The 72,089-nt window shown below is 44.4% G+C and overlaps 1 protein-coding gene across 1 annotated transcript; it reads right to left on the reverse strand.

Moving 5' to 3' along the window:
* Positions 1–16,656: 16,656 nt before the first annotated feature.
* LOC149457603 (uncharacterized) lies at positions 16,657–44,071 on the reverse strand. Its single transcript, XM_089683459.1, has 4 exons — positions 43,703–44,071; positions 40,258–40,378; positions 34,718–34,791; positions 16,657–19,858 (listed from the first exon to the last, which is right to left on the reverse strand). Exons 1-4 carry the CDS (start codon positions 44,016–44,018, stop codon positions 19,485–19,487), a joined length of 885 nt encoding a protein of 294 aa, XP_089539585.1. The 5' UTR covers positions 44,019–44,071; the 3' UTR covers positions 16,657–19,484.
* Positions 44,072–72,089: the final 28,018 nt, after the last annotated feature.

The raw sequence follows: 72,089 nt of genomic DNA on the forward strand, positions 1-72,089 counted from the left end.
GAAATTGTTTGAATGAAAGGCGGCCAGAAAAAAATTATGAGGGACTCATCAACGCAGATGATTTGCTGGGGAGTATAGACATCTGTAAATTTTTGGTAAAGGTGATTTACGAGGGGCCGAACTTGTGGAGCCGGTCAAATTCAGGGAAATGCATAAAACACATTATACTCTCTTATCTACGCCTGGCCATGGCAGCAGAGAAAACACGACATATGGTCTGTGGACCAATACAAATAGAATTCATTTTTTTTAGTAATGCCCATGTTGAGGGTTAGGCCCAAAAAAATTTTAATTCAGAAACCGTAATGGGTGTTCATGCGAACAGTCTGTCAAGGTTTGAATTTGGCTTGGCGGCGATAAATTGTTGTGCATACAAATTGCTTTAATCCACAATCAATGCATACAGATATTCCATGAAAAACAGCTCCAAAAAATCAAGGGGAGTAGTTAAACTTGCTGCTTCCACCTGAATTCTAGGTTGGGCAGTGAATGGGGGAAGTACAGGTACTGTAGAATTTGTGGGCTGCCAATCAGGATTTGCAAGCAAATTCAAAAGGATACTAGGGGCTCTACGGGCCTGTGTGTGAATTCTTGGTGGTTGTGGGACAATACTTGTGCTCACCACCGCACCAGCTTGTACTGCACTTATGGGACTCGCCACATCACCAAGTGATACTACAGTGCTGGTACGTGAAAGACCAGGATGTACTAGGCTCGCCAGTTCACAAAAAGGTAGCGTGGCACCAGTACTGGCAATCTGATACATATGAGAGTCATCAAAATTTACCAGCAAGTGCTAACAGAGATCAGACCTGATTCTGCCAACACTGCGGTTTTGTGTGCAATGTATCAAGTGACAGCGACCTACTGACACTGCACTTACTGGGGGAGAAGGGAGGGGGGTAAGTGTAGGGGCTAAATGTAGTTGCCGGAAGGTGCCAGAGCTGATCCTTGTGTGAACGCTGGTATAGTACTGATCTGGTCAAAGATATTGATTTGGTCAGGCACTATGCTAGCAATGGAGATTTATTGTGTATGAGCGTCTTCCTGGCAATCAAGGGGTTAAATGTGATGACTGGTGTACTGACTGGCAATCTGACGCTATCTGGGAGGGGCGTGAAAACCACGGGAGAGCGAATCACGTATATATATTTATAGAGATGAGCGAATTATTCAAAAATTTGATTCGGCTGATTCGCCGAATTTGCGGGAGAAATTCGATTCGATGCGAATTTATTCGCCACAAATTTAACTTATTAAAAGGGTTTCTAGGCTTCAGAGAGCCTTTATATTAGTGCAGAACACTGTACCTTTAATTTAAATGCCCTTGGAGTCTGCTGGGGAAGAGAAATAATACTGTCAGTCAGTATGACATGCAGATGAGTGCCGTCGATCTTAGAATCACCGCACACTTCACTCATTTGGGCAGTCACGGGGCACGACGAAGAAGAAGAATGAAAAGAAGAATGAAAAGAAGAAGAAGAATGAAAAGAAGAAGAAGAAGAATGAAAAGAAGAAGAAGAAGAATGAAAATAAGAAGAAGAAGAATGAAAAGAAGAATGAGAAGAAGAATGAAAAGAAGAATGAAAAGAAGAATGAAAAGAAGAAGAAGAAGAATGAAAAGAAGAAGAAGCAGAATGAAAAGAAGAATGAAAAGAAGAAGAAGAAGAATGAAAAGAAGAAGAAGAATGAAAAGAAGAATGAAAAGAAGAAGAAGAAGAAGAATGAAAAGAAGAAGAAGAAGAATGAAAAGAAGAAGAAAAAGAAGAAGAATGAAAAGAAGAAGAAGAAGAATGAAAAGAAGAATGAAAAGAAGAAGAAGAATGAAAAGAAGAAGAATGAAAAGAAGAATGAAAAGAAGAAGAAGAAGAATGAAAAGAAGAATGAAAAGAAGAAGAAGAATGAAAAGAAGAATGAAAAGAAGAAGAATGAAAAGAAAAATAAGAAGAATGAAAAGAAGAAGAAGAATGAAAAGAAGAATGAAAAGAAGAAGAATGAAAAGAAGAAGAAGAAGAATGAAAAGAAGAATGAAAAGAAGAAGAAGAAGAATGAAAAGAAGAAGAAGAAGAATGAAAAGAAGAAGAAGAAGAATGAAAAGAAGAATGAGAAGAAGAATGAAAAGAAGAATGAGAAGAAGAATGAAAAGAAGAAAGAAAAGAAGAATGAAAAGAAGAAGAAGAAGAATGAAAAGAAGAAGAATGAAAAGAAGAATGAAAAGAAGAAGAATGAAAAGAAGAAGAAGAAGAATGAAAAGAAGAATGAAAAGAAGAAGAAGAAGAATGAAAAGAAGAAGAAGAAGAATGAAAAGAAGAATGAAAAGAAGAAGAATGAAAAGAAGAAGAAGAAGAATGAAAAGAAGAATGAAAAGAAGAAGAAGAAGAAGAATGAAAAGAAGAAGAAGAATGAAAAGAAGAAGAATGAAAAGAAGAAGAAGAAGAATGAAAAGAAGAATGAAAAGAAGAAGAAGAAGAATGAAAAGAAGAATGAAAAGAAGAAGAAGAATGAAAAGAAGAAGAAGAAGAATGAAAAGAAGAAGAAGAAGAATGAAAAGAAGAATGAAAAGAAGAAGAAGAAGAAGAAGAATGAAAAGAAGAATGAAAAGAAGAAGAAGAAGAATGAAAAGAAAAAGAAGAAGAATGAAAAGAAGAAGAATGAAAAGAAGAATGAAAAGAAGAAGAAGAAGAATGAAAAGAAGAATGAAAAGAAGAAGAAGAAGAAGAATGAAAAGAAGAAGAAGAAGAATGAAAAGAAGAAGAAGAAGAATGAAAAGAAGAAGAAGAAGAAGAATGAAAAGAAGAAGAAGAAGAATGAAAAGAAGAAGAAGAAGAATGAAAAGAAGAATGAAAAGAAGAAGAAGAAGAAGAATGAAAAGAAGAATGAAAAGAAGAAGAAGAAGAATGAAAAGAAGAATGAAAAGAAGAAGAATGAAAAGAAGAAGAAGAAGAATGAAAAGAAGAATGAAAAGAAGAAGAAGAAGAATGAAAAGAAGAATGAAAAGAAGAATTTAAAAGAAGAAGAAAAAGAATGAAAAGAAGAAGAAGAAGAAGAATGAAAAGAAGAATGAAAAGAAGAATGAAAAGAAGAAGAAGAAGAATGAAAGAAGAAGAAGAATGAAAAGAAGAAGAATTCCAGTACAGCAAAAAGTGTATCTGCAGAGAGCTCCGCTATTTCTGACAGTTCTCTGACAGTTCCTTCACATTTACAGCGGTTGAAACATTGTATCTATTTGTTTCCGAATAAAAACATCTGTATCCTAAATGGAAACAAATAGATACAATGTTTCAACCGCTGTAAATGAACTGTCAGAACTGTCAGAAATAGCGGAGCTCTCTGCAGTGACACTTTTGCCGGCTGATCGGGGAAAATTCGATTCGTGCATCCGAAGTTTGCTAAAATTCGGATTCGATGCGAATCAAATTTTTCCTAATATTCGAAACGAATTCCACTTCGCCAGGTTCGATTCGCTCATCTCTCTCTCTCTCTCTCTCTCTATATATATATATATATATATATATATATATATTTATATGTGATTTTGCGCACCTGTGCCGCCCTGTAGCAGTATTTCTGCTGTAGGGCGGTCAGGAAGCAGTTACAGAAGCGGTTTGTGTTACGGTGCTGCATAACTTTAACTGACAATTGCGCAGTCATGCAACACTTCACCAAAATGAAATTTACGTCTTTTTTTCCCCACAAATTGAGCTTTCTTTCAGTGGTATTTGATTGCCTGTGCAGTTTTTATTTTTTGCGCTATAAAAAAAAAGACCAACAATATTGAGAAAAAAAACAATATTTTGGACTTCTTGCTTTAAAACATGTCCAGTAAAAAAATGTAAATAACACATTTCATCATAAATTTAGGCCAAAATGTATTCTGCTCTGTGTCTTTACTGAAAAAAATCCCAATACATTTAAATTAATTGGTTTACATGAAAGTTATAGTGTTTACAAATGGTGGTATAGCTGCTGGATTTTTTTTTAATACTAATAATAGCAGCGATCAGTGACTTATGGCGGGACTGAGGCGGGCATTCTGACTCTGGGGGGAACTGACTTGGGGTCACTGACATCCCCAGTGACACCAATACAGTGATCAGTGCTAAAAAAAAGTACTGACACTGTACTAATGGCACTGGGGAGGAAGGGGTTAACATGAGAGGTGATCAAAGGGTTAACTGTGTGATGGGAGTGTTTCACTAGGGGGCGGGGGGGTGTGCTTCACTGTAAGCACACTGATTGGGATGGCTGTGCTCAGCCATCCCGAGCAGTGTGCCCAAACTGACAGGGAGGAGTGCTGCATTGTAAACAATGCGCTGTCCTCCATGTCGGTGTTTGCCGGCAATTACCGGGCTCCGGCGGGTAATCACCCACCGGGACCCGGTGATTGACTCCCGGAGCGTCTATCGGCCCACGTGCGCCCACTACCCGGAAATGCAGGATCACTTTTATATACGTGATCCTGAGCACAGGGGCCGCCTTGTCACAGTATGTGTACTGGGGGCAGTCCCCTATTGGTTAAATAAGAATCAAAATGAAATTAAACAAAACTAATTTTTTTATTCTGCACCTGACTGGTCTTTTAATATACATGGAGAAATCCTGGTGGGACATCCTGGACCATGCACACTTACCTGTGGGGAAGTCTCATAAAACTTGTATAATAAACTGATTTTTCTACATCTGCCAAGAGAATGGATTTGTTGAATTGAGAGTAGCAATGTGGGGAATCCTACCTAAAGAGTACCCAGATAAATCTTGGAGGAGAGGCCGACATGAGTATCTGTTTAATCAAACCCTATGGTGAAAAAGCGTTGTTTGAATCATTTATTAATGTAATTATAGGGGTCAGTACATTCTGGGGAGCCTTTATTTTTTTACCAAAGCCCACAGAGCACACTGGTGGAATATTTTCTGGGAGTTGAAGACTTTGGTGAATATAAAGGATAATTTATTGATCACAGACTTCACTATTGAGATCTTTGAATGTCATCATATCATATATGTTATATTCATCTAAGTATTACACTACATTGTATGTGAAGGGAATTGGATATAATCACTTTAATATATGAGAAGTTTCACGAACTAGTGCTGATATTTTTGTGTTCGCTTTGTGAATACCAGGGTGTGTATTATAAAAATGTATATAACTTTATTTAAACTTCCGTATTTATTCTAATGCAAAAAGTTCAGTTTCGGAATTCAGTCCCTTTAGAGACCATTGTGTCTAAAGGGTTTTCTTTTCAGAGAATGGGTGCAGGTACTCCCAACATCTGAGTCACTTCTTGTCTTCGCCCCCCCTACCCGCCTCCAAGCACCGCCCCTTGGTTCTACCCCCCTACCCACCTCCAAGCACTGTCCCTTGATTCTATCCCCCTACACACCCACAAGCACTGTCCCTTAGTTCTACTCCCTATCCACTTCCAAGTACCGTCCCTTGGTTCTATCCCCTATCCTCCTCACACTACACCTCCGTTTAGAGAATATAGAAGCAAGTATCATTTTGTGGTCCTAAGTATCTGTGTGGAATTTGTCAATGATAATAAGAAAAGCAGTAAAATAGATGCCTTGCAGCCAGCAGCAATAGACTCCCCAGCAACAATATATCCATAATAGCAACAATAGACCCCCACAACAAAATATTCCCCCAGAAATAAAATATCCACCCCAGTAACAATAGACCCCAGCCAGCAACAATGGATCTCCTAGCAGCCAGCATCAATAGATTCCTCCCTCAACAACAGATCCCTCCCAACAGCAATTGACCCCACCAGCCACATGAGACCCCCCTCAGCAACAAAAGATACCCCACCAGCAAAATTATACCAGAAACAATAGCCTCCCTCCCACAACAATAGATTTCCCCCCAGTAACAATAGCCCCACCAGCACACCCCACCATCCCTTGTCATTACATACTTTCAGTGCGCAAGACACTGAAACTATGTTCCCCCTTGTTCTCACTGAAAAAAAAAGCTCTGGTGTCCAACTCATATAGCCACTTGACTTTCTATGCACATAATTACCACCTCTCCAGCCTGGTCTTATGACCTTGATCCCTCAGAACATGCCTACTGACATTATGTTTGTAGCACCCTCCTAGTTAGCTAGGGAGAGCTAGAGTTTAATTTCTTGTTAGAGGCTGAGTAGTGGCCTGGTGTGATAGTTAGCAGGGTCAAATTTGGGTCAGGGCTCAGAGGCTCTGCAGAGCAGCTCCCTTATACCTCTGACTGAGACTTGGAGGAGTCTCTAGAGCTCAGTGGACAGGGGTGAGGAGAAGACAGTCTTCACTTTCAAGGGATTCTGGCCAATACTAAACAGGAGGCTTTCATGGGGTCAGGACAGCCTTTAAGAGTATATGAGCCTGCTCAGCAGCAAGAAAGTTTGGGGGAAGATGAAGTGAGAAGGATGATGTGCAGAAGCCTGGGAGGGGGCCCAGTTGGGAAGGGGCTCACGTCCAGGCAGCAGTGCTAGACAGGAGGAAAGCTCAGACCTCATCGGCCCCCAGAGAGAAGATCATCTGTGCATCAGGGAAGTAGCTGGCCCAGCGGAAAGCTTGGAAGCAGCCACCATCCCACCAGGTCATAGACATATGGCCTAGGTGAGTAATCCTACACTCCCCGGGCCAGTTGAGGAGAAAGAAGCACTCTGGTGGGAAACTGGATTATCTCCTTGCCTAGGACTGTTTCACATCAAAGTGGCAGGCACAGGATCCCCTGTCCAGGGATTCCTTCAGACAGCTGGATAGAGGAGGTTTATGTGGGGTCTGGGGTGGTACACCAGGAGAGACTGGAGAGCTCTCCAAGAAGAGGATTGTCTGTCTAAAAGACTTGTACATAGTTCCAGGAAGTTGTCCTCAGTTGCAGTTTCATTAGGCATCCCATACACCCCTTAACTCATCCACTTTAAATTCCCTTAATAGAGCCTGAAACCACACCCACCCACCCCCCTCCCCCAAGCTCAAGGACGGTTTACTGTCTCTGTAATTCAAGTATGTGGAAGATACATGTTGTGGTAGCAACAATCAGATTTCAGTCTGTTGAATCCTATATATTGTTGTTTCGGCAGATACCATTGCTTTTGGTAGTCACATGACAAACTAAACAGACAGAATATACAGAAAACAGAAAACAAAAAAGTGAGCGCTTTCAATAGACAAGCAGCTGAAGCACACAGGATAACCAAAAAAATCCTCACATGAAAATAAAATAAAAGTGCAGCGCTCAAAATACAATGTGACACAAAAGTGATCATAAAAAGTCCCAATAAAGGTGACCTAGGGTAACAGTGCACACTAACCAGAAGTGCACATAAAAAGTGCAGTGTAGTAAGGATGAAGTTCATAAAGTAATCATCAGCATGGAAAGGGTAGATGTATTCCCTTGATCAATGAAGGTCCACAGGATGATACAAAGCTAGGCAAAGAAAATCCACTAGATGGCAGAAGATGATCACGGCTCCACCAAAGAAAAAACTGCTCCTCCACTGTACACCAATGATATCTAAGGGAAAAGATGCTCCCCACAAGGGATCAAGAAAAAAATACCCATAGTGAAGTACAGTTTAAAGAATATTTATTAAAAAGTAAGGTAGGCAGGATGCATCCAGTGAAATTGCAAAAATAGCATACGAAGAAAAGCAGACAGGACTAACCGTCGTGTCAGATGTAGTGGCCACCGGAGCTCCACGATGCTCTGACAGCGTGACGTCAAGGCATGCGTAGGCTCCTCCTTACGCGTTACGTGCCGAGCACATCTTCAGAGAAAGAACCGGTGGCCACGTAACGTTTTTTCTTTGGTGGAGCCGTGATCATCTTCTGCCATCTAGTGGATTTCCTTTGCCTAGCTTTGTATCATCCTGTGGACGTTCATTGATCAAGGGAATACATCTACCCTTTCCATGCTGATGACTACTTTATGAATTTTTGCACTTTATGAACTTCATCCTTACTACACTGCACTTTTTATGTGCACTTCTGGTTAGTGTGCACTGTTACCCTAGGTCACCTTTATTGGGACTTTTTATGATCACTTTATATTGTCACATTGTATTTTTAGCGCTGCACTTTTATTTTATAGACAGAATATACAAACAAATAGACAGTGCTTTCTTTATTTAGTACAGACTTAGACATGAAAGAACCTCCTTGGACCAGTTGGATAGGGCTTTCAACAACGTAGTCTGGAAGAAGTGCCGCTTCTTTCCTCCATGTAGATCTCTCCAGAGGGATATGACTTCCCAGTTGCAGGACTGTTAGGCTTGTACCTGAAAGACTAAACAGTCTACCCTCTGGACACACGTTAGGAGGTCGCCTCTTAGGGGCAGGTTAGGTATCCACAAGCCATATTAATATAGCACTCCACACCATTGCATTTTCTGAGAAGAAAGCTCTTTATGCAGCAAACCCAGGGACACGTTCTTCTTGATGCCTACAGTACTACATAGCATTTCAAGGCAAGAAGGCAGAACTTGTCCCCTTTTCATCAGCTTACTGCATCTCTCCTTTGACAGCATACAATGTGCACATATGTAAAGGCCCACTCCCGAGACCCACAGCCTAGGTTCCCAGGCCAACCCTGAACTTCAGTGGGCTCCAGGATGTGTTGTGGAGGACAATAAACACATAAGTCCCCAAGTACCATCCGGGATGCCAAAACCTGCCACAGTCATCCAGCTCCTGTCTGTCTGGCTGCTATATTTTACCATTGTTCCCGACTCAGAAGGATGTATGTGTTGTATCAGACACACTTAGTATGCTCTAACCCAGAGGGATAAATGACATTGACTCTGAGTACAGGTAGTCCCCGAGTTACAAACATTTGACTTATGTACAACTCATACTTACGAATGGAGGCAGCGTGACATCACTTACAACTGATTGCACTCCACACTGGTACCAGGAGCTGCTACTAAATCACTTACAGCTCTGTTCCTCTGAGGTGTGTGGAAGGGCGTGTCTCTTCTTTCTAATCCGCTCTCAGAGGGGTTAACTCTAAGATGTTAACCCCTTCCCAGCCAGTGTGATTAGTAGAGTGACAGTATGCAGTATTATCACGGGTAATGTGATGTCAGTGTCAGTTAGTCTCTCTCTCACCCAGTGTCAATTAGTGTTGCTGCACTATCACTGGGGGATTGATTTACTAAAGGCAAATAGGCTGTGCACTGAAAGTGCAGTTGCTCTAGAACTGAGGAACATACTCGGCGCTGCACTAATTCAACTGATAATTGCGCAGTCATGCAATACTGCACCCAAATTAAATTTACGTCCTTTTTTTCACACAAATAGAGCTTTCTTTCAATGGTATTTGATCACCTGTGCGCTTTTTATTTTTCACGCTATAAATAAAAAAAGACCGGACATTTTGAAGAAAAACAATATTTTTTACTTTCGGCTATAAGAAATATATAGTAAACTCAAAGTTGGTTATAAATTTAGACCAAAATGTATTCTGCTCCATGTTTTTGGTAAAACAAATCCCAATAACTGTATATTGATTGCTTTGTGTGACAGTTATAGCGTCTACAAACTATGGTATACATACTGCAATTTACGCCATTTTTTGCTATACAGCGCAGCGCTAGTTTAACTGACAATTGCGTGGTCATGCAATACGGTACATAAATGTAATGTATGTCCTTTTTTCACACAAATAGAGCTTTCTTTTGGTGGTATTTTATCACCTGTGCTTTTTTTATTTTTGGCTCTATAAACAAAACTTTTTGAGAATTTTTTTTTTTTTTAAATTTTCTCATTTCTGTCATAAAAAATATCCAAAAAAACCTAAAATTTCATCATAAATTTAGGCCAAAATGTTTTCTGCTACGTTTTTGGTTAAAAAATCCCAATAAGTGTATATTGATTGCTTTGTGTGAAAGTTATAGCGTCTACAAACTATGGTATAGATCAGCAATGGGCAAACTACGGCCCGCGGGCCGTATACGGCCCGGCGGACCTTTTAATCTGGCCCACGGAGCTAGGCTCCTCTCACAGTCCGCCGTGAAGACCGGTGTAGCATGAAAATCTGTCCCCCTCGACGTATCTGCGCATGTGCCGGAGATCGCCGATCGGCTGCTAATGCCTGAAACTGGCACATGCGCAGATACGTCGAGGGGGACAGATCCTCATAGGAGACAGATTTTCATGCTACACCGGAACGGCGCGGGAATACGGCAAGAGGAACGCGCGGAGAAAAGGTAAGTGAATTGACACAGGGGGGACTTGGGGACTTAATATGGGGGATGAATTAATATGGGGAATTAATTACTATAGGGGGGATGAATTACTATAGGGGGGATGAATTACTATGGGGGATGAATTACTATATGGGGGATGAATTACTATATGGGGGATGAATTACTATGGAGGATGAATTACTATAGGGGGGATGAATTACTATAGGGGGGATGAATTACTATATGGGGGATGAATTACTATATGGGGGATGAATTACTATGGGGGATGAATTACTATATGGGGGATGAATTACTATATGGGGAATGAATTACTATATGGGGGATGAATTACTATGGGGGATGAATTACTATATGGGGGATGAATTACTATGGGGGATGAATTACTATGGGGGATGAATTACTATATGGGGGATGAATTACTATGGGGGATGAATTACTATGGGGGATGAATTACTATATGGGGGATGAATTACTATATGGGGGATTAATTACTATGCTTACTATGGGGGAATATTACTATACTTACTATGGATGATACATACACATCATTCATCTACTCTTGGTCCGGCCCCCGGGTCCAATATATGAACCCATTGCGGCCCTCAAGTCAAAAAGTTTGCCCACCCCTGGTATAGATAATGGAATTTACAGCTTTTACTTTCTGACTGCCCATCACATTTCTTGAGGTGCTAAAATACCAGGATAGTACAAACACCTCCAAATGACCCCTTTTCGGAAAGTAGACACCTAAGCTATCTGCTGAGAGGCATATTGAGTCCATGGAAGATTTATTTTTTTTCCACAAGTTTCTGGAAAATGACAAACTTTTTTTTTTTTACACAAAGTTGTCATTTAAATTATATATTTCTCGCACAAGCCATGGGTATATGTGGAATTACACCCCAAAATACATTCTGCTACTTCTACCGAGTATGGGGGTACCACATATGTGAGACTTTTTGGGAGCCTAGCCACATACAGGAGCCTGAAATCCAATGACCACTTTGAAAGCCTGAAGGTGCGTAACTTCCTCATTTAATTTCCTCACTACCTATCACAGTTTTGGAGGCCCTGAAATGCCAGGAAAGCACCAAACCCCCCCCCCAAATTACCCCTTTTTGGAAAGTAGACACCCCAAGGAATTTAAAAAGAGGCATGGTGAGTATTTTGCAGATCTAATTTTTTCTCACAAGGTTTTAAAATACAAAAGAAAAAATATGTTTTTGTTTTTCTTCAATTTTCAAAAACTTGTGGCAACAAACAGATCTGCAAAATACTCGCCATCAGGGGCAGACTGATCATTTAGCCACTTGGGCACTGCCGAGGGCCTGGGGTCAGTAGGGGGCTCCATGAGATGCTCCTGGTACCTTTCATAGGCTTTTTTGGGTGTGGTTTGAGTGCGGGCGAGGACACAGGGGCCCCATGATTTCCTATTGTCCGGGAGCCCCATGAGTTATCAGTCTGCCCCTGATCACCATGCTTCTGATCAAATTCCTTGAGGTGTCTGGGGTTTGGTGCTATTCTGGCATTTCAGGGCCTCTGAAACTGTGATAGGTAGTCAGGAAGTGTAATGAGGAAATAAAGCCCTTTAAAAGCCTGAAGGTGCTTATTGGATTTTGGGGTCCTGTAGTTGGCAAGACTGCCAAAATGTCTCTCACATGTGGTACCCCCATACTCGGGAGAAGTAGCAGAATGTATTTTGGGGAGTAATTCCACATATACCCATGGCTTGTGTGAGCAATAAATCATTTAAGTGGCAATTTTGTGTTAAAAAAAAAGAAAGAGAAATTTGTTTGTCATTTTTTCCAAAAATTTGTGGTATAAAAATAAATTCTTCTATTGATTCAACATGCCTCTCAGCAAATAGACTGGGGTGTATACTTTCCAAAAAGTGTCATTTTGGGGTGTGGGGGCATTTTATGCCCAGCATTAGAAGTTTATGCCACACATCACTCACTCTTCTAACCACCTGAAGACCAAGCCTTTTCTTGACACTTTTTGTTCACATGAAAAAAATCAGTATTTTTTGCTAGAAAATTAAATTAAACCCCAAACATTGTATATCGTTTTTTAAAGCAAACACCCTAGTGAATAAAATGGTGGGTGCTGCAATTTTTTTTGTCACATATTTTTAAAACAATTATTTTTAAAAAAATACACTTTTTTACTTTTAATGCACAAAAACTCTAAATATTGGCCAATTATTTGGTAAAATGTAATAGATGATGATATGCCGAGTAAATAGATACCAAACATGACATGCTTTAAAACTGCGCATGCCCCGTGCAATGGTGACAAACTGCATACGTTTTAATATCCATCGGCAACATTTTAAAAGCCTTTACAAGCTACCATTTTAGATTTACAGAGGAGGCCTAGTGTTAGAATTACTGCCCTTGATCTGATGTTCGTGGTGATACCTCACATGCATGGTGCAACTGCTGTTTCCATACTGGCACATAGTCAATGCTCTTGACCGCAGATGCGACCGTGCGTGGGGGGGGGCGAGGGTACTTTTTTAAAGTTATTTTGATTTTTTTTTTAATTATTTGTACACTTTCCCTTCATTTTTTTTTTTTTTGATCACTATTAATGCTCACACAGGGAATGGAAATATCCTCTATAACTTCAATGGGCATTGTTATATATTCGTTTTTGAGAAATCTGGGGCCTATCAGACTCTGGATATCTCCTCTGCCCTTACATTAGCTAATCTCACCAAGATCGGTGTGATCAGATGCTTTCCCAATTTACAAATGGCGCTGTTTATATCCTGCGTAATTGAAGTGATGAAATGCTTGTAGCTTCCGAATTCTTAGACTATAGAGATGATTGGCACCATACTGGTCTCCAATCAGCTCCATGGTCAGTTGGCAGAAACACCGGCTGCATTCTCAGGTTGCCCCGGGACTGCCTGAGAAGGCAGTGGGGGAGGGGGCATTGTCTTCTGCTGCTTGTAAAAGCAATCCTGTAGCTAATTAGCCACTAGGATTGCTTTTACATGAAAGCCAATCACTGACTGAAACGATACCAGGATGATGCCTGCAGCTGTAGGCATCATCCTAGTATAAGCATTCAAAGTCCAGTGATGTACCAGTACCTCGGTTTACGAATTTAATTCGTTCTGCAGGGCATTTCATATTGCGAAAAATTCGTAAACCAAAACACTGTCTCCCATAGGAATGCACTGAAAACCAAATCTGTTCAGAAGGTCAGAAAAACAGAAAACGCTACTAAAATACCTCAGAGTTATTTTATTAACTCATGTAGTAGTAGTAGTAGTGACAACCATGTGTTAGTATTTCAGCTGTCAGCGGGGTTCCCCACTTACAGATGAATGTAAAGAATTGCTAGTAATTAAAAAAAAATTTAATTGTAGGAAATTCACTCAGCTGTCAGGTGCCAGTTTTTAAATGTAGTTACCATTTTTTCCCCTCTTCACTATACAGTAGTTCAGAAATTCAGCAGTCACTTTCCCTCTCCAGCTTATTGTCCCAAATTAAAAGATACAATGTTTCCTTTCAGTTTCTTAAAAGATACAATGTATCCTTTCAGTGTCTTAAACTATACAAACTGACAGCTAATGTTGTGAGCTATACTGAAGAAGAAAAAGATAGCAATTGCATTAAAAAATCAGCACTGACATACACTTAGTATTATGAAAAAAATTAGTAAAAAATTTGTAAACCAAGGCGTTATTTTCAATGGATTTTTATTCATAAACCGGAAATTACGCTAACAGGCATTCGTAAACCGAGGTATTACTGTATATGCTATGGGTTTTTTTTTTTTTTTGTATGCAGTCTGTGAAAAAAAGAGGAGAAATCTTTCCCAGAAAAAGTGTGTGGTATGCCCACCATTAGAATATACCGCCCTGCATCCACCCACTTCTAATGGTGGGCACACATTAGGTCACACTTTGCCACAAGCGCCAGTTCCAAGATTGTACAAATGTCTAAATAGTGGCACGCTTGAAAAAAAAATTGTCCACATATAAGTGGTACCCCATATGGAAAAAGGATGACACCAAGTCCCAAACTATCTTGCCACCGCTCCTCATGTAGTCTGGGGGGCTCTACGTGAACCTCGTAAATCCAAACAATACTTGTGCTCGCCACCGCACCGGCTTGTACTGGACTTATGGGACTCGCCACATCACCAAGTTATACTGCAGTGCTGGTGTTATTATTATAATTATTATACAGGATTTATGGCGCCAACAGTTTGCTCAGCGCTTTACAATATAACGGGAGACAATACAGAACAATACAAGAGGGTTAGGAGGGCCTGATCCTGGGAGCTTACAATCTAAGAGGTATGTGAAAGACCAGGATGTACTAGGCTGCTGGTACTCGCCAGTTCACCAAAAGGTAGCGTGGCACTAGTACTGGCACTTTTGCTGCATATGAGAGTCATCAAAATTTACCGGCAATTGCTAACAGAGATCAGGCCTGATTCTACGAACACTGTGGTTCTGTGTGCAATGTATCAAGTGACAGGGACCTACTGACACTGCACTTGCTGGGGGAGAAGGGGGGGGAGCGAAGGGGCTAAACGCTTGTGCTGGCAGGTGCCGGGGCTGATCCCGCTAATGCTGCATTTTTGGGGATGCTATACTAATGTAAACGCTGGTATAGTGCGGATCTGATCAAAGAGATTGATCTGTTCAGACACTACAGTATACTAGCAATGGAGGTTTATTGTGTATGAGCGTCTTCCTGGCAATCAAGGGGTTAAATGTGATGACTGGTGTACTGATGGGCAATCTGAGGCTATCTGGGAGGGGCGTGAAAACTACAGGAGTGCGAATCGTGTGTGTGTGTGTGTGTGTGTGTATGTATGTATGTATATATATGTGATTATGGGCACCCATGCCGCCCTATAGCAGTATTTCTGCTATAGGGCGGTCAGGAAGCGGTTATTTAAGAGGTTTGTGTTATGCCAATGAGTTACTTTAACTGACAATTGTGCAGTCATGCAACGCTGCACCAAAATTAAATTTACATCTTTTTTTCCTCACAAATTTAGCTTTCTTTCGGTGGTTGTTGATCAGCTGTGCGGTTTTTATTTTTCGCGCTATAAAAAAAAACTATTTTGAGAAAAAAAAATATTTTTGACTTTTTGCTATAAAACATGTCCAGTAAAAAAATGTAAAAATCAAATTGTCATAAATTTCAGCCGAAATGTATTCTGCGCCATGTCATTGCTAAAAAAAAAAATCCCAATACGTGTAAATTGGTTTATGTGAAAGTTATAGCGTTTACAAATGGCGGGGTATATATACTGGAATTTTTTTTTATATACTAATAATGGCGGCGATCAGTAACTTATGGTGGGACTGTGGGACTGCGGTGGACACCAATACAGTGATCAGTGCAAAAAAAAAAAAACACTGACACTGTACTAATGGCACTGGGGAGGGAGGGGTTAACTTTTTTAGGTAATCAAAGGGTTAACTGTGTGAGGGGAGTGTTTTACTAGTGGGCGGGGGGGGTGTACTTCACAGGAACACACTGATCCCCAGAGCTAAACTCTGCTCTCAGGAACAGTGTGCTGGGAACTGACAAGGATGAAAACAGTGCATCTGTTCTCTGTGTCACTGTTTGCCAGCAATCGCCGGGATCCGGCGGGTAATGACTGACTGGGACCCGGTGATTGACAACCACGGCCACGATCAGTGGCGCGGTTAGGGTGGTCGTGCGCCCCATGCGTGCCCCTGCCCGGTATGCAAAATCGCGTTTATATATACTGTGGCTGGTCGGCAACCGGTTAATATTAATATTGTTGTTGTTTCTGTTGTTGATATTATTTTTACTATTATTAGTTTTCTTGGTAAAATATTGCTGTTGCATACATTGTGAATAATAATAATAATTTTTTTTCTTTTGTAGTTAGTATTAATATTGCTGTTACAAATATTGCTGAAAATTCTATTTTGAATAATAATTGTATTTTTTGTTGTCGTTGATGTTATTAGTAATATTTTCATGGTGGATTTTGGTAGTCAGCTTACTGTGTGTCAATATGCCTTTTTCTTTAGCTCCCATGTTCACAGAATTATGTGCACGGTGACAGATTATTATTTGTAATTGTACGCACAGATTTGGGTAGACAAAGGAAAATGTGTACTTCCCATAAAAGTAATGACTAATTTCATCTATACCCAGGGACGGACTGACAACTCATGGGGCCCCCGGGCAATAGGGGATCATGGGGCCCCTGTGTCCTTGCCCAAACTCAAAAAAGTTTATGAAAAAGGTCCCAGGGGCATCTCATGGGGCCCCCTACTGACCCCGGGACCTCGGGCAGTACCAGAGTTTCCAAAAAGTCAGTCCGCCCCTGTCTATACCCCTAACAGCAGACAGCATACCTGGAGATTTGGATACCCGCCCTATATTATAGGATCCAATGCTTTATAGAGTATTATACGTTTTTAACAAAAGGAAATAGCTGTAGGCAGCGGTCAGGATGAGAGGTCATTTAATGAACAGTTATTTATAATTACAGAGATTCTACAACCTTTCACATATCACAGGAAGTGAGTTTGGCTCATGGCTGATAAAATGGTGGATCAACCTAACAAGAGCACACAGTAAGATATTGTAGTAGCACCATGTACTGTATGTTTAGGGGAGATGAGGAAAGGCTCCCATATTTTTAGGGAAGAAATGGAGGCGTTATGGCAGCATTACTGAAGGTTACTTCAACTGGAAACCCCTTAAAGTCCTTCCCTCTGACCGTTACCCATTCTACCTCAGTACCCTCCCCCATTAAAATTCGTTTTTTTTAAAGTTTTTTTTTTTTTTAAGGCTTTCAAATCCGTTCACTTGTTTGAGTCTCCCACCCACCGCTGGGCTTTGCCAGCAATCCAGCATTTTCATCCACGCCGGCCGCAGCCCATCTCACGGTCTTTTGAGCCCCCCTTGCTGGACAGCCAATAGGATGCATCAGCATCACCCAGTGAGAGACCACCTGAATAAGGAGCCTCCCACTATTTATCAATCTTGATGACAACAGACTCAGTGCTCAGTACATCACATGACCATGGATTTAGGTGAGTAAAAGGGATATTTAGATTAGCTGTTTTTTTTTTCTCTGTAGCAATTGTTCAGAGGAGGATGGGATGTATTTGTGATATCAGTGGTCATATGATGGAATACCTAGGCTTTTTGCTATGTAACTGTAGTGCCCCCTTAGGTAGGTTTCTAGAATGTATATAGTCTAGTTTACTATAGCGTGGTCTCCTTCTAAACCCCTCCCCCTACAGAGGATCCCCCCCCCCCTTCCTGACCAGACCATTTTTTGTGTTACGGTGCTGCGTTACTTTAACTAACAATTGCGCGGTCATGCAACGCTGCACCCAAATGAAATTTACATCCTTTTTTCCTACAAATAGAGCTTCCTTTCAGTGGTATTTGATCGCCTGTGTGGGTTTTTTTGCACTATAAAAAAAGACCAACAATTTTGAGGAAAATAAAATTTGGGATTTTTTGCTATTAAACATGTCCTGTAAAAAAATTTAAAAAAATCTAATTTTGGCATAAATTTACAATAAAATGTATTCTGCGACATGTCTTTGCTAAAAAAAAGATCCCAATATGTGGAAATTAATTGGTTTATGTGAATGTTATAGCATTTTCAAATGGAAGTAAAGATACTGGGATTTTTTTTTTACTAGTAATGGCGGCAATCAGCGACTTATAGCAGGACTGTGGCAGACATTCTGACACTGAGGGGAACTGACTTGGTGTCACTGATATCCCCAGTGACACCAATACAGTGATCAGTACTAAAACAAAGTACTGACACTGTAGTAATGGCACTGGGCAGGAGGGGGTTAACATCTGGGGAAATCAAAGGGTTAACTGTGTGCTGGGAGTGTTTTACTAGGGGGTGGTTTTTGTGTGCTTCACTGTAATCACACTGCTCTGGATAGCTGTGCTGTGCAGTGTGCCCAAGCTGACAGGGAGAAGAGGACTGTTAGTACACAAAACAACCCTCCTCTCCTCCGGTGATCACAGGAAATCACCAGGTGCCATCAAGTAATTACCAGCCGGGACCTGGTGATTGACAGCCGCGACTGCGAATGGCAGTGTGGGTAGGGCGCCAGCACGTAATGCAAAATTACGTGTACAGTATATACGTGATTTTACTCACCCCTGCCACCCTGTAGCAGTATATCTACTTTAGGGCAGCAGGGAAGCAATTAACAGAAGACTGATATCAAAATATATCAGCTTTTCTGCTTAACATGAAGCTACAATTGTTACGTGGGATATCCTGTGTATCACACAGTGCTGCTGGTGCTGTGATTGGCTCCTCTGTTTCCAGGAGACCTTGGAAGATTCTGGGTGGACAGGAGTGACCCATGCAGATCAGGAGCATGAATATGGGTGCAGTTCCAGCCAATTACAGAGAGCGATGCCCCTGAGCATGCTGGGTACTAGTGGGCACATGAGATCTGGGTTCTTCTTCTTCTTCCTCTAAGAATGGAGTTCCAGCCATGGGAGGTGCCTGGCTCCTGCTGCCAGGAGGTCTCAGGTGGGTGACTCGAGGGCCAGAATGCTGAAACCCATGGTGCTTCTGAGAGATGACTGAGGCGGGATGTCTACAGATCCTGTCAGGTATCACAGAGGAAGGTAACCTGCAGAAAGGGCCTTATGAGTACAGACTGTGTTACAGGAATGATGGGACTTGTGCTATTTAACCCCCTCGAGACCTATATAGTCAGCAACTGGGTGTAAGGTAGAGGGGACACTGGCTGTCCAGGAGAGCAACTCTCCACTAAGTTCTGCATATCTACTGAGGGACTTTGCTCCATGTTTGTACAGTTGGCTACACAGATTCACTAAGGAAAGCCCACAGATAAGTGTCCTCAATTGTGCATAGTTTGATTCGGAGTATCCTATTATATCCCTTCCCTTTCCCAGTTCCATAAATGAAATAAAGACAACAGAGAAGCTAGAACCCCCAGACTGATGATTGGAGTAATAAGTGAACGTTGTGTGCACCTGGTATAAGAAATGTGGTGTGCTTGGCTGTGGGAGAAGATCTAGGGGAAAGGCTGGGCAAGATACAAGCAGCCCCTGCGGGGGTAGCTCTACATAAGAAGCACTGGTGGGAACTAGTAGTAACTTTTATTATGTATTTAGCTGTTTCTGGAAGACAGTTAGCAAAGCTTTATGTCAGCATTGGGGAAGGTCCAATTTGATAACTTTGATCACCTCTTACTTTTCTTCTTTTTTTTTTTTCTGGAGTGGTTTTCAGACACGAGAACCATAAAAGTGTGTTTTAGGCATCATACGGAAACCTTTTAAACCATCTTTTATCTGCCAGAGCTTTCAGCCTCTCATATTCCTGTTTTTTAGCTTTTGCTTTTGTCTCGGTAAGTATGAATTCATGTGCAAATTGCAGAAGGAACTTCTTGTGCTGTATACGTTCTTTCTTTGGATCCCTTGGCTGTGCCAGGCGGAATCCAACATCTTTCAAAGCTTCCACGATCACTTTCTGTATATCATTGCACCGCCCCCGAGTCTTCATGTGGTCCGTGGCGGTGTAATTCTCAATGGCCAGCACTATTTCTGCTCCCGCATCTCTAAACTTTTCTTCTAAGTCTTTGTAGTCGTTCTTATTCTTGTGTGTAAGGACAACAATAGGAAAAACCCCTGTCATAATAAAAAATAGGAAAGTTCAGTTGAAAATGTAAACTTCCAAGAGTTCACTACCTTTAACAAGTTTATTTTTCTGGTCATATTAAGAATGGCCTTTCCTTTTCAGTGTGCAGCAAGAAATGTTCTTCTTTACATCCATATCAATGGGAACCTGCATATGGCTCCTGACAACTCTCATAATTCAGCGCAGAACCTGAGATCACATTACAGGCGCTGAGTCACATTCAAAATAGCATCTCTATGGAATATTTGTATCTTTAGATTTTTGAAATATTGTTTATCAAGGTTCAGTTGTGAACTTTCTTTGTTTTTCTGTATGCCGCTTTTTTTTCTTTTTTTTAAAAAATGAAAATTATAAAAATGGCAACCCTGGCACTGATCATAGATTTACTGCATTCAAGGACAGGTGCATTACTGGCCATTTGTGTATTTATACAAAATATATGTAGAAGGAGAAAATGCTGTACAATTGTATATGATCTCAAAACTGAATTAATGAAAATGTATGTGAACACAAGAACACAAATGTAATACCGTATTTTTCGCTCCACAAGACGCACCTACGTTTTAGAGGGGGAAAACAAGAAAAAAAAATATTCTGAACCAATGGACTGCAGACATAGTACAGGAAATTACTCTAGTAAAGAACAAAAGAAAAGAGCACAAACCTTGCATTACCTCAGTAAATTATTGATGTATTTATTAATAAATGATACTCACAAGAGATACGTGCACATCCCATCCAGAAGGGAGATAAACTCTTGCTCCTACTGACGTGTTTCGAAGGGAGATCCCTTCTGCCTCAGAGCTTCAAAGTCAGCAAAAGGGGACCTAAATGGTTTCCAATAGCAATCAGTTTTCAATGTTCAAAGGAACTGACAGCCTCTCTGTTAAGTGTTTACTATGTGTCTATATCCATAGGAAGCTTTTAGCCACAGTGTGTCAGTGTTTCAGTGTTTAGATCAGTTTTGCCAAAAGCTTCCAATGGATAAAGACACATAGTAAACATTTAACAGAGAGGCTGTCAGTTCCTTTGAACATTGAAAACTGATTGCTATTGGAAACCATTTAGGTCCCCTTTTGCTGACTTTGAAGCTCTGAGGCAGAAGGGATCTCCCTTCGAAACACGTCAGTAGAGCAAGAGTTTATCTCCCTTCTGGATGGCATTTGCATGTGTCGTTTAACCCTGTGTTGATTTTGGATGCTATATGCTGTTTTTACTGCTACTCTTGTGAGTATAACTTATTAATAAATACATGAATAATTTACTGAGGTAATGCGCAAGGTTTGTGCGCTCTTTTCTTTTGTTCTTTACTACAGTCATTATCGAGCTTCCCGAACTTCGTGGTAGAGCTGCACAACCTTTGATCATTGTTGGTTGAACATTATCAAATCACTTGATTGGCTCTCCTCTGATCTGAGTCCTTGAGCGCAGGAGGTGTTGGTTTTGTGGTGACTGATAGTACAGGAAATAACCAGAGACTGCGTATGTACTACAGGAGATGACCAGAGACTGCGGATATACTACAGGAGATGACCAGAGACTGCGGATATACTACAGGAGATGACCAGAGACTGTGGATGTACTATAGGAGATGACCAGAGACTGCGTATGTACTACAGGAGATGACCAGAGACTGCGGATATACTACAGGAGATGACCAGAGACTGTGGATGTACTACAGGAGATGACCAGAGACTGCGGATATACTACAGGAGATGACCAGAGACTGTGGATGTACTACAGGAGATGACCAGAGACTGTGGACATAGTACAGGAGATGACCAGAGACTGTGTATATACTACAGGAGATGACCAGAGATTGTGTATATACTACAGGAGATGACCAGAGACTGAACACCTTTGGGGAGCGGGTACCTGAATTTGACAGGTACCCGCTGTCACGGATGCCAGATTGCCGCCACCAACATGCGACAATCTCACGACTGCGACCACCAATATGTCACATTCGTGGGGTCAGACCCCAGACCTTCTCACCAAATTCGTTACCGAAGGACTGGCCGATCCAGACCGCAATGTGACGTGTGTAACGACGCCACACTCAGCTGCGCCCTACACAACGATTATCCAGCTAATGGAACACAATTGACGCACCGGTAGCCTGAATGCGCTTGTTATTGGGTCGGGTTAATTACGCAACTAACCCTTCACATTGCCACCACCCCTTTTTGCACAGAGAAAGGGGAAACTCTCTTTATCAAATATACACTGTAATGGTTGAAAAGTCGCCTGTCCAATATGGTCATCGCAGGCCAATTGGGCAGAGGATTAAACAAACACAGTAGCGTCTCTTCAAAAGGCAGGAATTCGTAAGTTGCAATTAAGCGCTTTAGAAACAGTTTAACACTTTCAGAAAGAAAGATTTATTACTAAAAGAGTCAAACAGGTGCAATAAAATATTTACGGAAAAAGATGTAACTAAGATAGATAGATATATATATATATATATATACACACACAAAGAACCATAGCACAGCAAGCGAAAGGGTCTTTGATCTCCCACTGTTACGATGGAAAGATAGGAGATAGTCTTCAACTTCCTTTCTAGGCCTACTAGCCTGTGTTTTAAAGTTCCCCAGCAGGGGGGTGGCTCTGAGTAACTGACCAATACTCTGTTTAGGGAGGGATGTCGGGCGGTTGCAATCTTTCAACTCCTGGGAGAAACTACCTTATCTCTGTTAGGAGGTGGGGGTTTACACATGTGTGTGGACAACCAGGCTCTGCCTCAATGGGGGGTGTGATGGAGGAAAGGCAGGACAGAACACACAGAGTGGATGGCAGACGCACAAAGCTTTATTGAGACAAACAGACGGCAGTCCTTCAATACGGGGGTGGCAGAGAGGGTGGATTTGCCACTAAATGGTAACGAGGGGGCCCCACCCACTTATAGTCCACTAGGAGAGCCAAGGGGGTGTCCCTGTAACAGGGGTAGTCCGACACAGGAGAGGGGTGCAAGGAGTCACCACCGCAACAGTTCAGGGAACACAGTGGGGAAGCAGGTACTCACGGATCCAACAGGGTGCCTGGTCTCCCAGGGGTAGAAGCAGAACGCAGGTACCTGTGGAGTCCAGATCAGGTGGGTGGCCTCTGGCTCTGGCAGACGGGCTGTGGTAGTCTCTCCCCCTTCTGTGGGGTCTCTCGCAATCGCAGGTAGGCTTTCTCTGGTTGTCCCTTCCCTCCTGTGGGGTCTCCGTGAGGCCGGGGAGCAGACTTGCAGAGTCTATTCACAAAGGTCTTGCCGAAGCTTGAGATTCTTTGCTGACTCCCCACTGGAATGAATACGGAGCTCCCAGCATCCACCTCTTAAACTGCTGCAGGACGCTCCCCGGTCGCCTTGGCAACCGGGAGGGGGAAGGGAACACTAGACCCCAGGGAGAATCAGGCTGGTGACAGGGACATCATGGGAACAGGGATGATGTCTGCACAGATGAAAAGCAAGTTGGGAGTTGTGCAGAGAGCTCCCAGTCAGCTGGCTGGGAGGGAGGGGGCCCAGAGTAATTCAATTAGGCCATTTGGCCTAATGACACAGGGGACAATTGGAACAATACAGAGCAGGACACTGAGGGCATGTGATACAAGGCATTAATAAGGGGATTAATAATTGGCAGGCTCCCATACTGTGACAGGGGGGCTTTGTAGCTCTGGGCCCCCTGCTGCTCTATCTGCCAGTGACCTTTTTCACACACACATCTGTTACTGTGCCTCTCAGGAAGGGAGGGGGTAGGGAAAGGATTGAGGGAGAAATGTATGCTCTTATCAAAATGAATGTGCCTAACAAAATGGTTGCACTGTGTCCATTTCTGAGCGCAAGTTTGTGACACCTCCCCCTCAAGCAGTTGCAAGGGAGGGAACTACAATTCCCTTCTTGACGCAACTGACCTCTTCCCCTTGGGTTGACCTGGTACCGCTGTACTGCGGGAGAACCAAATTCCATCTGAAAAGGAAGCCGTTCTCCCCAGCAACACTACTGGGCCGACCAAGTGAGTGATCACGGGTGGGTACCAGTCGGCTGTGGCTATCCGAATACCGTGGCATCTGCCGGGGTGCCCACCTGTTCACAAAACACTTCGGCTCAGGGGTGTCATTTGCTAACATGGTAATATGTAGCTTCTTGTCGAGGTAGAGAAGGAGATTTCTCTCTCCTATCTTCTTCCTCAGGCCTAGGACTATATCTGGCCTGTAGGTAGTAGCGTCCTTGTGCACCGGAACCGGACAGGCGAATTCTGGACCTCGCCTCCCAGTGGTGTCCACAGGTACCTTCGTCCAAGATGGACAGTCCTCGTTACCTGCTAGCATCCAGGACACCAGTTCCTCCAGTTTCCTGTATGCTAGGTCAGTCACAGGTCTAGTTGAGCCATAATCGTCGCAATCCAGGCGTCTTACCGATAGCCAGCTGCACCCACGACTGACGTAACCTGCTTTTTGGCCTGGGGAGCCGACCAGGCCACAACTGCCTCAGTCTGCTCCGAATGCTTCATGTCCTCATGGCTCCTGGGCATGGGGTAGGTCACAACCACAGGGCTGGCGTTCAGTTCTCCATGGCCCTCAGAAAGCCTGGTCATCGTATTCTGCTTGAGGACCGAAACTACCGGGGATGCCCAGACTCTATCTGACCCCTGGATTCCTGACTGTGCCATTCCCTTGGTCTCTGTGCCCCTGTCAGCCTGCACCTCCTGGATCCGGACACCATCTATCAGAGGCATTGCCAGCAGCTTCGGAACCTGAGGGACAGGGAGGGGTGATTGGATCTGAGGACTGCAGCCCTCTCTCGGTAATCCAAGCAGCCACCCTAATAAGGCCCCTTGCACCCCCAATCCAAGCGTGCTGTCCCTGCCTATGACATCTGTTTGTCTGCCTGTTGACACACCTTGACAAGTCAGATCAACTGACAGGCTTTCAGCCCCCTGGGGATAGGCCATTCTTCTTGTCAGACTTTTGTTGACTCTTACCCAGCAGGGGGGTTCACACCTAGCCCCTGGTTGAAATCCCCATATGAATGGCTTTCCAGAGCTGCCTTACTCCTGGGACTACAAGGCACAGCTAGCTTACCTCTGAAGCTCCTTTGTGAATCGCTTTTCAGGGCTGCGTGAAGTGTGGAACTACAAGTCCCAGCCGGCTGTTGTGTACCCTTCTTAGCAGGGCAACTCACAGCTAGCTGACCTCTGAAGCTCCTTTGGGAATCCCTTTTCAGTGCTGCTGGAGGCGTGGAACTACAAGTCCCAGCCGGCTGCCTAGTCCTATGCAAGGCCAACGGCTGGGCACTTATCAAGGCACAATCTTTTGGGCCCGGGCAAGGAACAGGCCTATCCAGACCATCCCCTTGCTCAGCCCCCAGAGATTGTACCTCTGCCCCCGTCACAGCACTGTGGTTGACCCCCAACAGTGAAAATACATTGTCTCATCATGAATATCATATTCATTGTTAGCATTACCTACCATACCATCAACAATACTGACATTATCAATGACATTACTGACCTTACTATCAATGTCACTGACATTGTTAATATCACCCCCATTGTCATTACAATCATTATCAACAGTCACGTTCATAATATCAATGACACCTGAGTTCTATACCTCCCCAGGCAAGGGGATTTCTTCTCGTTCTCCAGCTAATGGAGAATCCTGTAGCCCCACTCCACTCTCAGCCCCCTCCCTCTGTCCATCCACAGGTGGCCCAGACATTACCCCAACATCTGCACACAGTACCTTGGCTTGTCCAGAGAGTTCCAGGGGTCCTTCCGGGTCTTCTCGGCAGGGGCATAATAAGAAACAAGAGTGCCCAGGTCAGCACCCAACAAAACAGGTGTGGGAATTTCCTCCATGACCCCCACCGCCCCCATCCCCCTCCCCGCACCCCAGTCTAGGAATACCTTTGCACAGGGTATGCGTGAACGGGTCCCCCCAACTCCTGTGAGGGAAAGGAACTTTCCTGCGATGAGGTCCCGTGGCTCAATCAGCTCTGGCCGGATCAAGGTGACTTCTGCCCCGGTGTCCCGGAAACCAGTTACCATGGTAACGGGCTGCAGATTGGCGGGGGTTACCCGCATATTCCTGCGAATGAACAGCACAGAAGAAGAGTTGCTGGCCGGCTGGCCAGATGATGTCATCTGCTTCTGCTCAGGACACTGCGTCCTGAGATGTCCGGCTTTCCCACAGGTGAAACATCTGCGGGTGTCAGGCAGGAATGGTTTGGCTCCAAGCGCTGCAGGTGTGGGTGGATGGAAAGCTTGACTCACCAAAGTAGGAGAGGTTGCTAGGAGTGATTTTCCCCCTTTCCAGCCATTTGGAGGAGCCTTGCGAGGGTCAGACACCTGCATGTGGACGAAGGTATTTGCCAGGTCTGCTGCAGCTGTAGTAGATGCTGGCTCCCTCTCCAAGACAAACTGTCTGACGTCTGCTGGGCAAATGTGCAAGAATCGATCTCGTATCATGAGATCTTCCAAAGATTCATAGGGATCAGCTTTCAGTCCCTTAGTCCACTGTCGGAATGTGGTGCGTAAGCAACTTGCCACATCCGTGTAACAGTCCCCAGGTCCTTTCGGCTGGATTCCGGATGATTGCATCTTTTAAAATTTCATAATCATCGTCTTGCCCCTCTGGCAATTCAACAAACGCATCCAGGGCCTTTCCTCATAGCCCTGGTGTCAGGTACCGAGCCCATTGAGTTGGGGGCACATGGTACTGATGGCACGTTTTTTCAAATGACAGTAAGTAGGTGTCAATGTCACTCTCCTTTTCCATCACTGGAAACTTGGCTGCGCCCATGGAAAGAGTGGCGTCCCTGTGATCTAGGGACCCGAGGTTATGACCCGGTCGCTGCTGCTGCTGGAGTCTCGCCATCTCTAGCTCGTGCCGACGATCAGCTTCCCTCTGCACCGCCTCTCGGTCAGCCGCTGCTCGGCGTTCCTCTCTGTCCGCCGCTGCTTGGCCTGCAAGGAACTGCAAGTATGCCATAGGATCCATCTCCATGAGGCGTTTCAGGGCTTCCGGCATCTGAGGAGAATCTCTGCTGGTTACAGGCACTCCGGTGCTGGCCTGCTCCGGCGGTGGTGTGACGGTACCATTCGGTGATCTTCCAGTGTCAGTCTCTGTATGCCCATCCTGCGAGGCTGTTTCTGAGCCACTGGGAATGTGGGTAACGGGAACCCCTCCATGTTCAAGTTCCCCCGAGTTCTGATCTGCTCAGATATCATACTTCACTAGATCACTAATCAAATCACCTTTGCTCATTTTCTTGTAATCTGCTGCACCAGGCATAATTGCAAGCAAAGATAGAAGAGAAAAGTAGGAAAAGGAAGGAGCTGTTGCTATATGTCTCTCTCTCTCTCTCTCTCTCTAAAATATGCACCGCTTGTTCCTAAGGACCGTTTCCACAAAGGTTACAAACCTTCAGTGCAGAGCCCATTTTTAACACTGCACTGAAGCTCTTAATGCAATTATCCCACATACGCTGCCAACAATATGTCACGGATGCCAGATCGCCACCACCAACATGCGACTGGCCGATCCAGACCGCGATGTGACGTGCGTAAGAACAATACACTCAGCTGCGCCCTGCACAATGATTGTCCAGCTAATGGAACGCAATCGACGCATGGACAGCCTGAATGCGCTTGTTACTGGGTTGGGTTAATTACGCAACTAACCCTTCACACTGCCACCATCCCTGTACAGAGAAAGGGGAAACTCTCTTTATCAAATATACACTGTAATGGTTGAAAAGTCGCCTGTCCAATATGGTCATCGCAGGCCAATTGGGCAGAGGATTAAACAAACACAGTAGCGTCTCTTCAAAAGGCAGGAATTCATAAGTTGCAATTAAGCGCTTTAGAAACAGTTTAATACTTTCAGAAAGAAAGATTTATTACTAAGAGTCAAACAGGTGCAATAAAATATTTACGGAAAAATATGTAACTAAGATATATATATATATATATATATATATATATATATATACACACACAAAGAACCATAGCACAGCAAGGAGATAACAGGGAGAAGTTAAAGGGTTAAGTTACTTGCCATTTAAGCCTTTGAGGTAAGCAGATCCAAGTTGCAGAGTGAAAGGGTCTTTGATCTCCCACTGTTACAATGGAAAGATAGGAGATAGTCTTTAACTTCCTTTCTAGGTCTACTAGCCTGTGTTTTAAAGTTCCCCAGCAGGGGGGTGGCTCTGAGTAACTGACCAATACTCTGTTTAGGGAGGGATGTCGGGCAGACTCTGAGTTAAAACCAACAGCTTCATAATCCATGATATGAAACATAGGGGACAAACTGACTTGAGGAATGTTCATTTAATAGCTGGTAGGTTTTTATGAGGTTGCAATCTCAGAATGGAGATGAGAACTGATTGATCTGGGGTGTCTGAATGCTCAGTTCTCAGTGCAGAATTGTCAGGGGACAGATGCAGCATCAGAGTAATGCATTCATCAAGTGAGTATGTACAGTGGGGATGGAAAGTTTGGGCACCCCAGCTAAAAATTTGTATTAATGTGCATAAAGAAGCCAAGGAAAGAGGGAAAAATCTCCAAAAGGCATCAAATTACAGATTAGACATTCTTATAATATGTCAACAAAAGTTAGTTTTTATTTCCATCATTTACACTTTCAAAATAACAGAAAACAAAAAAATGGCATCTGCAAAAGTTTGGGCACCCTGCAGAATTTATAGCATGCACTGCCCCCTTTGCAAAGCTGAGACCTGCCAGTGTCATGGATTGTTCTCAATCATCGTCTGGGAAGACCAGGTGATGTCAAGCTCAAAGGTTTTAAATGCCCAGACTCATCTGACCTTGCCCCAACAATCAGCACCATGGGTTCTTCTAAGCAGTTGTCTAGAAAACTGAAACTGAAAATAGTTGACGCTCACAAAGCTGGAGAAGGCTATAAGAAGATAGCAAAGCATTTTCAGATGTCAATATCCTCTGTTCGGAATGTAATTAAGAAATGGCAGTCATCAGGAACAGTGGAAGTTAAAGCAAGATCTGGAAGACCAAGAAAAATATCAGACAGAACAGCTCGCAGGATTGTGAGAAAAACAATTCAAAACCCACGTTTGACTGCACGATCCCTCCAGAAAGATCTGGCAGACACTGGAGTTGTGGTCACTATTCCACTATAAAGAGATACTTGTACAAATATGGTCTTCATGGAAGAGTCATCAGAACAAAACCTCTTCTACGTCCTCACCACAAAAATCATCGTTTGAACTTTGCAAATGAACATATAGACAACATATAGACAAGCCTGATGCATTTTGGAAACAAGTTCTGTGGACCGATGAGGTTAAAATTGAACTTTTTGGCCAGAATGAGCAAAGGTATGTTTGGAGAAGAAGGGGCACAGAATTTAATGAAAAGAACCTCTGTCCAACTGTTAAGCATGGGGTTGGATCAATCATGCTTTGGGGTTGTGTTGCAGCCAGTGGCACAGGGAACATCTCACCAGTAGAAGGAAAAATGGATTCAATAAAATTTCAGCAAATTTTGGATGGTAACTTGATGCCATCTGTGAAAAAGCTGAAGTTAAAGAGAGGATGGCTTCTACAAATGGATAATGATCCTAAACACACCTCGAAATCCACGGGGGATTACATCAAGAGGCGTAAACTGAAGGTTTTGCCATGGCATCACAATCTCCTGACCTCAACATAATTCAAAATCTATGGATAGACCTTAAAAGAGCAGTGCGTGACGGACAGCCCAGAAATCTCAAAGAACTGGAAGACTTTTGTAAGGAAGAATGGGCAAAGATACCTCAAACAAGAATTGAAAGACTCTTGGCTGGCTACAAAAAGCGTTTACAAGCTGTGATACTTGCCAAAGGGGGCAGTACAAGATATTAACTCTGCAGGGGGCCCAAACTTTTGCAGATGCCATTTTTTTTTTCTGTTATTTTGAAAGTGTAAATGATGGAAATAAAATTTAACTTTTGTTGACATATTATAAGAATGTCTAATCTGTAATTTGATGGCTTTTGGAGATTTTTCCATCTTTCCTTGGCTTCTTTATGCACATTAATACAATTTTTTAGCTGGGGTGCCCAAACTTTCCATCCCCACTGTATGTATGTATGTATGTGTATATATATATATATATATATATATATATACACAGTTGTGTTCAAAATAATAGCTTTTATTTCCATCCACACAAATGCATTGGGAACACAACACATTCTATTCCAAATCACAACATGAAGAAAAATACATCAAATTTGTGTTGTTCCTCTAAAAAAAGTGAAGAAAAATGAATATTATACGGTTCAAAAAAAACCCCGCAGTGTTTGTATTCTTCTTTACAAACTCAAACATTCACTATATAAACTGAGAAATGTTTGAAGATTTTGCTTTCCTTTGAATGACTTCATGAATATTTGGTTGTAGTCGCACTGTTTCTGAGAACTGCTGTACATCTGTGTTGCATGGAGTCACCCAACTTCTGGCCCCTGTGATCAGGTATTCCAGCCCAGGATGATTGGACCACATTCCACAGTTCTTCTCTATTTCTTGGTTTTGCCTCAGAAACGGCATTTTTGATGTCACTCCACAAGTTTTCTATTGGATTAAGATCCGGGGATTGGGCTGGCCACTCCATAACGTCCATCTTGTTGGTCTGGAACCAAGATGTTGCCCGTTTACTGGTGTGTTTGGGGTCGTTTTCTTGCTGGAACACCCATTTCAAGGACATTTCCTCTTCAGCATAAGGCAGCATGACCTCTTCAAGTATTCTGATGTATTCAAACTGATCCATGATCCCTGGTATGCGATCAATAGGCCCAACACCGTAGTATGAGAAACATCCCCATATCATGATGCTTGCACCACCATGCTTCACTGTCTTCACAGTGTACTGTGGCTTGAATTCAGTGTTTGGGGGTCGTCTGACAAACTGTCTCCGCCCACTAGACCCAAAAAGAACAATCTTACTTTCATCAGTCCACAAAATGTTGCACCATTTCTCTTTAGGCCGGTCAATGTGCTCTTTGGCAGACTTTAACCTCTTCAGCACGTCTTTTTTCCAACAGTGGGACTTTGCGGGGACTTCTTGCAGATAGCTTGGCTTCACATCGGCGTCTTCTAATTGTAACAGTCCTCACAGGGAACATCACACCTTCTTTCATCTTCCTGGAGCTGATTGTTGGCTGAGTCCGCCCCATTTTGGCTATTCTATCCATTCCAATGGTAGTTTTTCGCTTTCTTCCACATCTTTCAGGTTTTGGTTGCCATTTTAAAGCATTTGCGATCATTTTAGCTGAGCAGCCGATCATTTTCTGCACTTCTTTATATGTTTTCCCCTCCAATTAACTTTTTAATCAAGGTACGCTGTTCTTCTGAACAATGTCTGGAACGACCCATTTTCCTCAGAATTTCAGAGAGAAATGCACTGTAACCAGCATGTCCAACATTTGCTGCCTTCCTTCCTTAAATAAGGGCAATAATTGCCGCCTGTTTTTCAAAGAATGAATGACCTCACTAATAGAACTCCACACTGCTATTATTTTGAACACGCCCCTTTCAATGAGTGATTCAATGACACAGAATCAGCAGCATGCATGTCATGACTGTCGGGTCTGTTGGATTTCTATGACTCTACTACACCTGCTAGTAATGTAGAAATATAATTTCCACCAAAAACAGTGATTGATCAGGTTAGTGATGTCTGACTGCTATTATTTTGAACACAACTGTGTATATATATATATATATATATATATATATATATACACAGAGAGAAAGAGCGATAGATTTTTTATATATATACATAAAGAAGAGTGACATAAAGAAGAGTGACATGAGTGAGGAGTGTCCTGGATTTTGTTTTCTTGGATTGCTACTTAAAAATGTGCTGTTTTGGTTCATAGCAAGTGGAATCCTTAACTGCTTGTGCCCTCTCCATTCTGACAGAGAGCTTGCATGGGTTCCAAACAAATTCACACCTTCTTGTAGAATGTCCTTGAATAATGGTCATAGCATCCTGGGCCTCTTCCTCCATCATAGATACCACCACTATGTGATTCAAAAACCTATGGAAGGGGGGGTGAAGGTGTGAGGGCTACATTTCTTTAGGAGAACCTTGAGGAACACCCCATTGACCAGACCTGTGTATATACTTTCAGTCATGGTAAGTGAGCTATTACCGTATTTTTTGCTCCATAAGACGCACCTAGGTTTTAGAGGCAGAAAACAGGAAAAAAAAAATTCTGAACTAATGGACTGCAGACATAGTAGTGGAGATGACCAGAGACTGCAGACATAGTAGTGGAGATGACCAGAGACTGTGGACAGTACAGGGATGACCAGAGACTGCGGACAGCACAGGAGATGACCAGAGACTGCGGACAGTACAGGGATGACCAGAGACTGCGGACACAGTACAGGGATGACCAGAGACTGCGGACACAGTACAGGAGATGACCAGAGACTGCGGACAGCACAGGAGATGACCAGAGACTGCGGACAGTACAGGAGATGACCAGAGACTACGGACAGCACAGGAGATGACCAGAGACTGCGGACAGTACAGGAGATGACCAGAGACTGCGGACAGTACAGGAGATGACCAGAGACTGCGGACAGCACAGGAGATGACCAGAGACTGCGGACAGTACAGGAGATGACCAGAGACTACGGACACAGTACAGGAGATGATCAGAGACTGTGGACACAGTACAGGAGATGACCAGAGACTGCGGACACAGTACAGGAGATGACCAGAGACTGCGGACACAGTACAGGAGATGACCAGAGACTGCGGACACAGTACAGGAGATGACCAGAGACTGCGGACACAGTACAGGAGATGACCAGAGACTGCGGACACAGTACAGGAGATGACCAGAGACTGCGGACACAGTACAGGAGATGACCAGAGACTACGGACACAGTACAGGGATGACCAGAGACTGCGGACACAGTACAGGAGATGACCAGAGACTGCGGACATAGTACAGGAGATGACCAGAGACTGCGGACACAGTACAGGAGATGACCAGAGACTGCGGACATAGTACAGGAGATGACCAGAGACTACGGACACAGTACAGGGATGACCAGAGACTGCGGACACAGTACAGGAGATGACCAGAGACTACGGACATAGTACAGGAGATGACCAGAGACTGCGGACACAGTACAGGAGATGACCAGAGACTGCAGACACAGTACAGGAGATGACCAGAGACTGCGGACATAGTACAGGAGATGACCAGAGACTACGGACACAGTACAGGGATGACCAGAGACTGCGGACACAGTACAGGAGATGACCAGAGACTACGGACACAGTACAGGGATGACCAGAGACTGTGGACACAGTACAGGAGATGACCAGAGACTACGGACACAGTACAGGGATGACCAGAGACTGCAGACACAGTACAGGGATGACCAGAGACTGCGGACAGTACAGGGATGACCAGAGACTGCGGACACAGTACAGGGATGACCAGAGACTGCAGACAGTACAGGAGATGACCAGAGACTGCGGACAGTACAGGAGATGACCAGAGACTGCGGACAGTACAGGAGATGACCAGAGACTGCGGACACAGTACAGGGATGACCAGAGACTGCGGACACAGTACAGGGGATGACCAGAGACTGCGGACAGTACAGGAGATGACCGGAGACTGCGGACACAGTACAGGAGATGACCAGAGACTGCGGACATAGTACAGGAGATGACCAGAGACTGCGGACAGTACAGGAGATGACCGGAGACTGCGGACACAGTACAGGAGAGGACCAGAGACTGCGGACATAGTACAGGAGATGACCAGAGACTGCAGACAGTACAGGAGATGACCAGAGACTGCGGACATAGTACAGGAGATGACCAGAGACTGCAGACAGTACAGGAGATGACCAGAGACTGCGGACACAGTACAGGAGATGACCAGAGACTGCGGACACAGTACAGGAGATGACCAGAGACTGCAGACAGTACAGGAGATGACCAGAGACTGCGGACAGTACAGGGAATGACCAGAGACTACGGACAGTACAGGGATGACCAGAGACTGCGGACAGCACAGATGACTGCTGACCTTTGGGGAGGGGGGGGAGGGGGGGGGAGCAGGTACCTGAATTTGACGGGTACCCGCTCTTACTTCCGCAGAGTTTTTTTTTTATCTTACCTGTCCCTCTATCCAGCCGCGCGCTGTCTTCCCGGCTTCTGTAGTGTGGGCGCTCGTCAGACAGCCGGATGCCCAGTGCGCATGTGCGAGAAGCGCTGCGCTTTGTGATTGGTCCGGCGGCTTCTGGGATCTGTCATGTGTCCCAGGTACCGCCTTACCATTCACAAAGAGCCCTGCTTCTTGCGCATGCGCACTTGGGACTCGGCTGTCATGCACACTACAGAAGCCGGGAAGACAGCGCGCCGCTGGATAGAGGAACAGGTAAGGTCCCACTGCAGAGCTGAGCAGCCGGCCCGGTATTCTGACACGGCGGCGGTGGAAATACCGGACCTACCTATATTCGCTCCATAAGACGCACTGACATTTTCCCCCCTTTTTTGGGGGAAAAAAAGTGCGTCTTATGGAGCGAAAAATACGGTAATTACATTTTTTTTTCTTTTACAATCATCTTGGCTGATAGAAGAGTCACCTCACTCTATTCTTTTTTGAATCCCTTAAGTCAACAAAGATGTTCTTCAGGTAGTCTTAGCAGTGAAATGTGTATTCATCAAGTGTTCAGAGGTCCACATTGACTGGTGGATGGAAACTGGCCAACAGTTCACTGAGGCTGCCTCTGTTTTCACTGATACAAGACTATCCTGCCACTGGCCAATTTTTACACAGCTGTAACATCTGAGAAGTGAAGTTACCTGTCATATCTCTGCAGTTCATGAAAAAACTGAACACTTCATCATGTTGCTCCTCTGGAAGTTTGTGCCTCGCACTAGAAGAAAACCAAAGTTTAGTGTCCTTATATATCAACTTTGTTCAAAGATATTTAATTTTTTTTTAGATAGGAAAGTTGATTCACCTCCTGACATCTTGTATGTCTATAAATGATTGGGAAGACTAGCTGACAGACCTCTTGAATTTGGACTTGTGGGTAGAGGATGGGACACAAACTGCTGCAGGACAGCCCCACATGAAATGACATTCAAAGAAAATTGACAACTCAACTTATAACTGCTTGCCTTCAATGTAACTGATATACTCTCACCGGCCACTTTATTAGGTCCACCTTGCTAGTATTGGGTCAGAACCCCTTTTGCCTTCATTATTCATGGCATGGATATAACAAGGTGTTGGAAACATTCCTCAGAGTTTTTGGTCCATATAGGAATAATAGTATCACGCATTTGCTGCAGATTTGCTGGCTGCACATCCATGAACCGCTGACACAGGGCAGGATGGATCTATGCTTTCATGTTGTTTATGCCAAATTCTGACCCTACCATCTGAATGTTGCAGCTGAAATCCGGACTCAGCAAACCAAGCAACATTTCTCCAATCTTCTATTGTCCAATGTTGGTGATCCTGTGTGAATTGTAGCCTCCGTTTCCTGTTCTTAACTGACAGGAGTGGCACCCGGTGTGATCTTCTGCTGCTGTAGCCCATCTGCTTCAAGGTTGGACATGTAGTGCATACAGAGATGGTATTCTGCATACCTCGGTTGTAACAAGTGATTGAGTTACTGTTGCCTTTCTATCATCTGGAACCAGTCTGCCCATTCTCCTCTGACCTCTGACATCAGCAAGGCATTTTCCTCCACACAACTTCCCCTCACTGGATATTTTCTCTTTTTTGGACCATTCTCTGTAAACCCTAAAGATGGTTGTGTGTGAAAATCCCAGTAGATCAGAAGTGTTTAAAACACTCAGACCAGTCCATCTGGCACCAACAACCATTTCACCTGGGAAGTCACTTAAATCCCCTTTCTTCCCCATTCTGCTGCTCGGTTTGAACTTCAGCAAGTCATCTTCACCACATCTAGATGCCTAAATGCATTGAGTTGCTGCCATGTGATTGGCTAATTAGCACCAATTAGTTACCAAGCAATTGAACTAATGTTTCTAATAACATGGCCGGTGAGTGTGTAGGGCAGCAAGAAAATAGCATTAAAGTCGTTGTAATCATTTATTTCAATAACAGACATGTCTACACTTACCTGCTTTGTGTAATAGAATTGCACAGAGTGGCCCCCGATCCTCCTCTTCTCAGGTGTCTTGCCTGCACTCCTCACTCCTGAGCCTTGCTGCTGCATCCAGTGACACAGACAGTGATGTGAAGGGAGTGCCTTTTGGGGGTGGGGGGACCCCTGTTCTTCTTATGTGTAGCCCACCCTGTGCCTGTTAGGGGTACAGGGTGATCTGTCCGGATATTGTGTAGACATGTATAGGTGGGGTGTGGGGTTGTCCATTGTTCACTGCCAGGTGGTTGCCCCATTGTTCTATTGTCTTGCTCCCAGCAAACTATTATGGGTTGCATGTGTTCCGGTATTGTCTACTACCACCTGGTGTTTCCCTTTGTTATATTATGTGCCTTGGTTTGGTGGGGGGTATTACCAGCAGGCCTTCCCCCTGATGGGTGGGCCTGCTGATGTGTTTCCTGTTCCTGGTTGTGTTTCCCCGCCCTGTGTATATATCTTGTGTTTTTGTTAAAATAAAGCAGTTTTACTTCCTGTCTTTAGAAGAGTCTGGTCCTGTCTTATTTCCTGTATGGTCAGCGGTGGTGTCCGGCAATCTGTGTTCGGACAGGGAAGCAAGAGTAAAACGGAATACCCTACTGCAGCCGGGGTCCGGTTCCGTTACAAGCAGGACTTGGCCCTGCCCCCCACTTCCTGACAGGAGCGCAAGCCAATGACTGCTGTCAATCTGCCCAGTGAGGAGAGACAAAGCCAGGAGAGCCCCAGCTCTCATTCACAGCTTTGGATCACGATGAGGCTCAGGTAAGCATGGGGAAGGAGGGGGGGGTGAGGGGGCGGGTCTGTGATGCAGAAGGTTTTTTTTACCTTTTTCTTAAGATAGAAACCTTGAGGTTTTAGAACCACTTTAATGCCGACCCCCCCCCCCCCCCCCCCGCACACACGTGTTCATGCTGGTTGTGTGCCGTGAGAACGCTCTCTGAGCACTCCCACTACATGGACTAATCTGTTACCAGTCAGAGAGCCAGCAAGGTAGACACCCAATCATGTAAGAGTTCTGAGAGCCAATCACAGCGGTCACATGATACAGAAGCCAAGCTGCCTACACTGTTGCTGTGCCTTCCCTATTCATGTCATAACGAGACTCTGACAAAACTAGAATTCTTCATTTCTCTCTTTCCTACTCAATGGGAATGTCATTCTTTTGCTATATGAAATCATTATGTTTCTTAACAACAATGTGCTACCCCAGGGACACCAAAAGCTCCGGTGTCAGAAACGACCCATCTTCTACCATAGTTAGATAATTAGCACAACTACCTGAACCATTCCTGTCAGCGGGACTGCGATAGTACAATGGAAGAACAGAATGGTTGGCAGCACAAACAGCAATGTGGTGGATGAAATCCTCTGTTGGAATCCTTAACCACTTCCTGTCCGGACACTTCCCCCCCCCCTTCCCCCCCAGGGCAATTTTCAGCTTTCAGCGCTATCACACTTTGAATGACAATTGCGCAGTCATGCAACACTGTACCCAAATTAATTTTTTACCATTTTTTTGCGACAGATAAAGCTTTATTTTGGTGGTATTTATTCACTGCTGGGATTTTTATTTTTTTTGCTATGTAAATGAAAAAGTCCAAAAATTTTGAACAAAAGTGTTTTTTTTATAAAATTTTGTAAATAAATAATATTTCATCATAAATCTTTGCCAAAATGTATTTCGTTATCTTTTTAGTAAAAAAAAAAAAAATTAGTTTATAACCAAAAATTATAATTTTTAAACATTTTTTTTTACATTTTTATTTTATTTTTTTATATTATTATTTTTTATTTATTTTTTTTTTTTTTACAATGATTGCTTTTACACCCATATAGGATGTAAAAGCAATCATTTCTCTTTCTCTCTGTGTGCATTCCTGCACTCATTGAGAAATACAGAGTGAGCTGTGATTGGTCACAGCTTGTCACATGGTACAAGGCTGTTGTGAATAGCCCTGTACCATGTGACCTCTGTGATCATTCACAGATTTCACACGTAGTAAGCAATGATGTCACAAGTGACATCTTGCTTACTACTTTGCATGTGATCACTGATTGGCCTATCAGTGATCACATGATCGGGACCTCGTACAGAGGTCCCGTCCGACGATCGGTGTTTCACTGTGTCCGGAGGACACAGCGGGCACCGGATAGCGGTGCTGCGCGCTCCCAGGGAGCGCGCACAAGCAGGGTGCGGGGAGGCCGTTCATAAACGGCCACCTGACCCTGCAGTGCTACCGTCCGGCCGTTTATATGCAATGGCCGGTCGGGAAGTGGTTAACATGCAATATGATAAGAACATGACAGCTCCAAGACAGGACAGAGGAGCAGTCGATGCGTTTCACAGGAACACGTGCTCAGTCATTACTGAGTTATTACCTGCGATAGGACAGAAGAGGAACAATGTTTAGAACTTCCCAACATTGCAGATTCTTTACTGTCACTGAGATTGTGTGAGAAGCTTTCTGTGATCTAATAACTGATTATTAACAATGCTGATGTTGTCATGTATGCGGGGGGGGGGGGGCCCTGAGGAATTGAATTGATATATTTTTTATTTGATGAAGATTGGGAGAAGTGAGACAAGCAGACTTTATAGAAGGCTATGTGAAGATACATATATGCTCCGTGTCTAAAATCTACAAGTGAGACTATACACATGTTATTTATTAGGCATAGGCTAATACACATCTGTCATACACAAGTCCCATGGGCCAAATCTGGGTCACCTGGCCATTTCGTGTGGCCTTGCACCTCTCCTGCAGCTGCAGCACCCCTCTTGTCTCCTCCCCCACCTTGTTCCAAACACTTGCCAACAAAGAGGACAGAACTCCTCAGCCAGATGCTGTGCTTCTCTGTGCAGCCATTGAGGGGCTCATCTCTGCCCCCCTCCCTTCCTTTTTAGCAGTCAGCAGCTCTGCCCTTCTTCCTGGCCACAGCACAAGGTAGGGAGTGCACTGTGGTATATGGGATGGTGGGGAATATGACCAGATCTATGGGGGTTCTGGGGGGGGGGCTTTGCCCTGCCAGCAGTGACCCTATCCTCTGCCTTGCCAGCAGTGACCCCTGTCCTCTGCCAGCAATGACCCCTGTCCTCTGCCCTGCCAGGGGTGACCCCTGTCCTCTGCCCTGTCAGCAGTGACCCCTGTCCTCTGCCCTGTCAGCAGTGACCCCTGTCCTCTGCCCTGTCAGCAGTGACCCCTGTCCTCAGCCCTGCCAGCAGTGACCCCTGTCCTACTCCCTGCCAGTTGTAACTCCCTGCCCTCCATTCTGCTGACCCCTGCCCTCAGCTCTGCTGTAATCTATCCTCAGCTCTGCTGACCCCTGTGCTCTGCCCTGCTGACCTCCCATTTTTTGCCCTCCTGACAGTTGTATTACACTCCCAGATCGGACAGGCTGGATCCATCCCTGGTGGGGAACTCTTGACTTCTGATGGTGAGGAAGGTTTTGACATCTGATGTACAGGATGGGGGGGGGGGGGTGCTCTGGACTTCTAGTCTTATAGATACAACTGGCCCTTTGAGGGCAATCATAATATTGATGCAACCTGCAATGAACCTGAATGTGACACCCCTGGGCTAACATAACCCCCCCACCTCAAATTGTGTGAGTCAGAGGTATCCTGTAGAACACGGCTCTTGAAAGTGTGTAATATTTCATTAGACATGTATAAATTACGACTGCAATCTGAATTCTGTAATATTTCTTGATTAAGACATTCCACCAATATATTTGTCCAATTTATTGGTTTCTATGCAGAAATGATCCTGATTTTGAACTCTCCGGCTTTAGTAAATGAACCCCTAATTGACACTGGGGTGGGAACTGACTGACACTGACATCGCCAGTGATACTAATACAGTTTTCAGTGATAATGCTGTACACTGTCACTGTACTAAAGACTCTGTACTGTGATTCGCTAAGCTGATCAGCAGGTCCCATTCATAACTCATTGGCCAGAACCTGCTGACCGTCTTGTTCTGTACCAAATGACAGTACAGATGGGCATTGCTCCCGCATGCGCTCCCCATACCTGGAAATGCCGGATCTCATACATGTGTGTTCCCAGCGCAGAGCGACTGGCCTGCCGCAGTAACAGTACATGGGACGGTCCACAAGTGGTTATACTTTATAGCCAATTACAGTCATGCAAAGTAGCACAAAACATACATCAAATATTATAATTTTGTCATAACAATGTATGCAAAGCTTTCTATAGATCCATACCTGTAAATAAATATGGGGGCAATAAAATCGGTGTAGTTTGGGTCAGAATCCTCCACCAGGGACATTATCCACTTAAAGTCCTTAGTCAGCACCACTTCCTCATCCAAGGGGAGAAAATGACCTGCGAGTGACAACAGACAGACATAAAGAGATACCAGAGTTATAGGAACTACATGACTGGTGTCCACCATAACGTCACACATCGGGGCCAATTTACTAAAGATTAGAGCATGACCACTTTGCAGAGTCAGTTTTCTCACTTACAGTAGCTTAGTACATGAGGAGAAAATGAAAGCACAATTCCTTTGTTCAGGATATCTTACCATCTGTATGGAAAATTAAAGAGAAAATAAAGATGTTGGCTTGGCCATGATAGGAGGACTGAAGTCAGCCAGATTCAGGGCATCCTCTAAGTGCAAATTCACTTATTTAATGTGGAACTTTAACTAAAAATATAAAAACTGTCAGACAGGCAGGAATTGTAATGCAGCAGACTCATGCTTTGCCTCTTCTGCACTAAAGTTACTTACCTGCCTGTCCACCCCTGTAGAGTGAGCCGCTCACTGTACAAATTCGGTGATGCCGAACCTCACGGAACTCCTGTGTGTGTGGCCAATGACAACGAGCAATGACAGCCGCCGCTTGCTGTGGTGGCACACCTGTAGATCCGCTCCTGAGTCCATAGACACGCATAGTGCAGCTCGGTCCTGCCTCCCATTCCTTTCCTACAGCATTTGATTGACAGCAACAGAAACCAATGACTCCGACTGTTGCCTTTGTGTTCTGTGAATGCATGGAGGGAGAAAAGAGCCACCACAGACGGGCACAGCGCTGGATGGAGTGAGGACTCAAGTAAGTATTTGGGGAAGGGGAGGGGTCATATAATGGGACATTTACTATCTTAAAGTGGTTGTAAAGGTTCAAGGTGTTTTACCTTTATTCATTCTATGCAGGAAGGTTAAAAACCTTCTGTGTACAGCAGTGCCCCCAACCCCCCAATACTTACCATCACCTCTATCGATGTGCATAACAGCTTCAGCTGTCCCGGGTCTCTTCCTCCTCATTGGCTGAGGGAGCCATTGGTTCCCATTGCTGTCAATCACAGCCAGTCAGTGAGTCTCCTCAATGAGGAGAGAGAGGGGGCAAGGCCAAGCCACAGCTCTGTATGTGAATGGACACACAGAGCAGCAGCTTGGCAACATGCTGCTTGCTATGGAGGCACCCAACAGAAAGGAGGCATTCCTGGTGCCGGCAGGGGACCTAAGAAGAGGAGGATCTGGACTGCTCTGTGCAAAACCACTGCTCACAGCAGGTAAGTATAACATGTTTGTTATTTTGCAGAAAAAAAGAACCTTTAGTATCACTTTAAAATGATTAGGATCTTTTTTTTTCTTAAAATTATAAGCAGGTTATACTTACAATGGTTCTGCACACAACAGCCCCCAACCTCCTCCTCTGTGGTCACCCACCAGTCCTCCTGACTCCGTTCCCCTTCCGAGTGCCCCTTTAACAAGCCACTTACTATGGAGATACTAGTGCAGGCTTACTCCCAAGCTGCGCTGTGTGTGTCCATTGACACACACATTGCAGCTCAGCAACACCACTGCTGCTTCCTCACAGGCTGTGCCTAACAGTAGCAAGAGCCAATGTCCAGTGAGGAGGAAGAGAAAGGAGGGAGCCACTGCTCTGGGGATTGAGATTGGGCTCAGGTAAGTATTGGGGGGGGGGGGGGGAGGGCAGCTGAACACAGAAGGCTTTTTACCTTAATGCAGAGAATTTAAACAACTTTCTGCCTTTGCAACCATTTTAATGCAGGGAATGTATTAAGGTAAAAAAATGTCTTGTTTTGCTTTTCAAGGACATGAAGTAGAAAGAAAGGAGAAGATGGTAATAACTTAAAGCAGGGGTCACCAAGCTGCGGCCTGTGGGCCAGATGTGGACTTTTTCTTGCCTTTATCTGGTCCTTAGGGGACTATTACTCCCACTGACACCAGAAATGGGGAACTAATTCTCCCACTGACACCAATCTTGGGGTACTATTCCTTCAACTGACACCAAAGACAAGATACTATAACTCCCCCTGACACCAGAGATGGGGAACTAAATCTCCCACTGACACCAATCATGGGGTACTATTCCTCCCACTGACACTAATTATAGAGTACTATTCATCCCACTGACAGTAATGATGGGGCACTATTCCTCCCACTGACACCAATTATGTCATTTTTTTACTCCCACTGACCACCAAGCACAGCTTTATTTCAGTGGGAACGTAGGGGAACACAGTTCCAGCACCTCCATCACTAAATGTATGTTATGGCTAGGGATACTGGGGTGTGTTGGAGTATCTATTGATGCTGGCTTGTAGAGGATCAGTTGTCACTTGGAGGATCTATTGTTGCAGTGGGTCTATGGTTGTTGATGAGGGCTCTATTGTGGCTTGTGGGAGAACTATTGCTGCTGGAGGGGGTGTTATGTTGCTGGGAAGGATCTACTGATGCTGGCTGCTGGGAGATCTATTGTTTCTAGCAAGGGTCTATTATTGCTGGGGGGGTATATTGTTGCGAGGAGGTCTATTTTTTCTTGGGGGTGATCTATTGTTGATGGCTGCAGGGGGTCTATTCTACTGCTTTTTGTTGTTATCATTAACACGTTCCATACAACTTAACCAGCACCACAAAATTATATTTGGTTCTGTATTCTCTAAAAGGACTGTACTGGGAGGTGGGACCAAGGGACAGTGCTCAAAGGTGGGTAGGGGATGAAGACAAGGGGTGACTCGAAGGGGGGAGTACCTGCACCTATTCTCTGACAAAAAAAGCCCTGCCACCAAGCCTATGACATTGTGATGGCGGAGCATTTTCTACTCCCACTGGCCACAGTCCGACCCCCTAAAGTAAACTGGCCCTTTGTTTTGAAAGTTTGGAGACCCCTGATGTAGAGAAACCTCGAGGGAAGAGGCAGCAAGATGAGCAATTTGGCCTATGAGGCGCGTTCTAGGAGGACATCTATAGACACCGTCCCAGACTCAGAGAACCGCTCTGTAGTCATCTTTCGGCTATAGCGTGGCAATGAGGTGGTTAATAATTGATAATTGAGCATTTGCTTTAGTAAATCTCCCTCACCATGACACCATCTGTTGCTGTTTTCTCTATTGGATTATAGTCTATGTTATAGTCCATCGGTCTTTTCTCTTACACCATGTTACCAACCAAAAATGCTGACATATGACATAAAAGACCTCCTTCATTGTCAGAGGTTTGTGGCAAAATGTTTCCAGTCTTTGCAACTTTCTATTCAAAAGCGAAAAATGGCAACAAATTCATTAGATTTGGGGCAGCTGAATACAATATAAACATATTTTATGAGACATTTCATTACCATTGTATGAACTTTCCTCCCAAGCATAATAGGTTGACAAAGAAAATATTTTATAGATTACCTAGTTGTGCAAAAGCCACCACCTCCTCAACTCCGTCTTTTTTTCCGAATCCTCTGTTGTCCACGATGGAGATGGTATCAGTAAGTGCATACTTGTTTCTCCTCGTTGTGATAATGGTTTCAGTTGATCCAGTTGTGGCACGGGTCTGGAATTCGTTCTCTCCAAGGGTGTAGATGCAGGAGTTGACAAAAGCCGATTTGCCATGACCGGCATAACCAAACAGCTGCAGGAGCACCCTGGTGTATGTCTGGTCCTCTGAGAGACCTCCTGGAAGATGAAAATCAAGGATGAATTGTTTGTTGTCTATGGTGTCCATTGCTGGAGAGATTGCCCAGTGTCTTGTTTCTGTGATATTCTGTTTCTGGTAAATATAAAAATTTGCTTCCACTTTTGTTGTGTACAAAGGTGATGGGAGTGTGCTGAAATGTTTTTTATACAGATTACATTCCTTTGCACACAGGTATAACAACATGCCACAAACTGAACCGGGTCCTACCCTTGTATCTTACACACAAACCAGTAGAACTATAGGCAAAACTTGTATTTATTTTTTACTTTTGGATACCATAAGGGATGGTTATTTGTTGTTTGTTTTATTATATTTCTGTTTTGTTTTTTTCCATCTGTGTCCTATTGGGGAGATTTCTCTTCACTTCCTGTCCCATAGTCACAACAGGAAGTGGGAGGAAATCACTCCAAATTGAAAGAAGTAATGGTTGTCACCAAAGTCAGGCCTTTTTTTTCTCAGAGAATAGGAACCGCTTCCCCTCCGCCCTATATCAGAAATACTGCTACAGGGAAGCCGGGGTGTGAAAAATCACGCATATATACGTGATTTTGCAGTTCCGCGTAGGGGGTGCGTGTGAGCAGCGTCTTGACTGTCAATGACCGGGTCCCAGATGGTGATTACTCGCCAGCACCCTGTGATCACCGAGTATTACCGACGGGGGAGAGAACTGCTTTGTATGGCTCTGCATAGCAGTGCACTTACAGTGGAAAGCACAGACACAGCACACAGTAAAACACAGAGCACACAGTTAACCCTTTGATTGCCCCTCATGTTAACCCCTTCCTGCCCAGTGCCATTAGTACAGTGTCAGTGCTTTTAATTAGTCCACCATAGTCCTGCTATAAGTCGCTAATCGCCCCCATTACTAGTAGAAAAAAAAGTTTTTTAAATTCCAGTACCGCCATTTGTAAACACTAAAACTTCCATGTAAACCAATTAATTTACACATATTGGGATCTTTTTCGTACCAGAATACATTTTATAGCTCAAAAAATTAAAAACGCAGAGGTGATCAAATATCACCGATAGAAAGCTCTGTTTGTGAGAAAAAAATATATAAATTTAATTTGGGTGCAGTGTTGTATGACTGCGCAATTGTCAGTAACGCAGTGCCATAACACACAAAATGGCCTGGTCAGGAAGGGGGGGGGGGATCCTCTGGAGGGCAAGTCGGTAAGGGAAGGTTATATGTTTGTTTTGTTTGTTTCTGTTTTTCTTTTGTTTTTTTTCCATCTGTGATCTATTGGGAAAATTTATCTTCACTTCCTGTCCCATAGCCACAACAGAAAGTGGGAGGAAATCACTCCAAATTGAGAGAAGTGATGGTTGTCACCAGAATCAGGGCTCTTTTTCTCAGAGAATAGGTGCAGGAACTCTCCCCCTTCTCCCCGCCCCTTGCTCACCTCCAAGCACTGTTCCTTGGCCACTGGTGTGAATGTCTCTGACCAAACAATCAGAAACAGACTTCATGAGGGTGGTCTGAGGGTCCGACACCCTCTAGTGGGCCCTGTGCTCACTGCCCGGCACCATAGAGCTTGATTAGCATTTACCATTGAACCCCAGAATTGGCAGGTCCCCCACTGGCACCCTGTGCTTTTCACAGATGAGAGCAGATTCACCCTGAGCACATGTGACAGACGTGAAAGGGTCTGGAGAAGCCGTGGAGAACGTTCTGCTGCCAGTAACATGGTTCAGCATGACCGTCTTGGTGGTGGGTCAGTGATGGTCTGGGGAGGGATATCCATGGAGGGACTCACAGATCTCTACAGGATAGACAATGACACCCTGACTGCCATTAGGTATGTGGATGAAATCCTTGGACACATTGTCAGACCCTATGCTGGTGTAAAGGGTCCTGGGTTCCTCCTGGTGCATGACAATGTCTGGCCTCATGTGGCGAGAGTATGCAGGCAGTTCCTGGAGAATGAAGGAATTGACAGAATGGCCCCCACACTTACCTGACCTAAATCCAATAGAACACCTCTGGGATGTCATGTTTGGATCCATCGGATGCTGCCAGGTTGCACCCCAGACTGTCCAGGAGCTCAATGATGCCCTGGTCCAGATCTGGGAGGAAATCCCCCAGGACACCATCCGTGGTCTCATTAGGAGCATGCCCCAATATTGTCAGGCATGCATACAAGCATGTGGGGGCCATACAAACTACTGAGGACCATTCTGAGTTGCTGCACTGAGATTTCAGTCAAATGGACTAGCTTGCTGCATCATTTTTTCACTTTGATTTTCGGGATGTGTTTGAATTCAGTCCTTTGTAGGTTGAATTACCCCGTCCATATCAGTATAGATATCCAGCATGATATTTTCCCCATTGAGATCTGTTGTGTTTTCAAAGTCTTCCTTTCATTTTTTTGAGCAATGTATACAGATCATCCTTACTCAGGTTAGCATAGGTGCTGGGGGGGGGGGGGCATTTTTAATCCCTTGATGCAAGCACCTCCCAGCTCTTTAAAGGGTTTTAGGTGCTAGGAGGTGGAGGTGTTAGGGTCGTGTTACTGCCATAATTGGCTGTCACGGCGATCACATGATCGGAAATCTCCTGATCGCAAATAGCAATATCTAATAAGGGCATGCGCTAAATAAAAATATATATCACCATATAATTAAGTGTCCATAATAAATCTGTGCAAGTCCAAAACAAACTCAAAATATCCTCTGTGAATTCATAACACTGTGAATAATCCACCACCAAATGAATTAGATGGACTCACCAGAGCTAAATGCTGATCAATAGACCAGCAATAGCGCTTGTGCTCTGGGAGCGATGGGTAAACGATATCCAGGTATTGGACGTAGTAATTAGAGATGAGCGAATCGAATCAGGCGAAGTGGAATTCGTTTCGAATTTCAGGAAAAATTTGATTCGCATCGAATCCGAATTTTTGTCAACTTCGGATGGTCGAATCAAATTTTTCCTGATTGGCCGTTTTCATCCCTTCTACAGCCGGCAAAAATGTCCCTGCAGAGAGCTCCGCTATTTCTGACAGCTGTCTGACAGTTCTTTCACATTTCCAGCGGTTGAAACATTGTATCTATTTGTTTCCATTTAGGATACAGATGTTTTTATTAGGAAACAAATAGATACAATGTTTCAACCGCTGTAAATGTGAAAGAACTGTCAGAGAACTGTCAGAAATAGAGGAACTCTGCACATACACTTTTTGCTTTACTGGAATTATTCTTATTTTCATTCTTCTTCTTCTTATTTTCATTCTTCTTTTCATTCTTTTCATTCTTCTTTTCATTCTTCTTTTCATTCTTCTTCTTATTTTCATTTTTCTTTTCATTCTTTTCATTCTTCTTTTCATTCTTCTTATTTTCATTCTTCTTTTCAATCTTCTTGTCATTCTTTTCATTCTTCTTTTCATTCTTTTCATTCTTCTTCTTATTTTCATTCTTCTTTTCATTCTTCTTCTTATTTTCATTCTTCTTTTCATTCTTTTCATTCTTCTTTTCATTCTCCTTCTTATTTTCATTCTTCTTTTCATTCTTTTCATTCTTCTTTTCATTCTTCTTCTTATTTTCATTCTTCTTTTCATTCTGTTCATTCTTCTTTTCATTCTTTTCATTCTTCTTCTTATTTTCATTCTTCTTTTCATTCTTCTTGTCATTATTTTCATTCTTCTTTTCATTCTTTTCATTCTTCTTTTCATTCTTCTTTTCATTCTTCTTTTCATTCTTCTTCTTATTTTCATTCTTCTTTTCATTCTTTTCATTCTTCTTTTCATTCTTCTTCTTATTTTCATTCTTTTCATTCTTTTCATTCTTCTTTTCATTCTTTTCATTCTTATTTTCATTCTTCTTTTCATTCTTCTTCTTCTTTTCATTCTTCTTCTTCTTTTCATTCTTCTTTTCATTCTTCTTTTCATTCTTCTTCTTATTTTCATTCTTCTTTTCATTCTTTTCATTCTTCTTTTCATTCTTTTCATTCTTCTTTTCATTCTTCTTCTTATTTTCATTCTTCTTTTCATTCTTTTCATTCTTCTTTTCATTCTTCTTCTTTTCATTCTTCTTCTTATTTTCATTCTTCTTTTCATTCTTTTCATTCTTTTCATTCTTCTTCTTCTTCTTTTCATTCTTTTCATTCTTCTTCTTCTTCTTCTTCTTCTTCTTTTCATTCTTTTCATTCTTCTTCTTCTTCTTCTTCTTCTTCTTTTCATTCTTTTCATTCTTCTTCTTCTTCTTCGTCGTGCCCCGTGACTGCCCAAATGAGTGAAGTGTGCGGTGATTCTAAGATCGACGGCACTCATCTGCATGTCATACTGACTGACAGTATTATTTCTCTTCCCCAGCAGACTCCAAGGGCATTTAAATTAAAGGTACAGTGTTCTGCACTAATATAAAGGCTCTCTGAAGCCTAGAAACCCTATTTATAAGTAAAATTTGCAGCGAATAAATTCGAATTGAATCAAATTTTTTCGGAAAATTCGGCGAATCAGGCGAATCGAATTTTTGAAAAATTCGCTCATCTCTAGTAGTAATGTTCAATAATAATCACGTCCAGGTGATCAATAATGTAATCGGCATAAAGGACAGCATATCACTACCAGAAACAATGCTCTGCAGCCAAAGATCTCATGATGAATCTCTCCATTAACTCCGTATCTCCATATATGCATGAGTCACACTCAGGGACAAAGGAAAATAAATAATGGTGCAGTACGTTTAAAACACATATCTATTTATTGAAATACCAAACAACTCACAAAAGGGGTGTCCAGGCAGACACCAGCTTAACCAGCAATGTACAGCACTGAAGTAGTTTACGGTCCCCGCTCACCGCGGATCACCTCCGACACACACTAGGAAAAGGGTGTGCTGACGTCAACATCGAGCAGGCCACGCCCAACGCGTTTCGTCACCACAACGTCATTAAGGGACCTTTCTGTGAGGCACCGGTAAATGTGCTGGGAGCTCATATGGTGCTCGCTCTCGGCGCATCTATTGTTTACATTGGGTGCACAAATATGCGGCCCCTCAGCGCCAAGGATCAGCCACCAAAAGGCCGCATATTTGCGTGTACTCGGCACCGAGTTAAGATAAGTTAGGTTTAGGCTGAAATTCTACTTTAACAGTTCCTTGGGGGGGTTTTACTGGAAGACTAGAGGGTGCAAAATCTGGTGCAACTCTGCATAGAAACCAATCAGCTTCCAGGTTTTTTTCAGCAAAAGCTTAATGGAACAAAATGAAGTTAGAAGCTGATTGGCTCCCATGCACAGCTCCAGATTCAGAGTGCTGCAGTTTTGGTAAATCTCCCCCATAGTGGTTTAGAAAATAGGATATAAAACAAGAGAGGGGCTGCCCTTTTATTGGCAACACAGGACACCACAATGTATAGGAGTGCGATATTGTGCATCGCCATGTGCTGCAGTGCAGGTCCTTTGCCTTAGCGTGTTAGGGCGCCATTCAGGAAAAACATGTGTAACCCAAAAGTGTGAAACTGAAAAGAACTCTTGTGCCTCTTGTGCCTAAAGATTGTAAATATTGACAGTTAATTGCTGACCAGTAGATAATATGTTATAATTCTACATTTATAATACAGTACATCCAGTTTCCCTGCATTTTACTGCAAGCCAGTATGAATTCAGTGTAGCACTGTCAGGAATGGACTTGCCAATAGTGGTGGGACTCACCTGCCTTGTGGGCTGCAGTACCAGGGCTGGCCAGCGGGTGCTCTCAACAACCAGAGGTTCACTTCGGCAATTAACCATCACCTGGGGCTGATTGCAGGTGGTGTATTTAAGGGATGGCCAGACCTGCAGTCTTTGCCTTGGTGTGTGTTTTTCCATGGGCCCCTGTATCTAGTAACCTGCGTTCCTGTTCCTGTTTCTGCCTGACTTGTTGCCGACCCTGCCTGATCCTGACCTCTGCTGACTTCTCCTGTTTGATCCCTGGCTTGTGACCCTGACCATTCTCTCCGCCTGCTTCTCCTGTACCTACCTGCCCGATAGTTATCGACCCGGCCTGCCTGACTACGTTGTGCTCTATATGTGTATGTACCTGTGTATCTGTATCAGTTTAGGTTTGGGTTTGTTTCACCCTGTTGTATGTATTTGTGTTAGCTTGGGGTTTGGTGCACTGCGTTTATGTTTGTGTTGTTAGTCTTAATAAATTGTCTTATTTATACCATATCTGAAACCTGCGTTTCCCTGTGTCAGTCCACACACTTCTGGTCATACCTGGAGCCCTGACAAGCACCCTATAGTGTACATTGTTGTTTAGAGTAGTTTGAGGCATGTTAGAAGCCTGGGATTAGTTAGAGGGCTACTTCAGGTCTGGGCTGGAGGGCTCTACAGGTGAGTCCTCTGGTATCTCCCCCTGCTCGAAACTTGGAGAAGTTTCTAGAATCCAGTAGGCAGAGGTGACGAGGGGCTGATCTGCATATTTATGAGAGTCTGATCAATCCCAGGCAGGAGGCCTGGCAGTGTGGCAGACCACCCCATAAATATGAGAGAGCCATGCTTGCAGGAGAATTGGGTGGAAGGTGTATTGCTGAGAGGTGTTGCTGTGCAGCCTGGGAGGGAACCCTATAGAAGGGGATTCTGCTTCCAGGCTGGATGCTGGAAGCTGAAGGAGAGCTAAAAGAGGGAGCTCCACTGCCCTGCAGTCCACTGGGGAAGAACAGCCTGCATAGCCTGGAGAGGAACCATTCCAGCTACAGAGGCCTGAAAGCAATTCTATCCACAGATGCAGAACAAGGACAGTGTAAGCACATCTACAGCCCCAGGGCCTGGAAGGAAGAAGTCTGCTGGATGCAAGTTCTTGGCAAGTCTTCATGGCACAGTCTAATGCTTAGCCAGTCCCTTGTTCTTGGATTGGATACTTAGCCAGATGAGCTGGGATTTTATACACTTAGTGGATTTAGAGCTCCTACAAGTTAGGACTTTGCTAAAATCTACTCAGGGGATTCAGGCTCCTGCAAGTTGCTGCGCTTTGCCCCATGACCTATAATCTTTCACGGGATGAAAGATTGGCTCTTAAGAAACTCAGGGATGAAAGATTGGCTCCTAAGGAACTCAGGGAGACATCCAACCTAGCAATAAAACCTAGCAATAAAGGGGGAAATGTGATGTTGCTATCAGAAACAGCATATGAACTGGAAATTAAGCAACAATTAGGTGATACCCCAACGTATGTTAAACTATCTAGCAACCCCTTTCCATCACTGGTCATGTCCCTTAATGAAAAACAGTCCTGGGCACATGATGTGGGCTTGATAACCAAGAAGGATCCTGCAATATACATCATTCCCAAGGTACATAAACATGTAAATAATCCCCCTGGAAGGCCCATTATATCGACCATTAAGGGCACCCTGGAGCACATAGGAAGGATGTCTTAATCAATCGATGGTGACACGCCTACCATCATATGTTCAGGACACTAGGAACGTTCTCATCAAATTAAACCATGTGGAAGTTAAAGTAGGTACTATAGTTGTGGGTATTGATGTTGAGTCGCTTTATACTTCCATTCCCCATCAATGGGGACTGGGAGCAACGATTTATTTCCTAGAGTCCAATTATCCTGAAATGGGAGCTCAAAATTAATTTATCTTGGAATTACTTGAATTTACTCTCAGCCACAACTGCTTTCAATTTTTAGGAACCAGTTATCACCAGATTAGGGGGGCCTCCATGACAACCCCCATGGGCTCCTGCATATGCGTGCCTACATCTTGGGTGGTGGGAGGAGGAGGTCGTCTACTGTTCACCGATGTATCTCGGCCATGCTAGTCAAAAGGCCGAAAAGCAGCCTTCAAACCACCACGTTGACAGGACAGGACAGTGTGAGTACTTCTACACCCCCTGGGCCAGATAAAGGGAGAAGGACGTCAGGTGAAAGACCCAACTAGTTCTCATCTGGGACTGTTTAATTGTTAGATCTTGGAATCCCTTGTCTAGGGATACCCTCCGTGCAGCCAGGTGAAGAGGAAGGATTCATCTGGGGTCTGAGGAGTGCTCCTTTAAAGAGACAGTGCTATTGTTTTGGATCCACATTTTTGTACAGTTGCCAGAAGTTGTCCTCAAGTTTAAAGTTCCTTAACCACTTCCAGACTGGACACTTTTACCCCCTTCCTGACCAGGGCAATTTTCAGCTTTCAGCGCTATCACGCTTTGAATGACAATTACGCAATCATGCAACGCTGTACCCAAATGAATTTTTTACCATTTTTTTGAAACAGATAAGGCTTTATTTTGGTGGTATTTATTCACCGCTGGGATTTTTATTTTTTTTTGCTATGTAAATGAAAAAGTCCAAAAATTTTGAAAAAAAGTGTTTTTTTAATAAAATTTTGCAAATAAATAATATTTCATCATAAATCTTTGCCAAAATTTATTCCGTTATCTTTTTAGTAAAATAAAAAAAAATCCAAATTAGTTTATAACAAAAATTATAATTTTTAAACATTTTTTTTTACATTTTTATTTTATTTTTTTATATTATTATTTTTTATTATTATTTTTTTTTTTACATACTGTCACCCTAGCAGTACAGTGTCACCATGGTGACACTGTACTACTTGTGGGGGGTGATGAAGATTTTTTTTTTTTTTTTTTACAGATTGCTTTTACACCCATATAGGATGTAAAAGCAATCATTTTTCTTTCTCTCAGTGTGCATTCATGCACTCATTGAGAAGTACTGACTGAGCTGTGATTGGTCACAGCTTGTCACATGGTACAAGCCTGTTGTGAATAGGCTTGTACCATGTGACCTCTGTGATCATTCACAGATTTCACACGTAGTAAGCAATGATGTCACAAGTGACATCTTGCTTACTACTTTGCATGTGATCACTGATTGGCCAATCAGTAATCACATGATCGGGACCTCGTACAGAGGTCCCGTCCGACGATCGGTGTTTCACTGTGTCCGGAGGACACAGCGGGCACCGGATCGCGGTGCTGCGCGCTCCCAGGGAGCGCGCACAAGCAGGGTGCGGGGAGGCCGTTTATGAACGGCCACCCGACCCTGCACTGCCACTGTCCGGCCGTTTATATACAACGGCCGGACGGGAGGTGGATAAGCATCCCATATACACCTAGACACCATCCAAGTTGTTACCCCCATAATAAAAACAACAAAAACCAGCTCAACGGCTGTTTACTGACTCTGAATGAGTGGAAAAATGCATGTTGCCTGGCCATGCAGAGCTTAGTGGGACCCAAGACAAATTCAGTGGCCCCTGAGGGGGTAGCGCTACACTACTACAAAACATTTTTCTTTATTTTGTGTCTTTGTGTGATTTGCTCGCATATCATGTCTGGTAAAATCATAGTCACCAGGGCAGGAAAGTTCTTCAATGAAGCTCGGGAATCTATGTAGGGAAATATGAGCTAGGGCTATTGATGCAGGTATACCATTTTGTGTTCATTATGCTTACATTGTGATAAGAGTTAGAGTGATGCTTTAAGTAGATGAAATAATTATGTCTTAAGTAAAGGTTATAAGAAATGCCAGCATTATGTTCGAGCTTATATGGAAAATTTTAATATGTATATGTATGTAACAAGTACAACCACAAAATGTAACAGGAAGAACGCTAGACTGCAGGTGTCTGCAAAACATCGTACAAAACATAGATAGATGTTCAGATATGTAGGCAGGATGTACTGACTGAGGTTAACTTTTTAACAGTTTAAAAAAAGGTGCACCTTGTCTAGTATCTGGGTAGAAGTTAAAGGTACGCTTTACTATTGGATAATTTGAGTTTGTCTTACTATTGGATAATTTGGGTTTGTGGTTTATGCCTTTATAAGCTGTAATGTACGTAATAAACTTTGCAATCTTCCTGTATCCGACCTGTGTGCCTGGTTACTTTGATTGCCCGATCGATCGAGCCCGTGCCACACCCAGACGCCGCGCGGCATATAAGAAATAAGAATATAAGGATTCCAGGAAAGAGGGAATTCCTAACAGCCTAAATAACAGTAAAAACCCAACACTTACTTTTCCACTCCATCCAAAATTAAAAATGGAAAAAAGTTTTGACTTGACTCCACATAACCAAAACTAACTAGATAAATGAAATGAAAAGCGAACAATAAATAAAAATGAGCATGACATTTCCAGCACACACCAGAATATCCCCTCTCTGCCAATCCCTCCACTGGCTTCCACTAACCCAACGTATACAATTCAAAATACTAACCACAGCTTACAAAGCCATCCACAACACTGCCCCCAGCTACATCACCAACCTCATCCACAGATACCACCCAAATCGCCCGCTCTGCTCCTCCCATGATATCCTCCTCTCTAGCTCCCTCATCACCTCCTCCCACACTCGCCTCCAGGACTTCTCCAGAGCCTATCCCATCCTCTGGAACTCCCTACCATAGCATGTCCGGTCAGCCCCCACCCTGTCTGCCTTTAGGCGATCTTTGAAAACTCACTTCTTCAGGGAAGTCTACCCCACCTCCACCTAAGAACTGTACTTGAGTCACCTCCATCAGATCATCCCCCGCAACTATCACCTTTTGTATCACCTCCCCCTTCCTTCAGATTGTAAGCTCCACGAGCCGGGCCCTCCTATTCCTTCTGTACTGAAATGTATTGTAATTGTACTGTCTCCCTTATATTGTAAAGCGCTGAGCAAACTGTTGGCGCTATATAAGTCCTATATAATAATAATAATATACTGATCAGGGCTGCCAACTATAGCTTGCAGCACAGATCGAGCAATCCGACAGGCTGGCTGTACAGAAGTTGATCTATAGATTGTATCTGCCCATACATGGATTGCAATGTGGCCGATCCCTGCTAAACTGCCCCAATTTCGATCCATGTATGGCAGGCTTTAAAATTATTGTAAAGGTTTAAATTTAATTAAAAAAAATAACAAACATGGAATACTTACCTGCTTTGTGTAATGGTTTTGCACCAATCCTCCTCTTCTTCGGTCCCCTGCCGTCACTCCTGGCCCCTCCCCCTTACCCATGGCCCACTATATCAAGCCTCTTGCAATGGGGCAACTCGTGTGTGCTTGCTCCCGAGCTGGCTATATGGGGTTGATTAAAGCAAAAAAAAATGCACTTTGCAGTTGCACCCTGAAAGGGAAGTTGCTCCAGAGCTTAGTAAATGAGGAGAAGATTTGCTGACTTCTATTGTCCATTCATGTGTGAGCAAAACAGTTTTTTTTTTTTCCTTGCATGTGATTGGGTGTTGCTTGCAAAGTGAAGCTTTACCTCATTTACTAGGTTTTGGAGCAACTGCACTTTCAGAGTCTGACTGCACTTTGCAGAGTGCACAGCCTATTTGTCTTTAGTAAATCAACCCCACAGAGCGGGGCTTGACCCCACCCTCCTGCTCCCTGCTCACTGGCTGTGATTGGCAGCAGCGGGAGCCAATGGCTGCATCTGAGTCAATGAGGAGGGAGAGCCGAGAGAGTTCTTGTGCACATCGCTGGATTGAGATAAGGCTCAGGTAAGTGTAAGAAGGGGGGAGGGGGGCTGGCGGGGAAGACCGCACTCAGAAGGTTTTTTTTACCTTAATTCAGAGAATGCATTAAAGTAAAAAAAACACTGATAAGGAAGTACTGATGAGGCTGCACTGATATATGCCTTTGATAGGAGGCACTGATAGGTGCACTGACAGACAGCACTGATGGGCACTTATCGGCAGCACTGATGGGCACTGATAGGTGGCATGGATGAGGAGGTACTGATAGCCGGCACTGATGGACACTGAGGAGGCAACATTGATGAGGCATTACTGATGGGCACTGATAAGGAAGCACTGATGAGGCTGCAGTATGTGCCACTGATAGATGGCACCAATGGGCACTGATGGGCATTACTGATGGGCACTGATAGGTAGCAATGATGGCCACTGATTGGCACTGATGGGGCTACACTGATAATCAGGGCACAGATGATCAATGCCCTGATTATCTGTGTACATGTCCCCTGTCACACTTGGCAGTCACCGGCTCTGCTTTCCTCACTCTGTGACGGCACTTGAGGAAAGTATTGTCAATAACCGCCAAGTGTGTTTACATTGTGATCAGCTGTGATCGGCCCTTTATCACAAGGGAAATGAAGGACACAGCAATCACAGAGCACACCATGTTCATGCCCCGGGGGGGGGGGGCACAGGGGGCGTAGTTCCGGGGGGACACTCATGGATGCCCCCCCCCCCGATACAACAGAGCCAGGCTGTAGCCATCTTTCGGGTACAGCACACTAATGAAGAGGTTAATGAAGAGCTTTCATCTGCAATCTGCAAGAAAAATACATCTGGGAAAAAAAGATGGAAATCATTTGCTCTCCACAATGCTGGCCGCATACAAAAATAGTGTTTTATTTTTTTTTTTATGTACATGACATAAAATCGAAACCATTGTCACACCCATTCTGGGAACTGCTGTGATCTTTAGTGAAGCAACATTTTCAGGTAAAAGATTCTCACAAATGTCGTGGTTAAGGGTACAGAATGTGCATACTTCAATACTTCATCTCAGGAATTTGTTTTTTAATTTTGTGATAAAGGTCAGATATTTTTTTTTTGTTCCAAAACGCCCTTTATGCTTTAGGCAATGAATGTCGCTGCAGCCAGATATTGAGGTGTAGAATGACAGGACAGGAGAGATGGGGGAGGGGAAGGGACAGTTGGAGAAACGTTGGAGTGCTGTGTGCGCTCTATTCCTCGTGTGTTTATGAAATATCACTACAATTATAAATGATAGTTTATCACCAAATTCATATTTAGGAGTTTTCCATGGAAAGGCTATTTTACTAATTTATGAATTAACTTTTTGGTATCTGCCCTCCAAAATTTCAGCACAATCTCAGGGCCCCACGTATATGGCCACGTCCCACTGCCAGGGACTGGGACACTTCTTGCAGTCTCCTGCCCAACAGTAGCATTATAGATCCAGCATACAAGCATAGAAACCAGAAAAGTGATGGCAGAAAAAGACCTAGTGGTCCATCAAGTCTGCCCATGTTTTTTTGTGTGTGTGTTTTTGTGTTTGGGTGGGGGGTTGTTTGTTTTTTTTGTGTGTGTTTTTTTTGTTTGTTTTTTTATTGTATAAATATATATAGATCTATGCTTGTCCCAAACATATTTGAAGCTATTTACTGTTGACTGGCTCAATACATCTGCTGGAAGTTTATTCCCAGCATCAACTACAATAGGACTTTCTGAGATTAGTCCTGAACTTTCCTCCAGTTTAAGGTCCTGTCCCCATGTTCTTGATTTTGGTTTAGTGTTGAAAATACTGCCCTCCTGAATCTCATTCACCCCCCTTGATGTATTTAAAGGTGTAGTGTCCATTGGAAGTCCATGTGACGGTGACAATTTAGGAGCAAAATTGGGAGACATGGAAAGAGGGTGATCACCCTATAACAGGCACCTTCATGGCAGGATCAATATTTTTCACGCTTAAATGAGCCTTTAGTTCACATACAGCCATCTAGGAGCACTGTGTCCCTCCTTGGGTTTGTTTATTTTTTGTAATTGTATTTTTATTAATGTTTTAACTTGTACAACAACATGTATTGGACTTATTGACATACATGTGCTGAAACTGTACAAACAAAGTACAACATGAGGCTATCTATGATATACATAAGGGTATAGTGTCTGCCTGTATCTTAAAAAAAACAGTTTTAATCTGAATGTCAATATGAAAACCAACGTTAGAATACAGGACTTAATCCAACATAACATTTTGAGACACAATATACATGAAAATCGGTCTCAAAATTGGAAACCAACATGTAATGTAAAACCAGAAGTTAAACATGCACATAGGAACCTATCAGTGGCAGTCTATGTGGAGCTTACACAGTATGATGTAAAATTACCTACTATGGTGTCCGTTTATGACACAGAGAATAGCTGCGATTCTCAGCTATTCTCTGGTCATTCACAGTTTATGACACTCAGGAGATCATGTCAGCCCTTCGCTGGAGATCTGGAGATCTGTGTTCTCCCTCCAGATTCTCCAGCCCAGAGCTCATCGGAGAACTGCTTCATAAACTGCATTCACAGGAGAACTGTGTTCTCCGAGAATGCCGGAGAACTGAGCAGCGATCTATTACCGCTGGTTCATAAACGGACACCTGAGTGTATAATTAAAGTAGATGTGAGGGTTGTGTAATGGTATGTGTTGACCTGGGGCGAGAGCCATAAGTAGAATTGTCCCAAGGGTCCCACACTTTACCAAATTGGTGGAGATATTCCCCAGCCTGAGCAGTTAAATATTCCATAGTACGTACCTCTGAGATAGTCATAATAAGGTTCTTTAAAGAGGGAACCTTTGTTGTCTTCCACTACCTCGGAATTAAACGCCTTGCAGCAGTCAGAATATACATCCACAATGTTTTAGAGCATTTAGGAACGCCTGTAATGGGTAGGCCTAAATGGTAGTGGATAAGATCTAGTGGAATTGCAAGATCTAGAATCTGTTTCATGACTTCCTGTACCATGGCCCAGTAACTCCAGATCTGGGGACAGAACCAGAAAACATGGGCCAGAGACCCCTTGCCATTTAAGCATTTCCAGCAAAAAGCTGTTGCAATGCCTTGCAGGCAATAGGTGGGAGTCTGAGGTTTGTTGGTAATTGATAAGCTTTTGTTTCATTCATAATAGATTTTTGGACATCTCCTCAACATCTACAGCCTTTAACTTATTCCTGAGCAACACCACCATTCGGAGATTGAAAACAGAGGAATGGTTCAAAAGTTTGTTCTTAGCATAGATTAATTGAGACATGAGGTCTCATCTTAGTTTAGCTGAGTTTCTTTTCAAGTGAAAACCAGCTGCAATAAATTGTCCACTGATGTAGGGTAGATGTTTTGGAAGCCGAGCCCCCATTGAGACTGAAATATTCCTCTATGGCTGTTGAAATAGAGTGTTGAATGTCAACCTGTTTAAGTAAATTGTCATTCAACCAGCAATGACATGTACAAAAAACAGGCTTTCCCACAGCCATGCCTAGGGTTAGGAAGGAGTGGTCTGACCATGAATTGTTATGATATCTGATTCCACCATAATCTTAAGGAGAGGATTTGATACTAAGAAATAGTAAAGTCTTGTATAAGTATTATGTACAGATGAGAAGAATTAGTCTTGTTTGCCATTTGGGTGTTTCACCCACCAGGAGTCAAACAATCTGTGCTCCCTAGTCCATTGGCAGAAAAAGGCAGATTGTTAAAGAGCTTGTTTTGAAGGTCGGTGGCCATGTAGGGACTTCCAATCTCTAGGAGAGGCAACTAGGTTGAAATCCCCACCCACTACTGTATGAGGGTGGGCTGATGTTAATAACCGGGATGTGGAGTCTCGAAGAAAGCCAATTTGACCTGAATAAATAAACATATAGTGCTGTGCTTCCTTTAAATCCAAAAAACACATGTGAATACAAACAAATATAATGAAATATAGTGAACAATCCTAACTGCAAAGTCTCTAAATAGGGCAGGAGCTTGTTGACGTCATGACGCTCACGGCCAGCCGATACACTGATACCACACATCAGGGAAGTGGAACCTGCCTGTATATGCTTACAAAGTGTTATTTTGGATCCATATGAGCATGATATCAGGTGTGATTGAGCACCTACACAAGGTGAGGGGCCATTTCTGTTTTTAGCAGGGTGTTTAAAGGATAAAGCACTATTGTGTTTTACTCAGTTTTTCTGACATATGCATGCTGGGTGGAGGAGGAAGGATTAACCTCCCTGGCGGTAATCCTGAGTGTGGCTCGGGGTAAATTTACAGTACAAAAAGCGGTTACCCCGAGCCACACCCAGGATTACACTGTAGTGCTTGTCCTGTGATCCCCCGATCCTTACCTTGTGCTGCGATCGCCCGATGTCCTCCTGCTGTGTCCTCCGGTTGATGCCGGCATCTGTCTTCCGGGTTCCCTTCCCTGTGAGCATTGGGACACAGGGGGGCAGAACCGATGGGAGATTCAAAAAAGTAAAAATATGACACACATACAATACATTGTAATCTGTTAGGATTACATTCCTGTATCAAACCATTTCACATACATTTTGTCCCGAGTGCTTTGTCCGGCGCCCTGCCTGCATTGTTACCGCCCTTTCTGCCTGGAAACTGAGAAACGTCCATGGCATCCAAAAAGCGTCCCTTTAGGTCAGACACGGTTTTAGACCGGCTAGAGAACAGCGATAGTAAATCAGAACCACTTGCAGAATTGAGTGATAATGATTGGTGGGGGAAATTCCTCATCAGACACTGAAAACGATTCTGCGACTGAGCTCAGCGATGTGCGAACTTGGCGCTATATTTCAAACTTTAGTGATTTTTATTTGATTATATTATTGAATTAAATGTATTATTATTATTATATTTAGAGATGAGCGAATTATTCAAAAATTTGATTCGACTGATTCGGCGAATTCGTGAAAAAAATTTGATTCGAGTCGAATATATTCGCTGCGAATTTAACTTATAAAAGGGTGTTTCTAGGCTTCAGAGAGCCTTTATATTAGTGCAGAACACTGTACCTTTAATTTAAATGCCCTTGGAGTCTGCTGGGGAAGAGAAATAATACTGTCAGTCAGTATGACATGCAGATGAGTGCCGTCGATCTTAGAATCACCGCACACTTCACTCATTTGGGCAGTCACGGGACCAAAACCAGAGTGTGGAGCCACAGTGTGGCGGTGGAGGCAGCAGCAATGGGAGGCCATACAGCACCCTATGACAAAATGTAACCCACCAGCAGTGTGAGGAGACCTGAAAGTGGCACATGGCAGAGTGTGGCGATGGAGACAGCAGCAATGGGAGGCCGTACAGGGACCCATGACACACTGTGGACCTGGCAGCAGCGTGAGGAGGCGGTACGGGGGCCCATGGCAGATTAGGGGCCTGGCAGCAGCAATGGGAGGCCCGTAATCTGCCAGCACCCTATGACAAAATGGAACCCAGCAGCAGTGTGAGGAGACCTGAAAGTGGCACATGGCAGAGTGTGGCGATGGAGACAGCAGCAATGGGAGGCCGTACAGGGACCCATGACACACTGTGGACCTGGCAGCAGCGTGAGGAGGCGGTACGGGGGCCCATGGCAGATTAGGGGCCTGGCAGCAGCAATGGGAGGCCCGTAATCTGCCAGCACCCTATGACAAAATGGAACCCAGCAGCAGTGTGAGGAGACCTGAAAGTGGCACATGGCAGAGTGTGGCGATGGAGACAGCAGCAATGGGAGGCCGTACAGGGACCCATGACACAGTGTGGACCTGGCAGCAGCATGAGGAGGCGGTAAAGGGGCCCATGGCAGATTACGGGCCTGGCAGCAGCAATGGGAGGCACGTAATCTGCCAGCACCCTATGACAAAATGGAACCCAGCAGCAGTGTGAGGAGACCTGAAAGTGGCACATGGCAGAGTGTGGCGATGGAGACAGCAGCAATGGGAGGCCGTACATGGACCCATGAGACACTGTGGACCTGGCAGCAGCATGAGGAGGCGGTACAGGGGCCCATGGCAGATTACGGCCTTGGCAGCAGCAATGGGAGGCCGTACAGGGACCCATGACACACTGTGGACCTGGCAGCAGCATGAGGAGGCGGTACAGGAGCCCATGGCAGATTACGGGCCTGGCAGCAGCAATGGGAGGCCCGTAATCTGCCAGCACCCTATGACAAAATGGAACCCAGCAGCAGTGTGAGGAGACCTGAAAGTGGCACATGGCAGAGTGTGGCGATGGAGACAGCAGCAATGGGAGGCCGTACAGGGACCCATGAGACACTGTGGACCTGGCAGCAGCATGAGGAGGCGGTACAGGGGCCCATGGCAGATTAGGGGCCTGGCCGCAGCAATGTGAGGCCCATAATCTGCCAGCACCCTATCACAAAATGGAACCCAGCAGCAGTGTGAGGAGACCTGAAAGTGGCACATGGCAGAGTGTGGCGATGGAGACAGCAGCAATGGGAGGCCGTACAGGGACCCATGACACACTCTGGACCTGGCAGCAGCGTGAGGAGGCGGTAAAGGGGCCCATGGCAGATTAGGGGCCTGGCAGCAGCAATGGGAGGCCCGTAATCTGCCAGCACCCTATGACAAAATGGAACCCACCAGCAGTGTGAGGAGACCTGAAAGTGGCACATGTTTGGGGCATGATTCATGGCGGATTTAGTCAGTTGTGTCAGGAACTGGTGGTTTGAAATCCAGACTAATCCACTCCTGATTCATTTTCACAAACGTGAGTCTCTCCACACTTTGGGTGGACAGTCGTGTCCTCCGCGGAGTTACAATACCTCCTGCCGCACTAAACACGCGCTCCGATGCCACGCTACTGGCCGGGCATGACAGCCTTTCAAGGGCAAATTCAGCTAGTTGGGGCCAAAGGTCAAGTTTCGTTGCCCAGTAGTCAAGGGGATTGTCTACCTCGGTTGGCAGGGTGCTGTCCAAGTAGGCCCAAGCCTGTTGTTTGAGTTCCTGCTCCAGGTCCACCTGATGCTGCTGCTGCTGCGGCTGGTTAGTAGTTTCCTCACTGCGCTGGTGAAGAAAGCTACTCATCATCGACTGCAGACTGAGGCAGCCGCTGCTGGTGGAGCTGCCACTGCTCCTACCACCCCACCCCTCCCCTGCTGCCATGGCAGCGGAACGCGAGCGCACAGGGCCCACAGTGTCTGAGGATGGACGTTGGCGCAGAAAGGCAGAGACCAACTGACTACATAGGTGGTTTTTATAATACGTTATTTTGGCCTCCCTCTCAGCAGGTGTGAAAAAGGCCACCATTTTGGAACGGTAGCGAGGGTCCAACAAGGTGGACAGCCAAAAGTCATCCCTCTGTCTGATGGTTATTATTCGGCTGTCGCTACGCAAGCAACCGAGCATGCTATGGGCCATTTGTGCCAAGGAATGCGAGGGACTCCCTGCCTCCATCTCCACAGCATACTGCCACGGTGCGTCTGGGTCCTCTGTCTCCTCCTCCTCCTCTACCAGATGCTCCTGCTCCTCCACTCCTGTCCGCTGAGTGGAAAAACCACCCATTTCACTCAATAATTCCTGAGCACCAATGTCCTCCTCTACCTCCTCCTCTTCTTCCTGTCCTGCCCCCACAGGGGTCATGTGGCGTTGAGATCTGTGCGCCACGTCTACCGCACCCTGACCAGCCAATGTTAACAGCATTTGTTCCAGGACGTGCAACAGAGGAATGACGTCGTTCATCCCATAGTCCTGCCGACTCACGAATAGCGTGGCCTCCTCAAAGGGCCTGAGCAAGCGGCAGGTGTCACGCATGAGCTGCCAATGGCTGACATCGAAGTTACACAGGGGAGTACCTTTATCCGCTTGTAACATCAGGAAATCGGTGATGGCCTTTCGCTGTTCGTAAAGGCGGTCTAACATGTGTAGGGTTGAATTCCACCTTGTTGCAACGTCGCAGATCAGGCGATGCTGTGGAATTCCGTTCTGCCGCTGCAGCTCAAGGAGGGTGTGCTTTGCGGTGTAGGAATGGCTGAAATGCATGCAAAGTTTACGTGACATTTTAAGGATGTCTTGCAGTGGGATAGTGGATTTTAGGAACCGCTTGACAACCAGATTGAACACGTGAGCCATGCATGGCGCATGGCACAACCTTCCTTGATGCAGAGCAGACACCATGTTCTTTCCGTTGTCGGTCAACATGGTTCCGATTTTCAGTTTGCGCGGAGACAGCCATCTGTCGATTTCTCTGTTCATTACACTCAGAAGTTCCTCCCCTGTGTGACTACGTTCGCCAAGGCATACCAGGTGCAGCACAGCGTGACACCGTTGCGCCCTGCACATGTGATATGCCGGTCGGGTAATGGGACTTGGCACGGGGGTGGCGGCTGAGGACACGGCGGAAGAAGAGGTGGTAGAGGCAGACATGTTTGCTGGACCAAGGACGTGCAAACGTGGAGGCAAAAGCGTCGTGACCTGTCCAAGTTGCTGGTGCGGCTGTGCCGGCACCACGTTCACCCAGTGGGCCGTAAATGACATGTACTGTCCCTGACCGTAGTTACAGCTCCACGCGTCGGCGCTGCCGTGCACTTTGGCAGAGACCGACATGCTCAAAGACTGGCCCACCATCTCTTCTACATGTGAATGCAGGGCTGGCACTGCCTTTTTGGCGAAGAAATGCCGGCTTGGCACTCTCCACCGCGGCGCGGCACAAGCCATCATTTCTCGGAAAGGTGCTGAGTCCACCACTTGGAAAGGGAGGGACTGCAGCACCAGCAACTTGGACAGGAGGACGTTCAGCTTCTGCACCGTCGGGTGCGTGCTCGCAAACTGTTGTCTCTTGGAAACGGATTCCAAGAAAGACTGCTGACGGAATCCGTGAAGAGGAGTAGCAGGAGAAGGAGCATCTGAACGAGCGGAAGATGCCAACGAGCAACAACTCCCCTCAGCAGAGGTGTTGGAGCCTTGACTGGCTGATAGAGGGCGATTGACGTCGGGTGACGGAGCAAGTAACGGAGCGGGTGATGGAGCGGGGGCTGGGGCAGGCAGAACCGCCGTATCTTTATCACGGTTTTCCCAGGCCACCAAATGGCGACGCTGCATATGCTGACGCAACGCTGTAGTCCCAACATGGGCCCCCTGGCCACGCTTGACTTTCTGGCCACATAGTCGACATACGGCTACGTTTACTTCCTCGGGCGGCTTGACGAAAAATTGCCACACCGCCGAGTAGGAAACTTTGCCCCCGCTACTCCTCACTGGCTGACTGCTACTTCCTCTGTGCACACCGGCACCACTACTGGCCGTGGTGGTAGGCTTCAGTGGAGCTGGTGCTCTACTCCGTGGCCGTTTGCCTCCACTGACACTGCTGCGACCCTGCTGCCTCCTGGGCAACCCACCGACTGTTTTGCTCGCTGCCAAGCTGGCACCCTCTTCTCCTGATGATGCGGAAGCAATAGCCTGATGACGACGAGGCTGCCAAGTGCGATCAGCCTCATCATCATCAATTAGGGTCTCCGCCTCACTACTAGCCCCCTCGGCTGCGTGTGGGTCAGGAGACAGACCTGTCTCTAGACCGGCTACCGAGCCACTCTCCTCGCCAGTACTTCTTCGCCTGGCTGCTGAAGAGGCGGATGTCTCCCCCCGTTCCTGACCGCCCTCTGTTAGCTCTTCCTCACTGTACAGTGGAGCTGAGCCCACAGCATGCGATACTTCGCTTGGTGAGGGAACAGCAAAGGACAGGGGCAGGTAGAGGACATGTGATTTCAGTGGGCTTGCTCCCGGGCCATGCCAACTAACGGTTGTGTCTGACGTACACACCGACCGTTGGCTGTAGGTGTCAGAGGTGACCTGGGAAGAGGAAGACGACCGAGCCAACCAATCGATGACGGCAGGGTTGTCGGTGGAGACACGACCGCTGGATGACACCGGGAGCACTGGCCTCTGGCTGCGACTAGTGCTGCCTCGACCCCTTCCTCTGCTGCCAAGTCTGCTCGCTCCTAAAACATTGCCTCCTCTGCCACTCCTCTGCGTGTTGTCTGACATACTCTTTAATTCAACGATTCTGTGTCCCTGAGTAACAATTCTGTGTCCCTCAGTAACAAAACTGTGTCCCTCAGTAACAATTCTGTGTCCCTCAGTAACAATTCTGTGTCTGTCCCTGAGTAACAATTCTGTGTCCCTCAGTAACAATTCTGTGTCCCTCAGTAACAATTATGTGTCCCTCAGTAACAATTATGTGTCCCTCAGTAACAATTATGTGTCTGTCCCTGAGTAACAATTCTGTGTCCCTGAGTAACAATTATGTGTCCCTGAGTAACAATTCTGTGTCCCTCAGTAACAATTCTGTGTCCCTCAGTAACAATTCTGTGTCCCTCAGTAACAATTCTGTGTCCCTCAGTAACAATTCTGTGTCCCTCAGTAACAATTCTGTGTCCCTCAGTAACAATTCTGTGTCTGTCCCTGAGTAACAATTCTGTGTCCCTGAGTAACAATTGTGTCCCTGAGTAACAATTCTGTGTCCCTCAGTAACAATTCTGTGTCTGTCCCTGAGTAACAATTTTGTGTCCCTCAGTAACAATTCTGTGTCCCTCAGTAACAATTCTGTGTCTGTCCCTGAGTAACAATTCTGTGTCCCTGAGTAACAATTCTGTGTCCCTGAGTAACAATTCTGTGTCCCTCAGTAACAATTCTGTGTCCCTCAGTAACAATTCTGTGTCTGTCCCTGAGTAACAATTCTGTGTCCCTGAGTAACAATTCTGTGTCCCTGAGTAACAATTCTGTGTCCCTCAGTAACAATTCTGTGTCCCTCAGTAACAATTCTGTGTCCCTCAGTAACAATTCTGTGTCTGTCCCTGAGTAACAATTCGGTGTCCCTCAGTAACAATTCTGTGTCTGTCCCTGAGTAACAATTCTGTGTCCCTGAGTAACAATTCTGTGTCTCTGAGTAACAATTCTGTGTCCCTCAGTAACAATTCTGTGTCCCTCAGTAACAATTCTGTGTCTGTCCCTGAGTAACAATTATGTGTCCCTCAGTAACAATTCTGTGTCCCTCAGTAACAATTCTGTGTCTGTCCCTGAGTAACAATTCTGTGTCCCTGAGTAACAATTCTGTGTCCCTCAGTAACAATTCTGTGTCCCTCAGTAACAATTCTGTGTCTGTCCCTGAGTAACAATTCTGTGTCCCTGAGTAACAATTCTGTGTCCCTCAGTAACAATTCTGTGTCCCTCAGTAACAATTCTGTGTCCCTCAGTAACAATTATGTGTCTGTCCCTGAGTAACAATTATGTGTCCCTGAGTAACAATTCTGTGTCCCTGAGTAACAATTTTGTGTCCCTGAGTAACAATTCTGTGTCCCTCAGTAACAATTCTGTGTCCCTCAGTAACAATTCTGTGTCCCTCAGTAACAATCCTGTGTCTATCCCTGAGTAACAATTCTGTGTCCCTGAGTAACAATTCTGTGTCCCTCAGTAACAATTCTGTGTCCCTCAGTAACAATTCTGTGTCCCTCAGTAACAATTCTGTGTCTTTCCCTGAGTAACAATTCTGTGTCCCTGCGTAACAATTCTGTGTCCCTGCGTAACAATTCTGTGTCCCTCAGTAACAATTCTGTGTCCCTCAGTAACAATTCTGTGTCCCTCAGTAACAATTCTGTGTCTGTCCCTGAGTAACAATTCTGTGTCCCTGAGTAACAATTCTGTGTCCCTCAGTAACAATTCTGTGTCCCTCAGTAACAATTCTGTGTCCCTCAGTAACAATTCTGTGTCTGTCCCTGAGTAACAATTCTGTGTCTGTCCCTGAGTAACAATTCTGTGTCTGTCCCTGAGTAACAATTCTGTATCTGTCCCTGAGTAACAATTCTGTGTCTGTCCCTGAGTAACAATTCTGTGTCCCTCAGTAACAATTCTGTGTCCCTCAGTAACAATTCTGTGTCCCTCAGTAACAATTCTGTGTCCCTCAGTAACAATTCTGTGTCTGTTCCTGAGTAACAATTCTGTGTCTGTCCCTGAGTAACAATTATGTGTCTGTCCCTGAGTAACAATTCTGTGTCTGTCCCTGAGTAACAATTCTGTGTCTGTCCCTGAGTAACACTTCTGTGTCCCTCAGTAACAATTCTGTGTCTGTCCCTCAGTAACAATTCTGTGTCTGTCCCTGAGTAACAATTCTGTGTCTGTCCCTGAGTAACAATTCTGTGTCCCTCAGTAACAATTCTGTGTCTGTCCCTCAGTAACAATTCTGTGTCTGTCCCTGAGTAATAATTCTGTGTCTGTCCCTGAGTAACAATTCTGTGTCCCTCAGTAACAATTCTGTGTCCCTCAGTAACAATTCTGTGTCTGTTCCTGAGTAACAATTCTGTGTCTGTCCCTGAGTAACAATTCTGTGTCTGTCCCTGAGTAACAATTCTGTGTCTGTCCCTGAGTAACAATTCTGTGTCCCTCAGTAACAATTCTGTGTCTGTCCCTCAGTAACAATTCTGTGTCTGTCCCTGAGTAACAATTATGTGTCTGTCCCTGAGTAACAATTCTGTGTCTGTCCCTGAGTAACAATTCTGTGTCCCTCAGTAACAATTCTGTGTCTGTCCCTCAGTAACAATTCTGTGTCTGTCCCTGAGTAACAATTCTGTGTCTGTCCCTGAGTAACAATTCTGTGTCCCTCAGTAACAATTCTGTGTCCCTCAGTAACAATTCTGTGTCCCTCAGTAACAATTCTGTGTCTGTCCCTGAGTAACAATTCTGTGTCTGTCCCTGAGTAACAATTCTGTGTCTGTCCCTGAGTAACAATTCTGTGTCCCTCAGTAACAATTATGTGTCTGTCCCTCAGTAACAATTCTGTGTCTGTCCCTGAGTAACAATTCTGTGTCTGTCCCTGAGTAACAATTCTGTGTCTGTCCCTCAGTAACAATTCTGTGTCCCTCAGTAACAATTCTGTGTCTGTCCCTCAGTAACAATTCTGTGTCTGTCCCTGAGTAACAATTCTGTGTCTGTCCCTGAGTAACAATTCTGTGTCTGTCCCTGAGTAACAATTCTGTGTCCCTCAGTAAACAATTCTGTGTCTGTCCCTCAGTAACAATTCTGTGTCTGTCCCTGAGTAACAATTCTGTGTCTGTCCCTGAGTAACAATTCTGTGTCTGTCCCTGAGTAACAATTATGTGTCTGTCCCTGAGTAACAATTCTGTGTCTGTCCCTGAGTAACAATTCTGTGTCCCTAAGTAACGGTTCTGTGTCCCTAAGTAACGGTTCTGTGTCCCTATGTAACGGTTCTGTGGCCCTAAGTAACGGTTCTGTGTCCCTAAGTAACGATTCTGTGGCCCTAAGTAATGGTTCTGTGGCCCTAAGTAACGGTTCTGTGTCCCTAAGTAACGATTCTGTTACACAGACAGGTCTGCCTCTCTTGAATGACTGGAGGCTAATGGAGAATTCTAAAATGGCCGCAATTTATAGCTCGACCATTACACAGTGCTGGCTGGCTGGCTGCTGATTGGCTAATGCGATCACATGTCATGAATGAATGCATTATGGGTCAGCGCGCCTTGTCTGCGCGCCTTCCCAGAGATCCCCGCTCCGTCGCCGCACATGTCGCCGCCATTTTAGGAAAAATTTTGATTCGCGCATCCGAAGTCTGCTAATTTTCGGATTCGGCGCGAATCGAAATTTTCCTAATATTCAAAACGAATTCCACTTCGCCTACTTCGATTCGCTCATCTCTAGTTATATTATTATTTTGTATGATTATGTATTATGTTATAATTTATGATTTTGTGTTTCAAACTTTAACATACTCGGGATGTTTTCTAGATCTTGTTCGGACAGATTTCAGTGAGTTATTCCTAAGAATTACAGGCCTACAATATAAAACAACATGCAAAACAAAGTACCGCTTTGACATTCAAAAATATTGACATAATTAGAGCACCAGGGAGTTTAAAGGGACCGTTCACCACTGGAGGAAGATTCTATATACAAGATATACTCGCCATTATATGTCCACTGTAAGGGACACGTGTTTTTTTACCTAACTTTGTGTGAGGTCAAAAACTCCAGGTGAGAGCATATCTGGTGTTTGTGGTGGTGGATTTGGTTTAAGAAGATATAGACTATGGAGTTTTTTTGAAGCTGAAGAAGCAACACTATTAAGAGACTTTGCAAGTAGGATTGTTCACTATATTTCATTATATTTGTTTTTATTCACATGTGTTTTTTGGGGTCATTTAAAGGGAGCGCGGCACTATGTTTACTCACTCACATTATGCACGTTAAGAGTTTGTGTAAGTGTGAGCTGCTTTCTGGTTTGTGGCTGTTTAGTTATACTTACCGACTAAGGACTAAGTCAATATAGTGTGTTATAATGAGGAAATGAGGTTGTATGGGCATTAAGGCCATAGAGCAGGGGTGGGCAAACTGTGGCCCTCCAGCTTTTGTGGAACTACAAGTCCCATCATGCCTCTGCGAGACATGATGCAACTGTCAACCTTTCAATGCCTCATGGGACATGTAGTTCCATGATAGCGGAGGGCCGCAGTTGCCCACCCCTGCCATAGAGGAATCACGTTGCCGGGATATGGATGAGAACATTTCAGTCCTGCGGACAGTCAAGATGTAGGAGTATGTTGTGGAATCGAGATCCGTGTCTTTGTCTTGGATTTAGCCAGGGTCCACATGCTGCAAATTGAAATATATATACAGGGGCTAGACAAAAAATGGAAACACTCCATGATTTGCAGGTGCGAAAGTGAAAACATGTTTGGCGTTGAAAGCGGAAGTAATGTAACATTCTTTTGCTTCTGCTGTGTGATGAGACACCCAGCTAACAGGTGGAAAGCCTCACTTTCCTCATTCGCTGTGTCTGCTGCTAGTAATACGGAGTCATGTCAGAGCTTACTGAGCTTCAAAGAGGGAAAATGGTTGGTGCCGCTTAGCTGGTGCCTCTGTGACTAAAGCCACCAATTTATTTGCCGTGTTGTGAGGTTCAGTATCAAAGGTTATGGCAGCATATTCAGTTTCCTGGAAAACAACGTCTGATCAGCATAAGCGCGGACAGCATGACCAACTGATCCAAAGAGACAAAAGGACATTGTACAGGATTGTGACCCGGAATAAGAAAACAGCTGCTGCAAAAGTAACTGCAGAGCTCAATCTCAGTCTTCCAAATCCTGTGTCCACAGAAACTGTGCGGAGGGAACTCCATAAGCAGAACATTCACAGCGAGCTGCAATTGCCAAACCACTAGTGATTGGCTTTGATGATCAGAAGAGGAGAGTGTGATACAACACCCATAATTTGTGGACTGTCTTTCAATGGAAGACTGTAATACGGTTCACACTGTTCCCAACCACCGGATGTTTTTACGCGCCACAAACACCATCCCAAGCTTATGACCAGGACTGTCTTGTGCCAACAGTAAAGCATGGTGGCGGTGCAATCATGGTTTGGGCATCCATATATTGGTATTCTGCAGGCCCCATCATCATCTTGAAAGGTAGAGTCACTGCTAGCAATTATGTACAAATTTTGGCAGACCATGTGCAACCCATGGTGCAAACATTGTTTCCCAAAGCCAGCGCCATTTACCAAGATGATAATGATCCAATCCACACACCTGGCATTGTCAAATCGTGGTTTGATGAGCAACTAGGCAAAGTCTTGCACCTCCACTGGGGGCCGCTGTTGCCAGACCGCAATATCATAGAGCCACTATGGTCAATTTTGGAGAACAAGGTTTGGACTCCTCTTCCACCTCCGGCATCTCTGAGAGCACTGCTGATGATTTTTGCATGAAGAGTGGTATCACATTCCATTATCCACCATCAAAGACTTATATTTGAGTATTCAGGCCATCTTGGATGCCAAAGGCAGTCCAACACCATATTAGATAACAATATTTTTCTTTTATCTGGTGTTTCCATAATTTTGTCCAAGCTCTGTATGTTGTGTATTACATATTCTTGACCTGCACTTCAGCTTGTTCAAGTTAGCTTTGCAAAAAAAAAATCTGTAAGCTGATTGGTTCCTATGTACATTTGCACCAGATATTGACTCTCCAGTTTTAGTAAATCAGCCCTTATGCAGGCTCAGACTCTAACCATGATCCTTTAGTTCCTGGCCCATATTCAATGTGATTTAGCCATGCCCATTGTCGGTTTGGCAGTGTGGCATCGCTTGTCTTCTCCATCTCAAGGTGTTTCTTTGCCTCAAGTTCCAAAGCTGGGTGGTATGTGGACAGAAAGTGGTTGCAAAGAGACTGCAGGAAGATGTAACATAGGATGAAAAAAAACAAAAAAAAAAAGGAAAATAGTATTATATTATAAAATTAAAAAGCTATTGTTTATGCAGATCATAATTTACATGTCAAAGAATTTTTTTGAAATACAAGTTAGAAAAAAAATGCTGACTTTTATCACAAAAAAACAAATTCCTGGGATGACACGGAACAATGAAAATGTTCAACCTGACAACAATGTGTCACCTGAGCGAATCGCTAAACAAAGTCTCACGCTGGACTGTAACTGAAGATCACGCCGATTCTCGGAATAGGTGTTCCATTGCTTTCATTTTTGTGTGACGTCTCTGAGAATAATAAATGGCATGTAGCCAACATTGTGGCAAATGATTGCCATCTTTTTTTTTCCCTGTTTCATTATTTTGATTCATTGTTGCAGATTGTAAACTGAGGCCCAGTT

This window comes from Staurois parvus, unplaced genomic scaffold, assembly GCF_062004578.1.
Source record: "Staurois parvus isolate SC_StPar_1 unplaced genomic scaffold, SC_StPar_1.0 ptg000311l, whole genome shotgun sequence".
Classification (NCBI taxonomy): domain Eukaryota; kingdom Metazoa; phylum Chordata; class Amphibia; order Anura; family Ranidae; genus Staurois; species Staurois parvus.

Excerpts from the sequence above, each read along its gene's own strand:
- LOC149457603 (XM_089683459.1), bottom strand. The coding sequence starts at position 44,018 with ATGGACACCATAGACAACAAACAATTCATCCTTGATTTTCATCTTCCA. Across the intron at positions 40,379-43,702 it reads GGTGGCTTTTGCACAACTAG|GTCATTTTCTCCCCTTGGAT; the intron begins GTAATCTATAAA and ends TGTCACTCGCAG. Across the intron at positions 19,859-34,717 it reads GAACTGCAGAGATATGACAG|GGGTTTTTCCTATTGTTGTC; the intron begins GTAACTTCACTT and ends TTATTATGACAG.